Here is a 64,892-nt window from a genome sequence, read left to right on the forward strand (position 1 = left end):
ATTATTAAGCCCAGGTTCAGGAACAGTTTCTTCCCTACAGCCATGAAGCCATTAAACACTACAACCTCAAATAAGTTCTGATCTACATTGAATATTATTGTTATTATTGCACTATTACCGTTTGCTCATTTTTTATGTGTACGTATTGTTTACAGTGCACTATGTTTACATATTCTGTTGTACTGCTGCAAGTAAGAATTTCATTGTTCTATCTGGGACATATTTCTGTTTCTGTTTTCTACTGCACAACCGCGAACAGCTGGGCTTTCTCGTGCAGGTGACAATAAAACACTCCTGACTTGCATGTAGCCAGAGAGGATCAGAAATCCTGGGTAAAGGACACGTGATGTTTCATGTCAGGACCCTTCTTCAGACCGTGTTCTGCCAGCACTTGTGGTGGTGAAGGTGTGGAATTCTCTACCTCAGAAGGCAGTGGAGGCCAGTTCGTTGGATGCTTTCAAGAGAGAGCTGGATAGAGCTCTTAAGGATAGCGGAGTGAGGGGGTATGGGGAGAAGGCAGGAACGGGGTACTGATTGAGAGTGATCAGCCATGATCGCATTGAATGGCGGTGCTGGCTCGAAGGGCTGAATGGCCTACTCCTGCACCTATTGTCTATTGTCTATTGTCTATTCCAGCATGTGGAGTATTTTCTATCTCCATTGGACACCTTGACCTTGTCTGACTTCAAATGTAAATGCTATCTCTGGTGATCTTCAGCGTTTCATTCCACTTGTGACTGTTTTGGCTGGAGTCCCCTTGGGTTGAATCCACTCATAGCTGCTGTCTTTGCCATTCCCTGATATTTGGCTTCCCTTCTGAATACACGTTACAGTCAATGCCTGTAATTTGACACCTCCAGTGACCATTGTTGCAGCCAGTGCCTTAGGCTGAATCTTCATTTCTCATGGCTGTTGTGTCAGCGAATCCCTAGGGTCTAAATCCTTACCCTTGCAACCCCTCACCCCTTCCCTCGCCAGCTCCACCTACTGTTGTCCTTGTCGGTAAGTCTTTAATTTCACAGTGTTCCCAAAGACTGTTGATTATCATTTCTCTGTCTGCTGTAAGCACAGAGATCAGGAAAAATGTCCTTCACAGCAGACTCTGTCTTGGATTTAGATTTAACAAATTGTTTTGATAAACACTCCAAGGGCAATCTGCAGTTCACTTCTAGACAATGGCATCATTGTGCAGTTCTCAAAAAAAAATCACACAGCATTTAAATCATTGCAACTTAGGAAGAGATTAGGTCAGTTCCTAGGGTTTGAAAAAGCTTGGGTTTGATACGCAGAGGCTGGCTATTACAAATTCAACATCATTAGGAATTGGGAATAATAAAAACATTAATGACAGAAAGAAAGACCTCTGTAAACTAAAAGCTGTTATGCAGCAACAAACTTTTGTTATTGGATGTAGATACCAGCGTACTTCTTGAATCCTGGTGCTCCTGCCAGTCCCTAAAATTTGACTCCCCTGATAATCGTTGCTGCCAATCTATTAAGATTTCAATTGCACTAAAAAGCCCCACCCCCACAACTTTGCCCTGCCCTGCATGAGCTCTGTTCTCAATGACCCCCGACCTCTGCAGCTGCTGTTCCTTCTAATCTTGAGGATTTGACTTCCCAGGACAGGCTGACCTGCTGATCCCAGGATATTAATAAGCAGCAGCTTTGGTTTAAAATGTCATTCCCCTAACAGGAGTTTTCTTCACTTCCTTCTCTCTGTTCCATTTCTGGAAATTGTGCCCCACTGAATTATGTTGGCAGCAGGGAGTCAAGTGTCAGGAGTGTTTCATTGTCATGTGTACCGACAACGGAACAATAGAATTCATACTCGCAGCAGCTTAACAAGCCCATAGACACAATATAAGCAGATAATTTTTCATATTAAAAAAAAAATCTTTTGGTGGCTAACAGAGGTTAGTGGTGTGTAGTGTTCAAGAGCCTGATGGTTGCTGGGAAGAAGCTTTTCGTGAACCTGGCAGGTATGGTGTTCAGGCTCTTGTACCTTCTTCCTGATTGGAGAAGTGGTGTGAGGCCATGGTCAGAGTGGTGTATCATTGATGTTATTGGTGCCTTTTTAAGGCAGTGTGTCCAATAGATCCCTTCTATGGTGGTGAGGAAAGTATTTTTGATGGACCAGGCAGTGTCGACAGTCTCTGCACTACTATGTTCCTGGGCGTTCGAGTTGCTGAACCAGGCTGTGAAGCAACTAGTCAGTAAGGTCTCTACTGTACGCGCGTAGAAGTTCAATAGAGTATTTGTCAAAGTACCAAGTCTCCTCAATCTGATGAGCTTTCTTTGTGATTGCATCAATGTCAGACCTAAAGTCAGTTCTCCCGAAACTTGAACAACACATAAGATGTGCTACCAGGGGGAAAAACACACTAGACAAGGTTTATTCAAATATTAAGAAGGGTTTCAGGTCAGCACCACTACCACACCTGGGGCAGTCAGATCACCTGTCCATATTCTTAACTCCAGCATACACCCCACTCAGGAGGAAAGCTCCAGTCACCATAAAGACTGTTAAGACATGGCCTGAAGGAGCTTCCTCGCAGCTGCAGGATTGCTTCGAAAGGACCAACTGGGATATTTTTGAGGATCAGGACTTGGAGGAGTATACATCAACTGTACTCTGCTACATCCAAAACTGTGTTGACAATGTCACCGTCGACAAACGTATCCGGTTGTATCCCAATCAGAAGCCCTGGATGACAAAGGATGTCAGGTCTCTCCTCAAGGACCTTAACACCGCCTTCAGGTCTAGTGATAGAGCTCTATACAGTGCTGCTAGAACCAACCTGAAGAGAGGCATCAAGGATGCCAAAGCGTCCTACAAGAGGAAGATTGAGGACCACTTTACCAACAATGACCCACGGCGGGTATGGCAAGGCATCCAGCACATCACCAACTACAAGACCAGCAACCGCACGACTGCCGACGGCGACGCCTCGCTGGCAGAGGAACTTAACTGTTTCTTTGCTCGTTTCGAGGTGAAAGCTGCAGTGGCAGACATAACACCCTCTCCAGCACCTGACAGCAACACCTTCACTGTGCAGGAGTATGATGTTAAGCGCGTGCTCAGAGCAGTGAATCCCAGGAAAGCTGCAGGCCCTGATGGTGTGACGGGCAGAGTGCTGAGGGAATGTGCAGACCAATTATCTGAGGTCTTCACAAAAATCTTCAACCTGTCCCTTTTAAAATCCACCATCCCTCCCTGCCTGAAGTCCGCCACAATCATCCCACTGCTGAAAAAGTCTGTCATCAGCGGCCTCAACGACTACCGTCCGGTAGCACTCACACCGGTCATCACAAAGTGCTTCGAGAGACTGGTCCTGCAGCACATCAAAGCCAGCCTCCCACCCACCTTCGACCCATACCAGTTTGCCTACAGAGCAAATAGGTCTACAGGGGATGCCATCGACACTGCTCTTCACACTGCACTGACCCACCTTGAACACCAGGGGAGCTATGTGAGGATGCTCTTCCTCGACTTCAGCTCTGCCTTTAACACGGTCATCCCGAGCAGACTGGTCACCAAACTTTCTGACCTTGGATTTTCCCAAACCATCTGCCAATGGATCAAGGACTTCCTGACCAACCGCCCCCAGACCGTCAAAATAGGCCCTCACCTCTCCTCCACCATTACACTGAGCACCGGCTCACCACAGGGCTGTGTGTTGAGCCCCATCCTTTACTCCCTCTACACTCACGACTGCGCCCCCACCCATCCCACCAACACCATCATCAAGTTCGCGGATGACACGACTGTGGTTGGACTCATTTCAGGAGGAGATGAGACAGCCTACAGGGATGAAATCCAAAGGCTGGCAGCATGGTGTTCTGTGAACAATCTTGTCCTGAACTCCTCCAAAACAAAGGAACTTATAATAGACTACAGGAAAACCAGTGCAGAACACGACCCACTCTACATCAATGGGGTCTGTGTGGAAAGGGTACCCGCTTTCAGGTTCCTGGGTACGCACATCGCAGAGGATCTTACCTGGTCTACCAACACCATCACCACAGTGAAGAAGGCACAGCAGAGACTCCACTTCCTGAGGATCCTCAGGAAAACCAACCTGCAGGAGAAGCTCATGATGTCCTTCTATCGCTGCTCCATCGAGAGTGTGCTGGCATACTGTATAACCACATGGTATGCCAGCTGCTCAGAAAAGGACAGGAAGGCCCTTCAGAGGGTCATCACGACGGCCCAGAAGATCATCGGCTGCTCACTGCCCTCCCTGGAGCACCTGTTCAGCCTACGCTGCCTCAGTAGAGCAGGCAAAATAATAAAAGATCCATCCCACCCCGGCCACCGTCTGTTTGTTCATCTGCCCTCTGGTCGACGTTTCAGGTCGATCAAATCCCGAACAAACAGACTTAAGAACAGTTTTTACCCCAGGGCCATACGAGAACTGAACACTACCTTCTGCACTAGGCAACACTGTTAAAACTTTTGTACTTAATATAATTGTATTTATTTGTTTTTGCATTTATTGCATATATGTTTTTACGTACTGTCAGGATTGGCTATTTTTTAATTTCGTTGTACTCATTGCAATGACAATAAATGAATATTATTATTATTATGTGCTGTGCCCAGGAGAGATCTCCTGAAATAAACACCCCCAGGAACCTACAGCCTCTCCACCATTATCTCATCGATGAAGACAGGTTTGGGGATCGTTGGCATTCCCATTCATAGGTCAACAATCATCACCTTGGTCTTGCTGACATTGAGAGCAAGATTGTTGAGCTGGCACCATTCAATCAGATTTTTGATCTCCCTCCTATACACTGATTCATCATCACCCGTTATTTGACCAGCAACAGTGGTATAAAAGGCAAATTGAAAGATGGGTTTGGAATTGTGTCTGGCTACCCAGTCATCGGTATAAAATAGGAGACTGAGCACACAGTCTTGAGGTACTCCTCTGCTGATGGTCTTTGGGAAGGAAATGCTGCTCCCAATTGTTCTAATGGTGGTCTGTCAATGAGGAAGTTGAGGATGCAGTTACTAAGGGATGAGCAGAGACCCGGTTCTGTGAGTTTGATAATACATTAGGAGGGGATGATAGTGTTGAATGCTGAGCTATAGTCAATGACAACAGTCTGACATATGTGTTCTTATTGGCCAAGTGGTTCAGAGCAGAATGGAGAGCCTGTATGATTGTATCTCCTGTGACCCATTGTGGCCGTAGGCAAATTGTAATGAGTCCAGGTCGTTATTTTAGTTTGGGTTGACATACGTCATAACTAACATTCATCACCATGGGTTGGTAGTCATTGAGGTATATCACTTGTGTTGAGCAGCGATGTGATTGATGCCCTTTTAAAGCAGGTGAAAACTGCAGACCATAGAAATGAGAGGTTGAACATGTCCACACAAACTCCGGTCAGTTAGGCTGCAAAGCTTTAAGAACCTTGCCAAGTACACCATCAGGACCCGATATTTTCCAAGGGTTCCCCCTCACGAAGGATCATCTGATGTCAACCTCAGTGACTGTCTAGTTGTTGCTTCACATTACTAACTGAATCTATATTCCTCAACAGCCACGTAAAGATTTGAACCCTGATCTCTGAGCTGTTAGTCCAAAGTTCTGGATTATGAGTCAAGCAATTCAGCATCAGTCCCCTGTCCGTCCCAAGGTTTGCAAAATCTTTGATCCTGGCTGTTTTATGAATATAATTATTACATTCTTTAATTATTTCTATGTCTATTTTATGCTTGTGGGCTCTTACCATATATGCATTGAAGTATTCACAGAACATTTTCCTAAACAGAACAATTTTAGCTGGGCAAAGGTCAAGCAATGGTGTCAATTACCTCTGATACGATGCAGTGGTGTAAAGACTCATCTAAAGTAACGAAAACTGTATAAAACATGAGTTACACCACAACTAGACCACTGTGTACAGAGGCAGCTAACATTTACAAGCCTGGGTAATAAGGGGACTTTCCCTAGGCTGAGGCTACTTCCTTTGGAAGAAAATAAATATGGGGAGATGTGAGGTGTACAAAATTATGAGAAACTAAAACAGAAAGGACCTGCTTCCTCAGATCCTCAGCAGAGAACTACATAGGTAACTGGTGTTGATCAAATTTCATTGATAGCGAGAGTGGAGTTATGAAAAAACTATTTTAGAATCAAAGACTTTAGAAATGGCACCAAATCTGGCAACTCGAAAAATAATTTCACTGTGTTTTGCACATGTGACAATAAAGACAACTGAACTATTGAGTCATACAGCATGGAAACAGGCCTTTCGGCCCAACTTGCCCAAGCCGACCAAAATGCCCCATCTACACTAGTCCCACCTGCCCGTGTTTGGCCCATATCTCTCAAAACCTTTCCATTCCATGCACCTGTCCAAATGTCTTTAAAAGATTGTTATAGTTCCCGCCTCAACTACTTCCTCAGGCAGCTCGTTCCATATACCCATGACCATCTGAGTGAAAAATTTGCCCTTCGGTTTCCTATTTATTTTTCCCTCTCACTTAAAACCTCTGTCCTCTGGTTTTTGATTCCCTTGCCCTGTGTAAAAGACTCTGTGCATTAACCCTATCAAAAGATTCTTGAGCACTTTCCTCATATTAGTGCTGTGGGTCTGAAACTCGCTGCCTGAAAGAGAGGTGGAGGCAATAACTCACATCACAATTAACAAGTAGTGGGATGAGGAAATCCAAACTGTGAATCCTCATCCCCCAGTTCTCAATTAATACGTAAGCAAGGTCCAAACTTGGGAAGTGGGATTAAACCAAAGTCCTTTTTTAGACCATAGAGATCTGGCCCTCCTTATTTGCTGTTGATATCTATGAATCTAAGATTAAGAGCATAATCTGCTCGTGGACAATGCGGTATTGTTTCAGCAAAAATTGTATTTAAGAAGTCCAAACTGCGAATACCATCCTCCAGTCCAGCCTAATAAATTCTATTGACATAACACCATTCAATCATGCAAATAATAGCTGCAAAATCAATCTATAATTTAATGCATAATCTATATTTGCTGAAGAAGGATCTCGACCCGAAACATCATCCATTCCTTCTCTCCAGTGATGCTGCCTGTCCTGTTGAGTTACTCCAGCTTTTTGTGCCAATCTTCGGTTTAAACCATCATCTGCAGTTCCTTACTGCACATCTATATCATAATCATAATCATAATCATACTTTATTAGCCAAATATGTTTTGCAACATATGAGGAATTTCATTTGCCATACAGTCATACCAATAAAAAGCAACAGAACACACAAAATACATTGTAACATGAACATCCACCACAGTGACTCCTCTGCCTTCCTCACTTTGATGGAAGGCGAAAAAAAGTTCAATCCCTCTCTTCTTTGTCCTCCAGCGGTCGGGGGCCTCTAACCTTCCGTTGACAGGACGATCTTACTCCGTTAGCCGACGGCAGGCCTTCCTCATCGGGGCGATCAAGCTCCTGCATCAGGGGGGAATCTCAGCTCCCCCGCGTCGAGCAATCGGACCTGGGTCGGGGTCTATATTTGCTGTACAGATATTAAGTGTCTCAATACTTTGACTAAATTTTTGTGAAGAGAGGTTAAAAGTGTAGATCCCTATAGAAAATTGAACAAATTTACTAACAATAGTAACAATTTGGGCGGCACGGTAGCGCAGCGGTAGAGTTGCTGCTTTACAGCGAATGCAGCGCCGGAGACTCAGGTTCGATCCTGACTACGGGTGCTGTACTGTAAGGAGTTTGTACGTTCTCCCCGTGACCTGCGTGGGTTTTCTCCGAGATCTTCGGTTTCCTCCCACACTCCAAAGACGTACAGGTATGTAGGTAAATTGGCTGGGTAAAATGTAAAAATTGTCCCTAGTGTGTAGGATAGTGTTAATAGTGTTAGTGTGCGGGGATCGCTGGGCGACGCGCCCGTTTCCGCGCTGTATATATATGATATGATATGATAATAACATGATTGTCACACAAAGAACCACGACTTAATCTGAGGGTTAAAACCTTTTCACTTGCGGAAAGACAACATGAGAAAAAAAGTCTTATTTACAAATTACTTTGATATTTAATTTTTAGGCTTTTCATGAATTAAATGCTGCATTCGAAATTCCCCAAGATTAGAATTTATGAGTTATTGCAATCTTATTTTAAATTAGGTTGCATGATAACTCTGTATTTCTTTAATGCTTTTCACAAGAATATTACTAAAACAAATCCAAGATTATCTTCAAATGTAAATAGTTTTATAGGGTAATAACCCAAAGTTTTCACTTGCATTTCAGCTTGATTCATTTATTATGTGCTAAGTTACATTTTATTATCAAATTTTAGGGTAAATGAATAACTTGGTATTTAGGTACTTACTCACTGAGTGTTGTAACTTGTAGGAGCTGCAAAAGTTATATTCATATCATATCATATCATATCATATATCTACAGCCGGAAACAGGCCTTTTCGGCCCTCCAAGTCCGTGCCGCCCAGTGATCCCCGTACATTAACACTATCCTACACCCACTAGGGACAATTTTTACATTTACCCAGCCAATTAACCTACATACCTGTACATCTTTGGAGTGTGGGAGGAAACCGAAGATCTCGGAGAAAACCCACGCAGGTCACGGGGAGAACGTACAAACTCCTTACAGTGCAGCACCCGTAGTCAGGATCGAACCTGAGTCTCCGGCGCTGCATTCGCTGTAAAGCAGCAACTCTACCGCTGCGCTACCGTGCCGCCTTGAGCTCACTAAGATAATAGAAGCAGGAGCACACCACCTGGCCTCTTTAGCCTGCCTTGCCATTCAAATAATCTTGCTTGATGTGCCAGTAACCCCAACTTTCCATATGACATAGTCCTCAATTGTGGGTCTATTGAAGATTCATCTACCTCCTTTTCCAACACCTCCAGTGATTTAGCCTTCACAATGGTCCAAGGTAGAAAATTCCAGAGATTCACCACTCTCTGTGAGATGAAATTACTATGCCTCTCAGTTTTAAATGGCATTTCCCTGTCTTGTTACCATGCCTTCTCATTTGAAAATCTCCCAAGACCAGTGACTTTTCAACTTCCATTGTCATGGCTATTTACGATCCTATATGTTTCAATATAATCACCTCCTATTCACCTAAACTCCAAAGAAGACAAGTCTAAAATGCTTAGTCAATTGCAATGGGATTGCCCTCTCAACTAGGGGTGCCAACTATCTCACTCCCAAATAAGGAACAAGGTGACGTCACCCAGCCAGCGGCCCCGCGCCCCATGTGACTTCACCCACCTGCAATCCCCCTCACCTTAAATTGTTCCTACTGATGTGCATGACTGCACACTTTACCTCATTAAAGTCGTATTGGCAAGTTTTCTTCCACTTACACAATCTCTGTACCTATTGTTGCGAAATCCAAATATTGTCATTGCAGCCTGGCCTCCCACTTATTTTAATGTCATCAGTGAACTCTAAACAGCTCTTCAGAAGAAGAAAAAACCAAGAGTCAAAATGAACCATTCAAGCAGCAAAATTTAGAGCAATTTAGCAGGAGGCTTGGAATACACCTCAATATCGCATGTTAGCATCAGTGTATCATAGAAAATGTTGGAAACACTCAGCAGGTCAGGCAGCATCTGTGAAAAGAGAAGCGGTTAACACTTCGGGGCCAGGACTCGTCATCAGAAGTGGTTCTTTCTTTAAAATGTTTATGATTGCAGTGTCTCAGAGGTTTCCAGGAATGCTCTTCTCTTCCCACATGATAGAGATGACGATTGTGAGTTTTTGCCAGATGCCTCTGCCAAGCTTCAGCACTTCTGCTGCCATACCAAGTAATAGATATTGAAGAAAAAATAGACTTCTGGAGGAACTCAGTGGGTCAGACAGCGTCGACAAAGAGGAATGGACAGACAGCATTTTGGTTTTCCATTTCTGTCCAAAGATGCTGCTAAGTTCCTCCAGCAATTTGGTTTTGCTCAAGATACCAGCATCTGAAGTTGCTTGTGTCTCCAATTAACATACACTAATGATTAATTCCCTAGATCATAGCAATCACACAATCTTCTTCCATTCATTTGATTTCACCAAGAAGTTAAGCAGGCCTTCAGCAAAACTGATGCAATCGTGTACACAACTGGAGATGAGTTGCCCATTCTCTGTGACCTTAGACTGTAGTGTAGAGATTCAGCTCAATAACAGGGCCTTCGGCCCACTGAGTCCGTGCTGATCAGCGATAACCTTAGACACAAGCACTATCCTACATACTAGGGACAATTGACAATTTTACTGAAGCCAAGTATCCCACAGTATGTCTTTGGAGTGTGGGCGGAAGCCAGAGCACCTGAAGAAAACCCATGTGGTCACAGGGATAACATACAAACTCCATACAGACAGCACCCATAGTTAGGATCGAATCCATTTAGAACGGAGATGAGGAAGAACTTTTTCAGTCAGAGAGTGGTGAAGGTGTGGAATTCTCTGCCTCAGAAGGCAGTGGAGGCCAGTTCGTTGGATGCTTTCAAGAGAGAGCTGGATAGAGCTCTTAAGGATAGCGGAGTGAGGGGGTATGGGGAGAAGGCAGGAACGGGGTACTGATTGAGAGTGATCAGCCATGATCGCATTGAATGGCGGTGCTGGCTCGAAGGGCTGAATGGCCTACTCCTGCACCTATTGTCTATTGTAATCTGGGTTTCTAGCGCTATAAGGCAGCAACTCTACCACTGCACCACCAGCTATCTTGTCTTCTGCAGTAGAAAAATTGGATCATGTAATGCACATTTCTTCAGCCCGTGCAATCGGTTTCAATATTCCCCATATATTACCCATATCACTTTTGGGTAAAATTGTTCCAATGGTGAATGTGGACTAGCTACTTATGATTTCTATCCATGTTGGCGCACCTGACCTTTCTCCAGCATCAGTTTCACAACCAATGTCCTCACGAGTTGTGCAACACCAGCACTGACAAATGGAGCAGAAGGCACCCCACCATGACTGTCGGGAACAGTTTCACCAGATTTAGCAGCATGTCACTCTATTTTGTTGTTTTTCTTGTCACTTAATGGACCCCATCAAAAGTGGCTGGGCAGCTTCAGACCTGACTGCAGGTGGCACAAACCTCTTCCAGAATCAAATGTTTGCTCAAACTAACTTCCTCTAGCAGTTGGCTGCTGAAATCCTCATTCATTAATAACACAATACTCAGACCGATGATACTTGGAGGCAACATTATGGGGATTCCTGACCACATAAAATGGTATCAGTGCTAGTGATTACATAATTAATTGTGCAAAGCTAAGTCAGATATGTGTTTCAAGCTTCAGACCCGGACCTGACTGATAATAATTTCTATGTCACAAGAATCTGGTTCCTGCTGTCTTTAATCTTCTCCCTTTTAGTTTAGTTTATTGTCAGGTGTACCGAGGTACAGTGAAAAGCTTTTAGTTGTGTGCTAACCAGTCAGCAGAAAGACTATGCTTGATTACAACCGAACCATCCAGTGTACAGATAATAAAGGGAGTAACATTTTTGGTGCAAGATAAACTCTAGTAAAGTCTGATTAAAGATAGTCCAAGGGTCTTCAATGAGGTAGATAGTAATTTAGGACTGTTTTCTCGTTGTTGATAGGATGGTTCAGTTGCCTGATGGCAGCTGGGAAGAAACTGTCCCTTAATATGGAGGTGTGCACTTTCACACTTCGGTACCTCTTACCTGATGTGAGAGGGGAGAAGAGGGAGAGACTGGGGTGAGACTGGTCATTGATTGTGCTGGTGGCCTTGCCGAGGCAGCGTGATGTGTAGATGGAGTCAGTGGAAGGGAGGTTGGTTTGTGTGATGGTCTGAGCTGTGTCCACAATTCTCTGCAATTTCTTGCAGTCTTGGATGAGCAATTCCCAAACCTGTAATGCACCCTGATAAAATCCACAGATTCTGCTCAGTGCACATTCTGAGCAGTTCTTTGCTTGAAGTGAAGAAATGTGTGAATTGGAGGAGGGATGTCTCTGCTTTCACAGAAGAAAGATACATGGATAGGAAAGGTTAAAGGGATATGTGCCAAACATGGGCAGGTGCAACTAGTGTAGATGGGATATCATGGTGAACATGGTCCAGTTGGGCGGAACGGCCTGTTTCAGAAGCTGCATGATTCTAAGAGAATCAGATTTATACAGGGCTGTTTGGAATTGGCACCTCTGTTCATACAAGTGAACAGTCTGTTGGTGCGCTCTCTGTGTAACATCCATGCGTCTATTGAGAGCAGCAATCTGCTCATGAATGGCATCTTACTGCTCAATGAGAACATCAAGCTACTTCCTGATGGCATTTGCCCTCCATTAGAGCCTCAGGTTGCTCCCTGTGGTAGAACCCTGATCGCTCAACTGGTTCACGCTGCAGAGAGGCAGCAAGACATTGTACGGCTTCTGCCTGAGTTCTTCCACCCAGTAGTCACTTGAACCATTACCAGTTATGTGACCGGATTGTTGCCGAGCACTTGTCATAACCTCCAGAGTGGGGATTGTGTTCTCCAGGCACTGTACAATCACTTGTGAGAGCATGGAATTGACTCTCGTCTGCTCCTTATCATTTTGTGCATTTGATCAGGCAGGCCTAACAATACATTCACTGTCTCTTTGTACATTCACAGCATTGTTACAAAATATCTCAGTGATGCTGTTCATCTGTGTCCTTTGATGGAATTTGGAAAAAAAGAGATCTTAAGGTCCAGCTAGAATCTGCATCAGAGTGCCTCTGCCTTGTGTCAGACTGGTTGGTGTAACACGTGAGAAATAGGAGCATTTTGTCCCCAAACTATTCAATAAAATCAAGGCTGATCTTTTACCTCAACGCAATTTTCCAATAGCATCCTTCTATTCTATCCTTTTATTTGATCACTCTGACATCCAGAAATCTTTCAATTGCAGCATTGGATGCAGTCACTGACTGAATCTCTGCAGACACTAGGAAGAGATTTTCAAAAATTAGCCGCCTTTTGAGTGAAAAGGGCTCTAAATTAGCTCCTTATTTTGTCTATCATTTTAGCAAGGCTGGTGATTGCTCTTGGAATTTTCTAGATTTCATTGAAATCACTTCTCATTCTTCTAAACTGAAAAACAGAGGCCCTGCCTATCAGTCTCTCTCTATTGGATAGACCTACCTCCCAAAGAACCAGTATGGTGAATCTTGATAGATATCCTCTGCTAAAGTTATATATAATATTTCAGGTGTGTCTCACAAAGGCCCTATAAAAATATAGTAGAGCATTTTTACTCTTGTGTTCAAACAATCCTGCAATAAAGGTCAACATACCATTTACCTTTCTAACTCCCTGCGACACCGGCATGTTAGCTTTCAGTGGCTTGTGTACAAGAACACAAAGGTACCTTTGTACAAAAACAATACAACGTCACATCTTTCACTTTGTACTCCAAATGTCATGGTTATATTCGCCTCAATCAGCTGGCCTAAATCTTCTAGAAGCCTCTTTGTGTCCAGCTCAATACTCACATTCCCACTTAGTTTTGTTTCACCAACATACTCGAGAGTGTGACACATGTTCCCTTCAGCTAAATCTTGGCAAAGGTTGTGAATGCCTGGCTTTGATCCTGAGGTAACCCTTCGGTGACATCCTGCTAACCTAAGAAGAGCTTGTTTAGTTTGTTTTGCTCAGAGAAATTTGATGAAGGATCTCGACCCGAAATGTCAGTCATTCCTTCTCTCCAGAGATGCTAGCTGTCCTGCTGAGTTACTCCAGCTTTTTGTTTTTATCTTTTGTTTATTCATAGAAACATAGAAAATGTTTCTATGGGCTATTCGGCCCTTCGACCCAGCATCGCCATTCAATATGATCATGGCTGATCGTCCAAAATCGGTACCCCGTTCCAGCTTTTCCCCCAAATCTAACTCTTCCTACTCTGCTTTCTATTTGTTAATAAACTCTCAATGCACACAAATATATTACACACAATTTCATGTGCTCTGATCTTGGTCATTAACTTCCTTTGTGGAGCCTTACAAAAACCTTCTGCAAATTTGCACCTTTGTGGTGAATGCTGTAGCACAGATAGTAATAAAGGTGTCCGCTGAAATGAAAATCTAAGCTGTAATGATTGCACTGAAGCTGTTAATCAGCATACTTGGCAGGTAGCTTCTAAATGCTGATAAAGTAGTGTGGGCCTCGGTGATTCTTCTGACTATTAGGAGGAGGATGGTCACATCCAGCCTGGGGTGGGACTGTGCAAGTGCCCCCTCTCCTATTCCTCACTGTCTCAGCCTTTGGCGGCTGATATCTGTACACAGAGGTAGAGAGGATAAATGTCAAAGATGCTGGGGAAGGAATGGACTGTGTTTACATGGACTGTGGATGGGGTGACAGCTTGTGCATGTATGAGTTTATGTCAGACTGTGTGTGTATTTGGTAAGTATTTCTGCGTAAAAGAGCAGTATTTCCACACGAGTGTGGTCCACCTTCACATATCACATGTGATCGTAAATGTTCCATGCCACTGTTCCACAGTGCAAGGATTGGTGCCCTTGGAGGAGACAACAGCAGCCAGCTCTGACTGAGCTAATGTTGGCCCTGGCAGATCTGGTGCATCTACCCATTGGTGCACTTGTCCTCCATTCCTGCATCAATGCTTTAATGCTGCCTTGTATAGATCATTTGGTTCTCTCCTTCTTCCCCTTTCTGCCTCATCCTCACCTTGCAGCAGCCATGTCATGTGTTTTTTGCTCATTGCTGCCCAGGGGGAACACATGCTTTTAAGAGCTGATGCAAAGCAAATTGTTGTGAGTTGTGTTCAGAGGAGCCCACTCCTCCAGCCAACCGCACAGGTCAGGTTTTTGCACTTCTTTCTGGAGGAAGCCAAGCTGAAACTTTTTTAAAAATCAATTTCAGTTTTTTTCAGGAGTCCTAATATTGTCATACAGTGGAAACAGGCCTTTCAGCCCAACTTGCCCAAGCTGAACTTGCCCTATCCACACTGGTCCCACTTGCCTACCTTACCAACTCCCTGCACAATTGTAACAAAAGTTCCCTATTTCTAAATGGCAACCCCTTTGCAATATATGCATATATGCCATTTGTCCTCTTCAATACTTAAGGGTGGCACGGTGGTCCGGCGGAGAGTTGCTGCCTTACAGAGCTTGCAGCACTGGAGACCCAGGTTCAGGATGACTACCGGTGCTGTCCGTACGGAGTTTGTATGTTCTCCCCATGACCTGCATGGGTTTTCTCCGAGATCTTCAGTTTCCTCCCACACTCAAAGACGTACAGGTATGTAGGTAATATGGCTTGGTATAAATGTAAATTGTTTCTAGGGTGTGTAGGATTGTGTTAATGTGCAAGGATCGCTGGTCGGTGCGGACTTGGTGGGCCAAAATGCCTGTTTTCGTGCCGTATCTCTAAACTAAACTAAACTGAACTTGCTGCACCTGCCTGCTGACTTTTTGTGATTCAAAGACAAAGATGAAGACATCTGTAAACAATCATAAAACATTTACTTTTGACCAAAATCTAAAAGGTTTGAGTCCCCCTATTAGTTTTGATTCCATTATCAAGTATATTTTACTCTCAATTTGTTGAACCAATAATCAAGACAACTGAAGATAGACTGGTCTGAAGAAGGGTCTCGACCCGAAACATCAACCATTCGTTCTCTCCAGAGATGCTGTCTGTCCCGCTGAGTTACTCCAGCTTTTTGTGTCTATCTGCAGTTTAAACCAGCATCTGCAGTTACTTCTTACACATCAAGTCAACTGATCTGTGATAGTAACTACAGAAATGGTATAATCTCTCACGTATCTAGTGTTATTGGAAGATATAACTTAGTCTCTGACCTACTTTAAGCTAATAAAAACATTGTAATTGTTGAAATAAGTTATCTCTTTTTCTTAGCCTTCTAATTTCCAGACTTACTGATTCAGCAAGCTTTTAAACACATGAAAAGAAGTGAATCCTGACCATCTGCATCTCTGCAGAGATTATGTTAGCATGGGTTTGTGCTAATATTGGTCTATAAACTGTGTTGCAAGTAAGTGAGAAATGAGGAAAATCTGGAAATATTGAGAAAGAAAATGTAATACATGAGAATAAAATAAACTAAATTGAGGGAACATAAACACAAATAAGAAAAAAGCTGATTCAAATTAGCAACAATTAAAATATGTGAAAACAAGGCAACATTGAAATAAATGTTACAAGCCAGCCACAGAGAGAAAATAGTTTGCAGTATTTTCCAAAAATAACGCTAGATAGTAACCATCAGATGGTAAATGGAAACTATTGATGATCAATTGCATACGGAACAGTCAGCTTGCTCAAAATTAGAAAATAAAAATCTACTTTATCTAATTTTAAATTTTCAGTTTTGACAAATAACTTATAGATACAGAGATAAAATAGTTTTTGTTTTATAATAGATTAAGAAACGTACTTTTTCTGTTATGAGATTGCTGCTGGGGCAGGTATATACCAAAGATAGACACAAAGTGCTGGAGCAACTCAGCGGGTCAGGCAGCATCTCTGGATCTCGGATCGGGACCCTTCTTTGTGGCCGTGGCCATGGTAGAATGGCTGGCTGACCTCTACCAGGCTGTGGCCAGGCACCATTTCTCGGAGGAAGAAGGATCCCTGCCCGAAACACCACCCATCCTTTTCCTCCAGAGATACTGCCTGACCAGCTGAGTTACTCCAGCACTTTGTGTCTATCCCAGCCTCCCATGCTCCCCTCCATTCAATGGGGCTCGGATTCCCGTCTCGTGGTCAAGGCCCCCATTTCCCCACACTAGTGCCTAGGTTTCCATGCTCGCTTGTAACTTGAAATGCTGGAAAAAAAACTCAGCGGGTCAGGCAGCACATGTGGAAAGAGAGATAGTTGCTTCAGACTTTGAAACCTTTCTGACCTGCTGAGATTTTGCAGCATTTCCTGCTTATATTTCAAATTTCCAGAGGTTTTAGGTTTTTTATTTTCTCCCTTGAAACTTACCCATTGCTCTCTCTTGGCTTAGGCCACCTTCAGCTTCCAATTGCATGTCATTTAGACCACCCTTCCCATTCCCACACCGACCTGTATGTCCTTGGCCTTTTCCACTGCAACAGTGAGGCAAAATGCAACCTCGAAGAACAGCATCTTTTAATTTCACTTGGATACCCTACATCCCAATAGTATGAACATTGAGTTTCTAGTTTCCAATAACCCAATTCCCCCCCATGTTTCTTGCCCATTCCCAGTCCATCTTGTGTCTCTCTTCCTTTGTTCACCACTCCCATCCCTCCTCTCCTCATTAACCAGATTCATCACTCTCCCATCCTAGTTCCATCTGCCCATCACCCTCAGACCCATCTACCTAGGTTTCTTCTTCTTTAATGCACCTTTCCTATCCCTGGATACATATTCTACCTTTTCTCAGTCTCAACACTCCCCCTCCTGGCTCCATTTGCCCATCATTCACCCCCCCCCCCCCCCCCCCTCCCAGGAAGTAACTGCAGATGCTGGTTTAAACCGAATGCTAGACACAAAATGCTAGATTAACTCAGTGGAACAGGCAGCAGCTTCTTTGCAGAGAAGGAATGGGTGACGTTGTCCAATTATCAGCTGCCAGCCTCTGCCCCCTCGCCCACACTTCCGTGTATTTGCTATCTTCCTTCTACACTCTCAGTCTGGTTGTGTGATCTCAACCTCTCTGCCTCAGTAGAAACTCTTTGACCTACTAAGCTCTTCTGGCAATATGCTTTTTGCTCCAGATTGCAGCATCTGCAATTTTTGTGTCTCTTCTCTTTAGACTTGTTGGGTTTGCTGGAATATTAAAAGAAGTGAAATAAAAGTGTGTTAGAATGTTAATTAAAAAACATCCAGAAGTCCAGAAGATTCACCAGTCCAGCACTACAAACACACCAATTTAATTAAGCTTTACTACAACTAGGAAAGCTAATAGAATTCTATCATTTATTGCTCGGAAATTGAGGATGAAAGGAGGGAAATGGTGCTCCTGTTATGAGAGCATTGACGAGAACACACCTGAAATACTGTGAAATTATTGGTATCTTTGTTTGGCAGGGTGTGTTGGAAGCTTTTTGGAGAAGATTTACTACACTGATACCTGGAAAAGGTGAGATGTCAAATGAAAAAAAGTTGGAGAGGCTACATTTATATCATCTGAAATTTAGAAGAGTGAAATGGAAAAATTGAAATATATATATATATAAGATCCTGAGAGAGATATAAGATATCCCAAGATGGATGTATTGAGGATGTTTCTCAATAAGAGACTTTCTTTCAGGGGATTTCAAATTCTTGTAATTCTTCAGAGCCAATAAATATTTTTAAGATAAATTATTGATACATTAGAAGGTGAAATGTCACAGTGGATAGACAGGAATGAAAAACAAAGAACAGTACAGCACAGGAATAGAGGCTTTGGTCCACTATGCCTACTTAAACGAATCCTCTCTGCCTGCACGTGTTGCATATCCCTCCACTCCCTGCATATCCATGTGTCTTTTACAAAGCCAATTAAAAGTATTATCTAGTCTGCCTCCAAGAATGCTGAGCTGAGTTTACAATGAGAACTATAATCTTATTAAAATTAAAAAAACTTGCGACATGAACCAGACACATCATGGCAAAAGACACAAGCAGGCCCATTGGTGAAGACCCTACAAACACATGCTATTCGGAGAAGTCCCATTCTTTTGAGATTCTTCTGATGACTTACCCCTCCAATGAGGGAAATTTGCAAGGCTTCATGTTTTTTTCCCCAAAAACCACCCAATTTAACATGGAATACACCCCACCAGCAGGACCTGTGCTTTTTGCAGCACAAGATTTTAAGTGTATAAAAAATTGATTCAGTTCACCAAGTCACCCATTTCAGACTAGTAGAAGGACCCAAACTGCATGAGACTGTAGCTCAGGCTCTCATGTCCTGGCAACATCCTCGCAAATCTTCTCTGCAGTCTTTCCATCTTAACAACGTCCTTTCAATAGCAGGGTGACCAAAATTGAACAGAATACTCCAAATGCAATGTATTGTACGACTCACATAACATCCCAACTTCTGTACTCAATACCCTGACTGATAAGGCCAATATATCAAAAGCCTTCTTGACCAACCTCTTGATCTACCTGAGATGGTACTTTTCAAGGAACTATGTATCTGCACTCCTAGATTCCTCTGCTCTTCAACACCCTCTCCCTCTACAGCCAATACTTAATATACTGAACTTACCTTGCAAGCAGGCCTTTAACGTGAATGGAGCATAAGATGCCATCCACACAACAAATGTAGCACTCTGCACTTTAACGATTAATCTTTTCCTATACAACTTAAATTAAAACCAGACCTGTCACCACAGCCTGCAGCAATAGGAATTCAATTGATCCAGTGGTTTCACACACAATCTGCTACATCTCCATTATTTTTGCAGTATGAATATCTGAAGGAAACTCCAGTACTTTCAATTTTGATCAGATGCAATCATTTCAACATTGCTCTGCTTTTCTATCATTTTAGTACCTTCAAGCTTTTGTATTGTGTTCTCCATTGCATGCATTTTTTTTAACCTTCTCCGAACATCTTTTGTTTTCACTCTCTAAAATAAAGTGCTCATTTCTCTCCTTTCTTTTTCTTCATCCCCTTCTTACTTCCTTTCTCAGACATACCTTCTCCCTCTTTTTCCTCTCTTCAACCCCCTTGCCCCCCTCTTTCCATCTCATTCCCCTTCCTCTTTTGTTAATTTGCCCATTTGATTTTGATCCAATTTTAATTAACATCTTGAAAACAATACTGGAATCTCTTGAATAAAACATACTGTTTACAAAGATACTGGCAATGATAATCAGAGGTGAAGCCAGAGTGAATGTCCTTGATATCGATACCGCATTTGATCAAGTACAGCATCAAGGAGCCCCGGTTCAAATGGTGAATGGGAATCAGGGTGAAACCCCTCTGCTGATTAGAATCATACTGAGCACAAAGGACAATGGACGTGATAGGTTGTTTTTTAGCTTCTAGAGATAAAGCGCGTAAACAGGCCCTTCAGGCCACCGAATTCACACCGACCAGCGAACCCCACACATTAACACCACCCTACACGAAAATAGGGACAATTTACAATTACATCAATTAACCTACAAACCTGTATGTCTTTGGAGTGTGGGAGGAAACCAGGGATCCCGGAGAAAAACCCACGCAGGTCACGGGGAGAACGTACAAATTCCATACAGACAGCACCTGTAGTCAGGATCGAACCCGCGGCAGCAACTCTACCACTGCATTAATTGAGCATCAATCATCTCAGCCACAGGACATCCCTGCAGGAGTTCCTCAGGTTAGTGTCTTAGGCCCAACAATCTTCAGCTGCTTAAAGGGCCTGTCCCACTTAGGCGACTTTTTAGGCAACTACAGGCAACTAGGCTGTCGCCACACGGACGCCTGTATGGTCGTGAGTAGTCACCAAAGAGTCGTAGCGTTTTTCTGGTCGCCATTGGATTTTGAGATGTTTCAGAAATTTCGGAGATTGTCGGTTTGACGCCAATTATTGTAGCTTGACGTCTCGACGTAGGTGCTGTCGTAGGTTGTCGCCAGGTGAATTCCATTGGCGACTATCTACGTCAACCGGCGACATGTAAAGTCGTCAAAAGCGGAGGCCAAAATGAAGTGATTTGGCTTCAGTTGTCGCCGACAGAGTCGTAGCTTGTTGTAGCTTGTCGCGATTGACGTAGGTTGACTTCCATTGTCGTAGGTTGTCACCTGTGAGGTCGTAGGTTGTCGTAGGTGCGGTCGTAGGTGGACGTCCTAAGTCGCGACGATTGGGTCGCCGGTTGTCGGTAGCTTGCCGTAGCTTGACGTCGACCATGGTAGGTTGTTGTAGCTTGCCGTAGACATTGTCGTAGGGGGGGGTCCAGTCATCGGTTTTTCGGCGGCCTGCTACAACTAGGACAGTCGCCGGCAGTTGCCTAAATAATCACTTAAGTGGGACAGGCCCTTAACTTTTTTTTTTTAATCAAAAGAATAAAATTAAGAATGGGGGTGCGAGGAAGGAAAGAAAGCATCGTCTAGACCTAGCAAGGGAAATTTATCTCAGAAATTAATTCTGCCAGTATTTTTGAAAAATTAAAGATGCTTGAAATCTGAAATAAAAACAGAAGATGCTAGAAGTATTCAACAGGCCACACACCATGGTCTGGCCTGCTTAGCACACCCTACAGCTCTGTATTTTGCAAATGTATTTTCTGTAGTGATCTCGCTCCAACTCCCCTCACAACTATTAAGTTTCTTCATGTCATTTCTGGCTTCGTGTCCTCATTATCCATCCACAACAGCTTAGTCCCCATAGCAATCTAATCTTGTCCCATCAGATGTATTCAATTTGTCCTGTTCATCCAAGCCCTACCCTCTCTGCAACTTAAAACCAGCATTTTGATTCTATCCTAGTTTTGATAAAGGGTCTTCAACCTGAAACATTAGCTCTTGTTTCTCCACAGGTGCTGCACAAAACGCTGATCGTTTCCAGCATCTTCTTGTTTTTAATTTGGCTCAATTTTTTTAAGAACAGATAGATAATCCCCTTGCCCATGTGATTGAATGGACCTGAGTTAAAATTGTCCTGGCCTACTCCCTGCAGCAGGAAGCATCTTTCCAATTTAGTTTAATTTGCACTCATTCAAATTTCACAATTAGGGGCAATTAGTCTGGTTGCTAATATGGTGACACACAAAATTATAGAAGCATTTTTGCCAGAACGTACATTAACATTAATAACCTGATCTCAATGTGGTTGGGGAGAATGTATTTTTGTTTGGTAAGGGACTTTGATGAATGTTAATAACAAGCAAGTATGCAAGAGACAAAATGATGGTAATTTTCTTACATGCTTTTGATGCATCAGCATTTTGCACCTTGCTTCAGGCGTGCTTGACTCTATTGTCTTAGGCTCTAATGTCTCTATTGCTATCAGAGATAGGTTGTTTTGCAGAGTAGAGCCTGCCAACACAGACCCAATAAGTTGTTGAATGTAGAGCACAGTGACATAGCAAGTTAATTGCTAGCCTATTCCTTTATCACAACGAACTGTTTATGGTTTACCCAACTGCTGGCCATGAATGACTTTCCTCTGATAATAAGGAAGGTCAACAGGCAGAATAATTTTATTGGGCTACATGTGCTGATTCATGTCTGCAAAAATCCAAGCCAAAACATAAACTTCAAATGATAATTGGAAGCAGTTGCACAAGATAAGGGGTTTGAAATCAAATGCTGTATTTTTATAAATTGCAGTATTTTACGCTATTAATAGACTCTGTGCCTCAAATCCATTTGTCCACCTTTGTTCCATATCTTAGAAGTCTATACACAAATTTCAATTTTGATATTTCAATATAACTTAGCTTTAACAGAATTTTAAGGGGGTCATTCTAGTTTTCCACAACTCTTTTTTTGTGAAGAGAAACCCCTTTTGATATTGTCCGTGGCCAGTCAACCTGTAATTGTATGGTTGTGACCTTTTGTTCTGGTCTCTTACCAGAAGCATTAGTTTCTCTCCATTCAGTCTACTAAATTCTTTAATGATCTTGAAACGGTCATCAGATTGGTTTGTGTAGGAAGGAACTGCAGATGCTGGCTTCCACCGAAGATAGACACAAAATGGTGGAGTAACTTAGCAGGACAGGCAGCATCTCTGGAGAGAAGGAATGGGTGATGTTTCGGGTCGAGACCCTTCTTCAGACTGAGAGTCAGGGGAGAGGGAGACTAGAGATATGGAAGGGTGAGGTGTGAAAATGACAGATCAAAGCAGATGTGATCAAGGAAATGTTATAAGGTTCCTTGTTAGCTGGGGGGGGGGGGGGGGGGAGGGAAGGTGTCAACGAGGCAGACAATCAGAAAAATTAATCAAGAGGACAGTGAAACTCGCCGTAGTACTAGGGTGGGGTAGGGAGGGAGAGAGAGGGAACACAAGAGTTCAAGGGTTACTTGAAGTTAGAGGTCAATGTTCATACCGCTGGGTTGTAAGCTACCCAAGCTAAATATGAGTAGGAAAGAAAACAGCAGATGCTGGTTTAAATCGAAGGTAGACACAAAATGCTGGAGTAACTCAGCGGGTCAGGCAGCATCTCTGGAGAGAAGGAATGGGTGACATTTCAGGTTGAGACCCTTCTTCAGCCAAGAAGGTGCTGTTCCTCCTAATTGGTTTATATTTTATAGACATTTCTATTGCTTTGGGAAATCAAAATGTCACTTGATCTCTTATACATCGATGATGGAATTAGTGCGCAATAAATTCACTGGAAACATGCAGATCAGCAGATTAGCTGGATCATATAGCAGTCAGGTCACCTTTCTGATTGATGCTATTCCTGACATTTGGAAAATCTTCTCTCTTAATCTAATCGAATTTTTAACATGTGGAGCAAGAACAATATTAAAACCCACCCCATCCTCAAACCCAACTTCCAGCAACTATTCAATTTAGAGGAATCATCAATGGCGTACTCACAGCTTGCTGGGTGATTTCTCCTGATCCTGTATGTGTTTGATGTTTTCCTCAATGTTTTGTCTACAGGGGATTGAATGGCAGGTGCTACGGATTATTGATGACTTCAGGGTGTCTGCTAAAACTAGTGCCTCTCAGGTATTAATGGGCATTCCCCGCAGAATATAGCACGATCGGCAGATTGAGAAAATGATACTCAAAACAGGGCAAAATGTTAGAAGATGGAAAGAGGAAAAGGATCCAAGTTGAAGCCACATCAGCCCTGGGCATTCAGAGAGCAGTTTTCCTTTTTAAATGCTATCAAGGAACATTATGTGAGATATGTGTGTTGGAGTAAGTGACATTTGCAACATCTCACAAAATGTACTCCACAGTTGTGTAATGTTTCAGACTGAAATCAGCAAAAGATTTCTTCGTCAAAAATTGTAGTGGAAATTTGAAACTTAAATGCAAAACGTTTATGAGGCTGGGACACTTTGAAAGTGAAAAGGATTTTTTTAATAGGCATATGGATCAAAGTTGGTTTGAGGCACATATCAGCCAATATCTAATTGATTGGAAAAATAGGGTCAAGAGTCTAGATGGTCTATTCAAAAATAATTACCAAAATGTCACTTGTGCCAGGATTCGATGGATGGAGGTGCATAACAGCAGACTTGTCTTGTCAGATGGTATTGTTGACTGCACAGCAGCATGTCAAATCCTTGTGTACCATATATCAAGGGGATTTTATTCCTTCAAAGTCCACCTTGTGTGCAACCAAATGTAAAGAATCATGCAGGTTATGAATCCAGCTAGTACTGTCACAAGTTTGACACCTTCATTTTGCTGCAGCTTAATCTGCATTTTCATCATCATGGGAAAAATACTGGGTGGTAACAATATAATGTTCAAATGTGCCTGATGTGCATACAATGGAAACAATACTGCCACATGAAATCTTGACATAGTGGGTGCCAAGCTTTGGGTTAGTCTGTTGCATGCTGCATTAATCTGGCCACCATGAACAGTCCACAGTTCAAACTTTATCAGCCTCCATGATGTTTTACATGTAGAGCAAGAACAATTCATGTGTTTTTATTTGGCTGTTTATTTGGGTTTTTTAAAAGCATTTTTAAACATGGAATCCAAGATCTCTGCTCTTCGCAACTTCCCATGTATTACATATAGCTTTTTTTGGTCCAATGTATAGGTTGTTGTCTATAGTTACTATACATGTTGAGTATCTACTCTTGCTACGTTGCTTTGTAACATCTTGCTTTTATCTACAATTAATGTGACAATTAACATCCTGATCAAAGTTCTGAAATATTTGTGTATTGTGGTGCATTTTAGAAATGAGTTTTGCTGTTTATTTTGTTTAGGATGAGAAATGAGATTAATGAAATGAGAATGGCCATTTCAACCAAGAAAAAAATCTTGCCATTGCAGAGATATTTTTTTTAAACTGATGTTCCATGGTATAATTTTCAACTCGATAATTTGAATGATCCCTGCTGCAAAAATGTGAGTCGGTTTTTCAAAGCATTGTTCTTGTGCTTGATTGCACCAAAATACATTAAATTATGCATTTCTCAAAAAAACCCCGTGAATATGAGTTATTTCGCCATTTGGGTCACGGGATAAAATCGCGTTCGACAGGCACATGGCCTTAACAACCATTTTAAAAATAAATCCAAAGTAGACGCTCTTGCGCACGCTTTATCCTATATTTTGAAAGCAATCATAAAAAAAACATAATTCCGCAAACGACGGCAAGGTTTACGAATTGCTGATAATATTGTGCAGAATGCAACATCTAACATTTGTTTTACTTCGGAAGAGGAACAATGTCACGTCAGCCCAGATTTGGTGATTGGTTTACTGGAAGCGCCAGGTCAAAGCGGTCTTTCAGCTTTTCACATTAAATTAACATCAAAGGTATGAAGTCTAAATCCCTAGCCCAGGTGCATTTATTCAATTTTTGTTATATTTTGCATTTAAAATATCTTAAATAGAAAATCTCTTTTTTCCCCCTCCCTCATCTGTCTGATCAATGACACCCCCTCGGACAGACGGGGGGGGGGGGGATATTTCTGATTGGTCTGTTCGGGCCTCAATGACCCGCCCTCTCCACAAGGCGGACGTTTGATTAGTTAATACTCGACCCGCCTTTCTACGAACTCGCCGGATCATTGGCCATTACAGACGTCAATCATCCATCGCCGCTTTCAGTGGCTGTGTAATGGATCAATGGGCTACTCCGCCAGACCCGCCCTCCTCCCAGCTAGGCGGCTGATTGGCCCAGTCAGCCGTCAATCATCCGCCCTACCCCTTTGAGTTAGTGTCTAATTGGTCAATGGGCTGCCTCGTTGAACCCACCCTCCTCCCGCCTCGGCGACTGATTGGCTAATGGGTTGCTCAGTTTGACCTGCCCAACTCACCTCGGCTGCCTATTGGTCCGCTCGGGCGTCAACCATCCGCCCTCTCCTCAGCCCGGGAGTCTGATTGGCCCAATGGGCTGTTAGGCGGGACCCGTCTTCCTCCCGCCTCGCCGGCTGATTGGTCGGGAGTCACGTTGGTCCCCGACGGAGGGTTCGACTGGCCTTGAGCAACTGCCAATCAGCTCCCCACCCCTCCAGCGGCCGACGTCAGCGCTTGATAAACCGCCACCTCCCGGTCTTCGTCTCATTCACTTTGGAAGCGTCCGCAAGCTTGCATCTAAGCGGATATCCACTGCACACTCTACACAGTTTTACCCAGATAATATATATATATATATATTATCTGTGTATATATATATGTACACACACACACACCCACGAGCAGATTTTAATTTTTAAGTAGAGATATAAACCGCTTGTATAAATTTACAAAGAGGTATATATCTCAGCTAATCTTCGGGACAAAAAACCTGTACAAAAAATGAAACCGAACGTGACAATGGTGGACGTCGAAGGAACAGGATGTCCTGCCACAACGAAAGCATCCGATCTTTGCAGCAGAACTCTGGCCATTAATGGCCATGTCGAAGCGTTGGAGCGCGAAGGAGGGAAATGCGAGAAAGGTGTTCGGTCTCCGGAAGAGAGGGAGGCCATGCTGACTGGCGACGTGAAGCCGATCCAGAGCCGGGTTTACTGGAACAGGTTCGTGATCCTGATCGTGTTCAGCCTCTACTCCATGGTGAACGCCTTCCAGTGGATCCAGTACAGCATCATCTCCAACATCTTCAGCACTTTCTACCAAGTGTCCTTCGAGCAGATCGACTGGCTGTCGGTGGTCTACATGCTCGTCTACGTGCCCCTCATCTTCCCCGCCGCCTGGCTACTCGACAAGAAGGGCTTGAGGATCGTGGCGCTGCTGGGCTCCGGCCTCAACTGCATCGGAGCTTGGCTCAAAATCGCAAGCGTAAGGCGAGATCTGTTTGGGGTGACCATGTTCGCCCAGACGGTCTGTTCCATCGCTCAGATTTTTATCCTTGGGCTGCCCTCTCGAGTGGCTTCCGTATGGTTCGGGCCCAGAGAGGTTTCCACGGCGTGCGCCTCCGCCGTCCTCGGCAACCAGGTAAGGAAGAGATGCTGAGCGCTGCCATCTGTCCGTGTGGCGGGGAGGAGGGGCGCTGCTTCCCGCCGCCAGTGTCGCGTCGGCCCGCTGCGAAAAAAGTGTTGGCGACTGTAACTACGGAGCGGGTTATCGGGCGGCGCTGTCGCCGAGGCTGCGGCGGTGCGAGGGGTGGAGAACAACGTCCCTCGCCACCCACCCAACCAACCATTGCCACATGCCGCCATCGGCTTCTTCCCCTTTTCCTTCCCCCTCTTTCCCTTTCCCCTCTCATCCTCCTTTCCCCCCCATCGCCTATCCCCACCCTCCCCCCCCCCCCGCGCTGGCGTCCATCGCCAGCTGCCTTCGCACACCGACGAGCTTCTTCTTTTTCCACCATCACGCCCCTCCCCCGGAATTGTCCGGGCCTGCGAATGTTCTAGAAGACGCCACCCCCCAACGATGTGGTTGCGATGCACCTTTTTTATTTATTAAAAAAAAAAAATACAATTGGCATGTAAATAAATGTCCCCCATCTTCTGTAATTTGAAAGAGATTCTTTCGAGGAGGAGCCGCCTTGAATTACTGTCCTCTTCTTGGACCACCCGCACTGGAAAGTCTACGTGTGGCGCGGTTAATGCAGGTCTCCTCCACGCAAACGTTACTCGACGCATTTCCCGCCCCAGCGGTTCCCCGAGGTTGGCTCTATCTTTTGTTCGGTCCCAGTGTCTCCATTTGTATTCTTTATCCAACCTCGACGTCCAAGCAACATTTACTGTTGAGTTGTGTACAAAACTTAATCATGATGATCTGCATGCATTACGGAGTGGATTGCAGTCCATGTTTTGCGGGAGGTGCATGCTTCAAGCTCCGATCGCATAGGTGATTGCAAAGAAGACGGATGTTCATAACAAATTGCTGAGGAAATCGGTATCCTGATTATCCTTTACTCTGCCTATTATAATTAATATCTTGTGACTACGTGGGCAATGCGATCATTTTAAGCTATCAATAATGATGCGCGAAATGAGACTCTTAAATGGAGTACTCTTCACCTACTCTAAAGGAAAATTCCATTCAAGATTAAGCCAGAAGTTGTGTCCAAGCCCTGCGGCGCCAGGTCACTGAAGTGGGCAGCTTAGAACTGACAAATCACAACCAAATTGTCTGCTTTCCACTGTTAACCAGTGAAATTCCGGGGAAATCTAGTTTCCGTTGTTGGTTTGGTTTGTGAGAACTCATTGAGCTCTGGACATGATAATCTTTGGGGTTTTTCCGTTCGTTAAAAAAAAAACAATCCTGCCTTTTGATCATGTCAGATTTCTTCCTATTTCCTGTTTTGGATCATGACATTTGTGTAGGCAAAACAGTTTTGAGGGGTTAATGAGAGAAAGTTTGCCAAGTCCCTTCCCCCTTCTGGTTGGGCCATAGCAGTTTCTGTACCCCGGGCGCCCGTTTTCTTACTTTCTCACTATTTAATAATAAAATAATTCTGAATATATTATACTGCTCTTTTCCTGATTTATATTTTCACCCTCCTGCTCGGTTTTACCTTTTTCGCTTAAGATGTCTTTGAGGTATTTGGTGTCCACTTTAAGCAGACATTTTTGTTACTGTTTGTATACTTTAACATGTCTTCTATTTTCTCTTAAAATCTGACAAATAAAATGTATTAATAAAAGGAAAATTCCAGAAAATTTCTGTGCTGTGCTTCTGAACTTTAAAAATGGTGTAAAAATATTTAAGGAATGACCGACAAGGAATTCCACCATTCAGTTTCATACAGAAGGTGATCAGATCTTTCGTACTGAAGGATAAAGTGGATTCAGACATTTTGAGTTTTTAAAATTACTTTAAACATACCAGGCACATCTTTTTTTTTAAGTGCCATTATATTTTTAATGTTAAATTATCAATAACAGATGAGGCAAGCTACTAGGATGCAGCAGAGAAATCTTTTGCGGAAGATCATAGAATGATTAGTCCGGCTAGAATGAAATCAAGTGAGGTACTAAACATGCATCTTACAGCTTCAATCAATTAGCATCAATGTGCTGAATGTGAATTCATAAATGTGACACTATCCATTATAATGCTGGGCATAGATGGAACATTGGAAACTTCTGACTTGCAAGCTTCAGGCATAGAATACAGAAATGTACTCGCACTCACATCAGCATAGCAAAATTTTCCATGGCTAACAAAATACGCAGTTCCACGAAGCAAAATGGAATCTTCAAATGAATCTTGCCATAATGACCCTACAAGGAGGATGAGAATCCTGTTAAACCAGAGCTAAACTGCAAATTGTTCAGTAAACAAAATCATTTTACGGAACGATGCTGTTATTGACATTTTCTGCATGATGGGCAGCAAGTCAAATCTTTGGAAGAGGATATACTGTAATACAGCCAGAAGACAATAATCTGTCTGTATAAATCTTAATTCAACAAGGTGACAGATGAACCATATGATCATGTAACCTGCCCAAATCACTGGTGAGCCAACTGGCCATGTTGAGCATCCTTGTGCAAGGAGTGATAGACACTGGAGTAAGTACAGACTTACTCAAGAGTGCCTATAACAAATGGTGAAATCATTCGTTCGGTGGCAGGCAAATCTGGTTGAATAATGCATCTCATGGCTAATGACTGAAGTTTGGAGCCAAACTTTTTTTTGAAACCTGACATGGAAGAATGACATAGAATTGGCTCCTGAATCCAGATATATATTCTAGAATGTGGACGTTTTGATAATGTAATAATGGAATTTCTTCAGCAGAATTTCAAAACTACCCTGCAATCTTAATTGGCATACTTGGATATCAGTGCTCCATGCAGCCCAAGTGAGGTAAGAAGCCTACTGGGAATGGTAAAAGATTGTGCCTGATTTCGCCAAAATCACCCAATCCATTGTGGGAACTAACAAGAAAAGATGTTAGTTGCATTTGGGAGCTGAAGCAACACACTGATTAGCAAATAACAAGTGAAGAAGGCACATGCTCAGCCAAGTTGACTGAAAGGTCTGGTTAAAAACAAGTCTAGTTAGTTGGATACTCCTCTCAGGATACAGTTCATATTAGATTATTTGATAGTTCCTGGATCTGTTTAAAAATATTTACTAAAATATAGAACATGAAGTACTAGACTACACAGACCTCTGGAATTTTTCATTTATACATCTGGAGTTTGGTACACATTAGTTGATTACTGATCAGTAAAGTCCTGAGGGACATTTGACATCCTAAGATGAAAACCACTGAGTTGAAGTAGATACATGAGTCATACTGAGCTCCTCCACTGCCAGGGTGAGGCTAAGCACACACCTTGTATTCCACCTGGGTAGTTCACAAACCAACGCACAAAATTGAATTCTCCAATAGGTACCCCGTACCCCCTCTATCCTCTCATCTACCCTGGTTCCCTCATCCCCTTCTCTCCACCTTATCCCCAACTGCTTATTCTGCTTTTTACCCTTTCCCATCACTCCTCCCATTGGATCCACATCCCCCAAAGCTTTTTGTTCTCTTCTGTTTCCCTCATTTGCCGCCACACCTCATTGAATTTAACTTGTCACCTTATCCGATTCCAGAATCTGTAGGCCTTTGTTCTCCACATAATCAGCTCTCAGCCTATCTACCCTTCCCTCCCTCCCTCACCTGTTGCCTTACAATCAGTCTGTCCTCTCCTTTATCCGCCAATTGCTTGGTAGCTCTTGCCCCTTCCCACACCCTTTCTTTATACTGTCCAGTTCACCTCCACTCTTTCAGTCCAGATGCAGGTCTCTACCCAAAACTGATCTTCAAATCCCACCACAGATGCCGAGTACCTCCAGCTGCTCAGATTTTTGATGCTGAGTTGTAGTGTGATGCTGTATAGTTTCATGGCAACCACAAAGTGATTCTACTTGCTGTATCACTGGCAATCTTCACAGTTTCCCTGAGGTCATTAGATATCCCTGCATATTATTTGACAGGAGCAACTCTGTCGTAAATCATCTTTGCGGGCAGAGGCAAAGAATTCCATTGTCAAGTTTTGTTCTTGTTTTATTTCTGCCATCCCTTCACCATCCTGCCTTTATATCTGGGTTGGAGGGGGGAGGAAGAGGAATCTTAACTGGTTGGAGTAACACATGTTATGGTCTAGGCTTTTCTTCATGAGGAAAGGTGGGTAGAGAGTTTTGCTCGGCTGCTTAATTCTGGAGGAAATGTCATGTCGGATGAGGACTTGTCATGACAGTTAAGGTTCCCACGTATGTAGGCAATCATGTTTTTTTGGAGGGAGCTGACAAAAAATAACTGAAGGCTACCAATACTCATTTGCACCTGCAACTTCCTCTTTGGTTCAAGTTGACTGATTTGACCCAGATTAGAAATTGTACTTTCATCTTTTGACCACTTGGGTACTTCTGCATTTACAATTTTAGAAGTGTTACGTTCAAACTGTTTTCACTTTTTGAGTATGAGGTTATTTAATTATCTTCACCTGGATGCAACCAATACATCGTGAAATATTTTTCAATATTAGCCAAGGTGCTACACCATAGCGCCACAATTTTTGCACCACCTTACCATTATCCTGGACATAATATGTAACAACTATCATTCAAATTGAAGCTACATTTTTAAAGCTACAGAGATTTTAAAGTTTAAGAATTCACTTAACCCATTTCCTAAAACTCCTCAGCGTCTGACGTCACAATGCTCCACCTTCCACTTCTTTTGCTCCTCACTCGCCAAAACAAGATGGCCACCGGCAACCCCGCTGCCCGCCCAGCTCAGTCGTTCCCTCTCCCTTCGCCTCTCGCCCAGCCTCAGTCCTTCCCTCTCCCCTCGCCTCTTGCCCGGCCTCAGTTGTTCTCTCGCCCGGCCCCGCCCCGGCAAAGACTCGCACCTCGGCAGCCAGCGTTGAAAGCACGGGAGCTGGTAAGTGCTTTTCGCAGCCAACGGCTCCACGGAGGGGAGTGGGCGTGGCGGCCGAGTGGGTTTAGGGAACTGTGGGTGTAGTGGGGGTGGGGAGAGGAGGGGGTGGGGGCGGGGAGGATGGGGGCGGGGAGGATGGGGTGGGGAGGAGGGGAAAGTGGGGGTGGGGGGGAGGCAAAAGGGAGGGAGGGAGGTGGGGGTCAGGGGAGTGGGGAAATAGGGCTCACTCAGTCACGACACCCTCTCCCCTTCCCTGTCCCCCCCTCTACGAGGAATAGGCCCAACGGGTCCACTTGGTCTAGTTGGTTATAATTGTGTCAACAGATATTGGAAGTGTCACAGTATTTTAACTCTTTAGCAAATTTGTGTTGTGGGATTTTAAGATGCAGAATTAATTTAGGTTGGAGAATACCACTTTCCCCTGAACTTTGTTCACTGGTTGTTGGCTTTTCAGTTACTTACTGAGTTACATCAGAAATCAGTCAACGACATGTTTAGTTTTACTTTGTCAATTACCTCTTGGTATCTCGACATAATAGCCAATGTTCTCATTGAAGGAAGATTTTGGCAAGCTATTAGCCAAGATGAGAATTTTACCTCTGCTAAATAATGCCAAACAATTGTTTTTGGCCCCTGCCTCAGATTCACTTTTAAAAATCACTGATTTCTCCCCTTTCAACTGTTTGCTGCTTACAGTTAGAAAGATACTTACTGGCTAGCCCTATTGTCTTGTTTAACGTTGAGATTAATCTCCAACCAGTTAAAGGAGATTATTTCAATTCTGTGACACCTCTTACTCCAACTTTGCATCTGCTTGGCTTATGTTTCTCTTTCCTCACAGATGTGGCTATTTGAATAGTTTTCTTCATTGTAATCTTCGTGAATTTAAGGTTATCCTAAATTTAGTCCCATTCATTCCTCTTCCTTGCATTAGCTCGCTGACGTTCAGTGATTCCAGGTGAAAGCCAGTTTTGATTTTTAAATAGTGATTTTCAAATTAAAATCCCCATATCTCTTAATTTCTGCCAGCTCTGCCGTCTGACATTATTGCATGTTGATCATCCCAAAATATATTTACTCTTTATAAGTGCCTACATTTGCCATGGCCCTGGGTTTTGTGATCTGCTGAACCCTTTGCCGCTGGGATTCTACTTAGTCTCTATAGCATTCAGTCATCACTCATTCCCATGAAACACTGAAATGCTATGGGGCTCATAAGCGTTAAAGGAGCAGCACATTACAAATTAGACAATATAGTTGAGAGAAGTTGATGGGATGGAAAATTAGGATAATGGGAGTTTAGACATTGTTCTCAAGGAAAGAGGCGTATGCAGAAGTGTAAGAAGTAAAGCAAATGAGTTTGAAACCTCCATCAGACATATTAATGAAAAATGCTTGGGAGACAGGAAGACGTCTGAATCACTGGTATAAAAGGGGGCATGATCATTCTTTAAGTGGTAAACTATCCTTCATTTTTATAGTCAACTTGACAAATCTGACTTTCTAAACTTCCTCCCACTCTTCTCCTTTGTCTAACTGGATTGTTGTATTCCAGCTGCATTGTGTTCTTAGTGTACCTGACATGACATCTTGTCATTTTAGAGAATAATTTCTTAGTTTAGTCCCACTCATTTTGACTACATGCCAGTCTTGATGATTTGAAAAAAAATAATTGCAGGTCTGCAGGGGAGAACATGACCTAAATGGGACTAGCTATATTTCATTTGCAGAGTCCTTGCACAAGCTCAAAATCTAATGGCTGCCTCCTCTGATATCATTCTCTAGTTCTGATTGTGCTTTGGCATAATGGATTCCATGTGCTGGTAATGTTTTGTCGATCTCTCATTGAATGAATACCTTCCTACTCCACTTTTGCAAGGTGCTGCTTAGTCTGTACTAAAGGGGCCTACAATTCCGACAATATGGAGATGACTGGTAAAATGGACTTTTTTCTGTGCCATGGGTTCTGCTCACTTGATATCAATCGCATCCCAGTAACTTGACACAAAGGCTGGGCAACCTTCAGTTTTTGATATTATGGAATTTCAATCCACAGAACTAGCCCATTATTAAAACTGCCTTTCCCACCACCTGATATTGCGCAGATTAACCTCTGATCATCTTCTGTACCTGTCGTGCATGCCAATGAATTATGTGAGGAAGATTAAAGATTCATGGTTCATGGAGATAAGTGGTGGATTTAGTTTTCTCGTTTGCTTTTTCTTATTTTAGAGGTAACTGAAAACTTTTATAATATATTTGAGGGTTGGGTATTTAAGGTTAATTTAAATAACATTTAAAATGTATGTGGATTGCTATGTAAAGGTGACCACACTGCTTTCAGAAAACAGCCTGTTTCTACACTGTCAACATATCTTAACAGAAATGCTCAGCTCTTTTGTTACTTTCTGACTTAACTATTCCATTGTTGTCCTTGCTAGTCTTTTCTATCCTCTATAAACTTGACGACAACCAAAACTGCTGCCATCCTAAATTACACCAAACCTCCGTTCATCAACTTTCTGTGCGATAATGATAAATTGGCTTCAATCCTAAAGATACTTTGATTTTCATTCCAATATACAAATCCCACTGTCGCTCCTCAGCCTGCTATGTCTCTGATGTTCAAGATCTCCATGCCTTTCGGGCATTTTAATGTATTCCAAATACACTTTGTTGCCTCCATTGTGTGTGGAGGATTTGTTGGATATGTGTAAAGGACTAGAAGTTGGAACTGTGATGTTTTAGATCTTGTTACGCTCAGATTAAAGGTGTATCTGAGTGGAGATGGGATATGAAGTCCAGGCTGATGATTCTTCCCCCCCACCCCCCCTCCGTTATCCATGCATTGCAATTTCATCTGTCCCTTGGCAAAAGATTCTAACTATCAGTTTATCCAAGTCATTGCAGATTCAGATAATTGCATGGATTCTAACTCTGAATTAACAATCTTAGTATTTGCATGTGTCAGTTATAACTCTTCGTACATGTGGATTTTTTAATTTGAATAGCCGTGAATGTCATTTTCATAATATTTTAATTTTTTTTCTTTGTTTCACAGCTTGGTGTGGCTTTTGGCTTTCTTTTACCTCCAATTTTGGTGCCTAATACTCCAGATGATCTTGATCTGATGGCAAACAATATAAGTATATTGTTCTATGGAACAGCAACAATAGCCACATTGTTATTCATCCTGGTTGTAGCAGGTACGCTGCCGGGATTTTATTCAAACACCAAGTGAATGCATCTGGTTACTTTGACTCATGCGGACATTCCCTTGGCTATAAATTATTTTGGGACTACTTGCAGCATTATACAGTCTAGAAAAAGATTTTATTTATTCTGAACCTGAAAAACCTACCCAATTAGTTGTGTCCCCACCCCATATAATAATTCCACCACTGAATATTCTTTATTCAAGGACCTGCGAGTCTTTACATTTCACGTACAATATTTTTCATTTGTATTTTAATTTTCTAATATTTGGTTAACATGACAGCTGGTGCACACTCTGGTCCTTTATATTCTGATAATTTGTTGTGATGTAGGTCTAGCAGAGGGTGGGATTTATTCTTTGTACAGAGTAGAACGCCTATGAATAAAAAGCCCTCCGTTTTATAAACATTAGTGTTATCTGAACTTAGGAAATGCACCCCTCCCAACCCTTCCGAATTTGGCGGAAAGTTTCCGGTTATCTCATTTCCGCCATTCCGATTTCGCCTCACATTTTTCTGCAAAACAGTCAATAATTGCAATTTGTCAATTCGGCCGCTTGGGGTTGCTTGGGGTTCCGCGAGAAATCCCCCGCACCCTGGAAGTCTCCCCGAAAATGTGGCACCTAGGCTGGGCAAGGCAGCCAACCTCGACCTCATCAGGACTTCCATGGCCGATCGGTGGGTTGAATTTGCAACCTGCGGCCAGGGCTCTGGAACTCCAGCCCAGTTGGAGCCAGCACCTCTATCCCCATAGCCAACTTCCTTGGCCGGCTGGATAAACCAGCAAAGCTCTGGAACCAAGAATGCCAGAAAATCAGTGGTGGAACTGTAACTCATTATAGTTCCACCACTAATATTAAATTTAAGTGCAAGATTATATAACGATATTAATTAATTAAGACGGGGTTAAAATATAAAACACAGCAGAAAAGCCAATTGCCACCCTTTTGTGCTGATTATCAATTAATGTGCAAATTTACTTCAGGTACTTCTGTATGCTTAGTCGCATATATCAACTCTTTCTTCATAACTTAGTCATACATTTTATGACCATTGTTCCTTTATTCAATACCAAGAGAATTGGGATGTGTAAGGAAAAAGCAAAATAGAAAAAACAAAACAAAAACAGTTTTTTATGTTGCAAAAAGTATCTCTGCTCAATAACCTTTCTATATATAGCATAATATGCTCATGATAGGCCTGACATTGTACATGTAGTCCAAGAAGTAGAGACTGTTGGAAATAATAGTTTTTCACACATGAATGTAGCGCAATGCGTATGCGCATTTGGCGTGCATACCTTTTTGCTGAAAAGTTGCATTATGTGCCATATTATGAATTTTGATGTAAAATTCTGAATTTTGGACATCAAAATTATGAATTTGTAAAATCAAGTGTTGGGAGGTCTGGAAATGGTTTCAAGACAGCTCCAACATTAAATAGTTTCACAGCTGATCTGATCTTTGACTCAACTCCACTTTCCTGCCTGCCCCCCAGAATCCTCAACTCGCCTATCATATAGAAATTAAAGAATGTGCAAAATAAACACCAAATTAAGAGAATTATTTGATGAACAAGCTTCTAACCAAGGAAAACCAATAACGCAGTATACATTATATTGGAATAGACGTGTCTTCCTGTTTTTATGAGACTAAATTGTAAATAAGAGTCAAGTAAATAAACAAAGCAAAAAAAGGTATTGGAGGAACATGCAGGTCAGGCAGCAAGTGTGTAGGGAAGGGTCCTGATCAAAAACAGTCTCCACAGAAGCTGCCTGATTTGAGTTTCACTAGCAAATTGTTTTTGCTCAAAATCTCAGCCTCTGAGTATCTTGTGCCTGAATAAACCTCGCTCACTGCTCATCCTTTAACAACTAGCACCTTTTTATATTATCTGGATTGCATCCTATTGAGACTAAAAACCCCTTTGATATACCTGCTGCTGGAAGAATAAGTTCAAATGATTACCAATGTTGAATCTGCAGGAAATTAGAAATCTGGTAACCTGAACTAACTGAGTTTCACCCCCGACTGCTGCCACTTCCTGTCAGTGGCATCCTACGATTTCCTTTAAGTAAATGGCATCAAATTGGAGTTAAAATGTCAAAACTCTACTTGTATCCATTCCGATTCCTTTTCCCCAGTCTTTTCTCTTTTTGGCATCCTGCTCGAAGCTCTTCAGCATTATATTAAGTTTCTCAGACACTATGAAAACCCAAGAGCCCATGGAGGACTTTTTCCATTTTTTCAATTTCAAGATTTGACTTAATATCTATTGTTAAACCTTGCAATCTCTGTCTTCCTTAGAGCTTCTCCACTTTTAGTCTTTTGACGTTATGGCTCTGAAATATTGAAACGTTGAATATTACATTAAAAGCATTATACGAATGCAAATAGCCCTAATTTTCAAGTGTGCTCCAGACAAGTGCAGTTCAGTGAGTGGAGTTTTTTGTTTGCTAAATGTGTATCAAAAATAACTCCTTTGTTTAGGTTTGTTACACTATTTACTATTTTGTGTCTGGATTTTTTCTGAATAGATTTTGCATGTGCATTAGCTGTTAACTTTGTTTCTTCTTGACGTACCAATGATAGATGCTCTTTATAGTTTTATAAGCTTTCTAGGTAGTTTCTTTGTGGCGAGAGCAAATACTAATTAAAGTCGGTAGTATGTCTAGAAATGAAAAGGTAAAATTACAATCGTTCATGAAATTGTCTTGATTATGAGAATTTTATATGTATTTTAAATCCTTTTGATATCATTGCATCAAACTTTGCCTGGGCTATATGGTCCATTTTAAAATTTGTGTAAGCTGACTTGCATTTTTAAATTTCTTCTTTTTTCCCCCACATAGTATTTAAAGACAAGCCTCCACTTCCTCCAAGCCAGTCCCAAGCACTGCTTTTGGAAAACCCCGATGAGTATTCCTACAAACAATCGATTGTAAATTTATTTAAGAGTGTTCCATTTGTGCTACTGTTGCTAAGTTATGGTAAGAATTTCTGTTTTACTTCTGAATTTCAATATCAAACATTCCATGTTTTAACTCTGATTCATTTTGGTTAGTTCTCAACGTGATCTACTGTTTTTCATAACAGTTAGAGTAAAGGTTCTAGTATTCTTGTTTGTTGGTTCAAGTCTTCCATTTGTAGACGATCACAGATATCAAGATGTAGAAATCACAGCAAGCACCAGAATTGCAAGAAGTACCAAAATAATATGGTGTAAGCAAAACCGCACTGAAAAGTACTTACAATTATCCAGTTTTCCTTCTGTGGAAGCAAGGTTTGAATTTGGAATACATTCACCACCCAGTTATGATGCAAGCTTCAGTCTGGCAGCTATTTGCAAGATTAACCAAAGACTTTGAGTTGTTGCAACGTGTATTCATTTTTCAGTTTGTGCTTGTCGACTTCACCTGATTATTCCATCTTCCCCTCCATTACGATCCATTTCTCTGCACGGTTACTTCTATTTCTATCTGGATTCATCACCACAAACAATCCAAGGACTGAGGCTCTGTTCTTCAGCTAATCTAACTAACCTTTTCTATTTTGGAATCAACTGCTTGTTGATATGCTGTCGTTAATGGATTACGTGTTAGCAATTTTAGGGTACTATATGAAAGACAGGCTTGGACCAACATAGCATCTTTCACAGCCTTGGTGAAATTGTGACTTCTGTTGGATGTTGATGAACTAAAACTTTATGTATGGATTGGTACTTTGAATATAATTAACAAAATGTATAGTTTTTGGAAATCTGATCTTATTTGACAATAGTAATGCTTGCATTTTTAATATTTTCTAGGTATTTTGACAGGGTCATATTATTCAGTAGGAACACTATTAAATCAAATGATCATTGCTCACTATAAGGTAAGTAAACCTTTTTTAAAATAACATTTTTATTGAATTTAGTATCTTAATTCACAAATGGAATGTGCAATGTTATTGAAATGATGCCCATACTATTGAGTTATTATTTGTTATTGAACAATGAATGCATAAAGTGCCAGATGAATAATTAAATAACTTAGTTGCCTTTTCTTCTTGCACTATTTCTGTCTCCCAATCTTTAGTTTGAGTTAAAAAGTTAAATTACAGACCCACTCGTGATGAAGTTGTTACCTTGCTGTTATTTTCTCATCCCTAATTTTACATATGTAGTAACCTGTGAGCTTTGTATACAGATGTAATTTCATCAAAAGCGTTACCCACTGTTACATATGTATTGATAAATTGTGGAAGCTAAAGTTAATAACTTAATTACACATTCTTCTGATCTTGAATTACTAAATCGAAGCCATTGGTGCAGCTTGTAGTCCTTCATGTGTAATTATTATATGTAATATAGAGCAACGGTCCTGTGAGAAATGTAATCTGAATGAATTTTATTTATTTTTTAACAAGGGCCAAGAATTGAATGCTGGGAGAATTGGACTAACTTTGGTGGTGTCAGGGATGGTAGGTTCCATCGTCTCCGGTTTCTGGGTGGACCGCACAAAGGCATACAAGTGAGTACATTAATTCAGCTTACCCCACTGTAGCATAAGCAAAGAACCCAATTTGTATAGTTTAGGCCGGATGATAATGTTGATTTTTTTTTGGCATTTTCAGACCTTTGCCTTGCTCGAGTCTAATTTCAGACTCTGCAACAAAACCAGTATCTGCAGTTTGTCTAGCTAAGTGGGATCTTCAGTCTTTGTTAGTTTTCTCTCCCATTTACGCTCTTTGGAATTCTAAGTGTGGCAAAGTTTATTAGTACGGATGAATTCTTTGCTTAAATTGAGTTATCTGAATTTCTTTAACTTGTTTATTAATAATTCTATTCCATAGTTCCCCTCATTCTGATTAATATATAAGAAAAAAGAATGGGATTGGTTATCAAACTGAAACTTAGTGTATGAAAGAAATTAGCCTGGATTTTCCTGGAGTTTTCAGAGTTAAGCCCATGCTACCGATACATAAATCCTATTACATTTTCCCTCGCCTGTCCAAATTCTTAACATGATTTTATTGGCAAGTGTAAATATTTGTGTCCGAATTGTAACTTAAACGCTGTAATTCATTAGATATTTATCAGGTAATTCTATTCAACTCTATTATCCTCCACTTAGACCTTTAAGGGCCCATATATGTCTGGACCTTTCAGAAGCAGTACAATAAAACTTCAATAATCTGCTATCTGGCTGTTTGGAAATACCACTGTTTCAGCATCCAGCTCCCATCAATGTAGTCAATGGCAAACTGTTTTAAATTCTGTTTGTTAGTCAGTACCTGTGCTAGACATACTAATCAGTCTCTTGAGTCTGTCCTACCATTAATTCACAGCTGTTACACCTCCAAACTGTTTATCCATCTGTAGTCCATATATCTTTAAAAACATTCTGTAGTCCATATACCTTTAAAAACATTCTGTTAACAAAATCAATTCATCCATCTTGGAAAATCTGAATAGACAAATCTATTGCAGCTGCAGTTTTTTGTCTGCTACTTTTTGTATGAAACATGAACTTTACTCTTAAAACATTAATGAATAGGATTATGGTCTTGTTTTGTGGATTTCCCTTTCATTAATTCCTTTAACATTTTGAAACCTGTTTGACATCAGACTCTTGAAACAGTATATCCTGTGCTCACCTGGGAAAAAATTATCAGGCAGAGAGAAGAAGATTCACTGCTCAAATTGGTGAAGGAGCATTTGGAAAGGTGTTACAAACCTATCCCTTTTTTTAATGTAGTTGAATTTTGTTTTTGTTAGAAACATCGAAAAATAGGTGCAGGAGTAGGCCATTCGGCCCTTCAATCCAGCAGTGCCATTCAACATGATCATGGCTATTCATCTAAAATCAGTACCCCGTTCCTGCTTTTTCCCCATATCCCTTGATTCCTTTAGCCCAAACTCTCTTGAATCACAGAATACCTCTACCATGAGGTTTTCTGGAACAGTGTTGGTTCTTATTTTAGCAATTGGTGCATAATTTCCCCCTCTAAGGTGAAGAAGGAAAATGGTTTCATTAGAATTCTACTGTTTCATAGGGAGAATTCTGGAATTTCCTCTTAATAGACCTACTTTATTTGTTTACGAAAGGCTGATTAATGTTGTATGGGATTTTCACCTTTATTTTTTTCCCTATTTACAGGCAGACTACCCTTGCAGTGTACATTATTTCATTTATTGGAATGCTCGTTTTCACATTCACGTTAAATCTCGGCCATATCGAAGTAGTCTTTGTGACAGCGGGCGTCTTGGGGTAAGAGACCATTATGTCTTTCAACAACATGTGTTGGGGAATGCTCTTCAGAGTGTTTGGGATTAATTTCCAAAGAGCTGCAACTGGTTGCAAATGCTAGAACATTGAGAATATATAAGTTTGTTTATTAAATTGGTATTTTAGTACTCTGTTTCAACCCAACATAAATTTCAAGTTTTAATATGGCTACGAGGGTGCACAATTGTGACAATTTGGAAATTTGCCATTGAATCTTGTGTATCTTCTTTAATCCTTGGCAACTTTCATCCCTCTCTAAATTGGGTGTGGACTTTCAACTAGGGTGTAGTTGTAAATTAACTTTTATAAAATGTAAATTTGCTGAAGAATTTCTCGGTTTTCTCTGAGGGCCTTGTTTTGAGACACAGACTGTTGTGATCTGGCACCAATGTGTGCATGTTCTGCAAAGGTTTCAGGATTGCAAACTGAATTGGGAACCCTGCCCTTTTCATCTTGTCAGTGGATTAAGGATCATTCTGTGCCCGTGCATCTGCATTGGCTAAAAGTTGCTAATTGAATACAGAATGAGAGCTGTGTTGTCTTTAATCTATGCTAGGTAAACTTGCTGAGCCATCGGGGGAGTCTGGTGCCTCTGACTTGTCTGTAATGCAACTTGTATTAAGAAGCAAATGCTGGTAGTTGTGATTTTTGCAGTTTTGGCCTTTTATTGGCAGTTCCAAGTTGTTATTTTTTTACTTGAGCCAAAATGTAAAGGAAACTGAATGATTTCCACTGTAGGCAGTATAATTTGCGATTATAAATTAGAATCTTTTGTAGCCACTTTAACCCGAGCTTCTATTAATAATGAAACATTACTGTTTAGTATTGCATCCTTTTGACTTAGTTTCTATCTAACTGGCCGCAGCTTTTTGAGCTGTCACATTAATGGTTGCTGCTTCTGCTTTAACTCAAGGATTCCCAAACCTTGCGTTCAGATGAAATCTTAGTTTATGTAAAACATGGAGTCCCCTTGTTTTTAATTCAAATAATGCCAGTGATAAATATTCCAAGAATATCATTAACTGTTCAGCAATAATCTAGTTTACATTATTCCAATTAATCAACCAGTCAACAAATTCAAACATTAAATTTTTTTATGGGAATGAGCTTCCCCCTTGAGCCCTTCGCAGTGATGTAATGGAATCATTATCAAGTTTATTTTGTGACAATGTATCCACTTTTTATTGTTCTTTAATACTTGTTAGGGACATAATGTTTTTTAAAATGTTTGTAGGTGGCCCAGTGGTGTACTAACATGTTGCGCCACAGAGTAATGGACATGGGTTCACCGCGCGATTCCTTGTATGGTGAGTTCTTGATCTCAACCAGTTAGTCTAGGGGAGAGATTTCCCCAGAGAAAGGGAGGGAAGTCAACTGCACACCTCCAACAGCTGGTTCAAGAGCACTATTAACAAAGACTTGGGAAAAGGTGGTTACCCCACCTTCAGCTAGAAGCTGAGAAAATAATTCTCAGAGCTGAGTGGAATAATTGAATTCCCATCCCAGCTTTGACCTGTTAAGGTTTGACCTTCTCATTCAGAGGCGAGCAAACCAAATGTAATGAGTTGTGTCCATAGCGCAAATTATGAACTGCCTTTGTTGCTGCAGTTACACTTGCAGCTGTCTTAAGAATTTATTGACTAATGCATTGGGACCCAACATAAGAAAGAAATGTTCTATGACATTGTTCTTTTAACCTGTTGGAAAAATTGTTCCTTTCCATTTCTGAAATGTAAAATGCAAATTATAATGGTATGTACAGTAGATGTCTTTGCAACAAGTCGTATTTTACTTAACTAGTAACACTCAGTACTTTTGAAATCTAATATGCTGCTTTAATTGTTATATCTCCATTCTGGGATTCCCGATTTATTTTATCTTTTCTTGTCACAATTTATTTACTTTATTCAATGAACTTAATTAAATAGATTTGTTTTACACTTGCTTTTCTGAACTCCAAACATTTCTGATTTAACATGTGTGACACATGTACAACTTTGTTTGCACTGTTGAATTTGGAACTTGACTATCAGTTTTCTTTTTTCTTTTCTTCATGTGATGCTGCATTTGTAGTGGTGAAGATGTGCTGAATAAGCATAGTTTGACCTTATTTGTGGCTATAAATTGCACAAGTGAACAACGTTTTTCTGGAAACTCACTTCAGTGCTGCCCAGAAATTAGACGGGTTCGGATTTAAAAAAAAGTAAATTTCTATTTTGATTTGTTCAATTACCAACACATACATACTCTGCTGTTTTTTAAATCATAGCCTCTAGAGACACACGCATGCTCTATGTATAATAACTGGTATAAAAGCAGCATTTTTAAAAAAAAAGTGTGTTTTCCTGTACACCTTGAAATTATTTTCAATTAAGTTGTCAATCTATTGTACTACCTGGACTTCGAAAGCAATCCTGCACGTAGGGCAGTGGTATTTAGTAAAAGTTGGAATTGTAAACATATGATTAACTGGCTTTTGTTGTAATACCAAACTTTTTTTTTAGTTATTGCAAATCAAAAATAAAAACAAAAATTTGGAAATACTTCGGTTAGGGACATCTGTTGGAAGAGGAACACAATGTTTCAGGTCGAAGATTTGACCTGAAATGGTAATTCCCCCCTCCCCGCAGATGCGGCCTGACCTGAGTATTTCCAGAATTTTCTGTTTTTATATTGTGGAAATTGGTAATGTAGGCATGATTGTTTAGAGATTTAATTACAACAGTGAGCTAGATCCATCTGATGAATTAAGTTTCATCTTATCAAGATATTAAATCTCAGTGCCTCATGCTGGCGTTCTTCAGCTTTTGAAGGACTTTCTGCAGTGCAACAGTAGTGGTCTACAGATTATGATTGAATGGGTGTGGCTTTGATTATCAGGCATTTTATCAATATCCTTGTATTAATCCCGGCTAAGGTTTAAGATTTGAATGTATTCTGACGTGTAGAATAGCCACTCTGGTGTTAAACATAAATGTGGTACCCAGCTTCTCTTCTTTTTGTGACAGTATGACCGATAGAACACCCTTACTGCTTTCCCCTCAAATGCTATTCTAATGTCTTCTCTTCCCATGTCTACAAGAAGAAATGTATCTTTAGCTGACGAGGATTACGGATTAAACGCAGGCCACCTTTAAATGGCTTTTTCCTTGTATTTGAGCCTTGAAGGACATCATTTTAAGTGTTTTGCTTTTGATGGCAGCACTAAACATATAATTAACATTATAAGCTAGAGTAAAACTGAACAGTTCTGCTTCTGGAAGAATAATTAGTGGGCTTTTTGCTAATTCTATAACCAGGATTTTGTCAGCTTGTTACACTGCTAGGGGGAGAGACATTTTTAAGCAGTAATAGTCCATTTTTGAATTAGGAAATTTAATTAGGGAAATAAGATGACCTATTCATTCTTTCTACCAGACACTGTGGAGGTATAGTAAAATGCCTCCACAGTGCCACATTAGTATAAAACACAAGGCTTAATTAACTGCAGTAAATTCCTGTGCTCATGTGATTCCAGAGCACGAACGTCTGTTTGAACAGAGGAAATTCACTGTTTCTGGTCTATTTTTTTGCAGTTTGCAATAATCTAACCACAAGAAATGACTATTCTGAGAATTGTCAGTTGTCATATTTCAAGTAATTACGTTCATGAGTATTAGGCTGAGCTTATATTAAATCATTAAATCGTTTTATACCCAATGCTGTATTTGCATGCAGCACTTGGGTGAACTTGAAAATCCTAGGAAAACAATTCAGAACTTCAACACTTGAACCATCTTTATAATTGTATTTTTTCAATTTTTCCCCAAGCGAATAGCCTTGACACCAGCTACATATTGAGATCCAATTTAATAATTAATGACTGTTAGGTTATTGTAAGTATATATCCCTTTAAGAGTTGCAGTATTTTTGTATGTAAATAAAATGTTCCAGATTTATTCAACTTGTGGCAGCTGAAGCTTAACTGGGCGTACAGAAGTTCAGTCATCAAAGGATACAAATATAGTTTTGACATGCTGCCTTTTCTGTACAAATTGACTAAATAGATCTTTACATTTTCAGTTTTTTCATGACCGGTTATCTTCCATTGGGCTTTGAATTTGGTGTAGAAATAACCTATCCAGAATCCGAGGGGACATCATCTGGACTTCTCAATGCTTCTGCACAAGTAAGAGTTTGGATGATCCATTATGAATTGCATTGTTGGGATAATAAAAGCTAATTTGATATCATTACAAAAATAATCTCTGGGAAATAGTCAGTTATACAGACAGAAACGGACTCTCTGGCCCATGCTGACCAACATGCCTTCCTGTGTCCCATTTGCCTGCTTTTTTCCACATATCCCTCCAAGTCTTATCCATGATTCTGTCCAACTTCTTTTAAACTTTGTAATTGTACCCATCTCTACCACTTCTTCTGGCACTTCCTTCCATCTACCTACCACCCTTTGTGCGGAAAAGATTGCCTCTTCGGTCCCTTTGCAATCTGAACCCTCTCACCTTAAATCCACGCCCGTTAGTTACAGACTCCTGTACCCCGAGGAAGAAACTGACAACCCATGTCAATTATCCCTATCTATGTCTCGTGATTTTATAAACTTCTTAAGGGCTGCCCTCAGCTGCCAAAATGGTCCCAGCCTATCCAGTTTCATAATTAAAGACCTTCTGTTCCAGCATCATTCTTGTTAATCCTTTCTGCACCCAGTTTAGCTTAATCACAATGACCCTATAGCATGATGTGGTCTCACCAACACCCTACAAAGTTGTAACATGATGTCCTAACTCTTGTACTGAATTTCCTGTCCAATAAAGCCAAGCGTGCCATATGCCTGCACCAATTTTAGGGACACCTTGTACCCCTAGTCCTGTAGTTTACTGTGCAAATTCTGGGCTGATTTAACTTTGCATTGTCTAAGATAAAGGGCATCTGCCATTTTCTCGCATTGATGTTGGCATAGATCGTTTTAAACCTTGGATAACTTTTTTCATTGTCTGCCACACTGGCAATTTTGCTGTCATCTGCAAATTTACCAACTGTCAACATAAATTCCAATTGGAATAGTATATCTGCTAAACAGCAGGAGAACCAGCATCAATCCCTATGACACACTAGTGGTCACATTCCCCAGTCTGCAAAACAAACCTCCATTCCCACCCACTGATTTCATCATCAAACCAATTTTGTATCTAACGGGTTGCTCACCTTGATCCCCAGTGATCTCACTTTCTGGAGCAGTCTACCATGTGGGACGCTGTCAAAAGCTTTAAAGTCCATGTACATATTGCGTACCACCCTATTGTCCTCTTTGGTCACTTTTTTAAAAACATTCGTGAGACGCAATTTCCCGCACAATGCTATGCTGAGTATTCCTCAATAGCCCTTGCCTTTCCAAGTGCAAATGGATCATATCACTCATGATTCCTACCACTAATTTACCTACCTCTTTTCCCACATCGTACTGATCTTGGGCCAGCTTATTTCAATTTTTAAAAATTGTTTAATTCCTATGTTTTTAACATCTGAGTTGCCAATTCAGATATATGGTAAAACCGAAAGTGTGTCTTTGCCTCCTGTCAATGGTTTGCTCAGCAGTTTGGTGGACACGGCTTATTTGGGTTATACGAGGTGTAGCAAATTAATTTTGATGGTATATGTTCTTTGTAAATATATGACATATGGACAATTGTCTCAGCAGCATGTTCAATAAGATAACCAAATAAATTCTGTAAAATCTGGGCCACCATCTTAAACATACAAGTTTGAATATATAGTTTTGTTGAACTGGCCATATACTGAATATTCTAAAGACACTGCCATTTTGAGGCACCAACAACCCATTATTAAATAGTGCTTTTGTACAATAAGTAAGGTGAATGTGCTTTACTTCTTACAATGGATGCATAGTTGCTACTGATTTTGTTCAGAAAACGAGCACAATATTATGTTAATTTTCTAAAATTGTAGATTCCTTCATTGGAAGGCACAGGATCACTGATGTCAGTTATGTTAACAGTCAGTTGGAAAGGCTCATGGCTCTGGCCCCATTCATATTACATTATCTAGTAAATAACAGTTCTGTTTAAGTAAATGTTCATTTTTGTAAATTCTGGTGAAGCATAAACCATGTATATGTAATTTTTAAATTGTTCATTGATTTTTTGAGTATAATTGTTTTATGATTTGTCACAGTACATTTAAGACCAACTGTTAAGTGACTTTAATCTTTGAGGTACAGTGTGAAAATAGGCCCTTCAGCCTACTGAGTCTGCACTGACCAGTGATCACCCAGTACACCAGCACTACCCTACACACTAGAGACAATTTACAATTTTTTTACCAATGCCAATTAACCTGCAAACATGTACATCTTTGGAGTGTTGGAGGAAACCAGAGCACCCGGAGAAAACCCATGTGGTGACAGGGAGAACATACAAACTCCGTAAAGAAAGGGCCCATGGTCGGGTGAACCCAGCACTCTGGGGCTGTAAGGCGGCAACTCTACTGCTGTACCACTGTGCCGCTCCACAGGTTGAAGTTGTAAATTTAGAATTGTGCATTGGCTCTGGCTCTTGCTTTTAGTCTTTGTCTTCAAGGGTGATATATTGGCAGTTTCCAGGAACTGCATATGTGCAGATTGTGCAGAAAAGGGAATTTGAGTCTAACTATGATACAGTTGAAAGACCAGCCAACTCTAATGTTTACTTTAGTTGGATATTGTTAGATAATTTTGGAATTTGTGCCAATAACTCCAAGAGAAGGTAATGGTGTATTGTTAATCTTGGACAGTTATTTCAATATTGTTTTTCTTTGATTCCAGCTATTTGGAATAGTGTTCACTCTGGCCCAAGGAAAGTTGAAAGCTGATTATGATGCGTTTACAGGAAATATCTTTCTTTGTTCGTGGATCTTTGTGGGAATCATCCTTACAGGTAATTGGCTGTTTTTACCATTTAATCTTAATGTGTAATGTGTTGCTGTTTGAGAAAAGCAGCACCTCCATCTACTAAATATATAAAAGATAATGTGGAACAATGAAAAGGCCATTTGGCCAATTAAGGCCATTCTCTCCGCAGATCTTTTACATTATTCCCGATTCAGGACTCCATTCATCCTAGTCAGTTTTGCGCAGGAGCCAACCAACGACTGAAAAAAACCCCAAGAAGATAAAGCTCTGAATTTTTTTCCCCCCAAGTTCACTCCTGTTCCCTTGCTCTTATCTTATCCACGCCTGAAGAACAATGAATGAAAATCTTTGGATTAATCTGACCATTCAGTATATGCTGCCTATGGTTCCCACAAAGTAGCAACCATTATGTTCTACGGTGAATAAAACCAACTGTTTCTTTTTAAAGCTTGGAACCTCTGCAATGGTCCTTCAAATATTTATCCAGCTCATTTTGATTTATGGAGTTAATTGCCATTGCATTAACTACTTTTGCCTGGAATCGACATTTTGAGAGGGGAGAGAGACATTTTCTTTAATTCTTTATTGGCTTACGAGGTTGCTAATTTCCTTCTGTTTTTAAAATCAGTCCAAACCCCTGTCTCCCATTTATCTTTGCTGCTCTACATGTTCTCGTGCCTCAAGGGTTTTGAAGGTTAAGATTTTACGATATCAAGATCGGACCACTAATATATTAAGTGAAAATAATTTATTTTGTTTTAATTATTTAAGATACTTTCCGATATTCTAACTCTAGTAACATTGGATCTTTGCAGAAAAGTGGCATTCTTCAAGCAAGTTATTTTCCATAATTCATTGTTTGCATCCATTCTATATAGTCAGCTACTTCCCACTCATTTGTTAATCTACCCTTCAATTTTGCTGGAGGTTATCCAAGATTTATGCTATTGGTTTTGATCTTGTGAAATGACTATTTGGTGTTCAAAAAATTAAACTATTTGAAGGTTCTTCCTTCTTTCATCTTGTTTTCCTGATTAGTCACCTAGCCCATATTCTTCAGCCTGAGTGCATTCATTTAGTCTTCTGTGGAACTTTGTCAATTTTTTTCCTGATGAACCAAGTTCAAGAGTTTTTATTTGTCATGAACTGGAACAATGAAATTATTTCTTGTTGCTGCTTTACAAACACATTTGATGCAACAGCATCAATATATTATCAATTATTCTAAGTAGACCGGACATTTTTTAATGGCTTGGACATTGTTCTTTCTTTGTTGCTTTATTGCAACCTTAAATGATTTTATCATGTTTATGTGGCATAAGTTGTTGCTCTGAAACAATGTTGATTACTTATACCTTAAAGTGTACCCTGTACTCCCTGGCCACCATGTTAACTCCATGAGAAGTAATTAAGTTAGTATTTTCTTCCTGTTGCCACTTTGATTATTTTTTTAAGGTGCGCATTTAATTCCTTCTGTTTATAAGCCTCTTCACTTCGAAAATAATTGGCTAAGTATGGAATATGCCCATAGTTTTGATAATGAAGATTGATATTGGCACAATTTCTTTCCCCATTCTTGTCCTTTAAGAAACAACCAAATGGATTATTTTACAGAGACGTTTATGTCTTACTGCTCTCCTTTTAATTGTAGTTGAACTCCTTTGGTTTCTTGCTACTTTAAGGTAGCCTTCTTTTACATTTGGATCATTTCAGATTTCATTGACTATTCCAAACTATCAGGAGTTTAATCTTTTGTGCTGGTGATATTTTTCACAAGCATTCATTTAAAATAAATTGTACTCTGCCCTGGCTGTTTAAATTTGCTATGCATGCATCCGTTGCTGGACCAAAGGTTCAAGTAGAATTTAAAATCTATTTGTTCTTTTGTTTGTTTAACAAGTGTCCCACCTGTTTCTGAATTAAGGAATCTGTTCTGCTCCTGAATGCTAATCTATTATGGATCTATTGTAGTTCTGTACTACAATGATTCACTTCCTGTATAAATTGTTCACCCATCCTTTCAATTAGCCCTACTTTAACAGTGTTCTGGTTCTACGTCAGTGGCACTTTGTTTTGAAATACTGCCATTTATTCCACCATAACGCTTTTGCAGCTTTAATAGGCATTTTCCCCCTCAAGAATTTGGTTATTCTGTAAGATGCTGACAACAGGCATTTTCTTTGGCTTTGGCTTTGAGTTCCTCAAAATGGACCTTCTGTTTCCGTGTCTAATTCAGCCACTGCCATTTAACCTTGTCGCCAAAGTCTTTCTTCATAAAGCAGTTCCAAGCATAGTACTTCTCTTGTATTTTCTTTGTCCAATATAATACTGTCTAAATTGAGAATCTACTAGGCTCTGTCCACTTTTGATTCTCTGGCATTCTTGAGATTCTATGCACATCCTTTTATCCGATTATTTAAATTCCAAAATTGGCTTTTAGCAACTTAATTTGAAAATCTTGCTGCACTCATTGGGCGTTTACCCCGCTGGAAAGAAGGCTATCAACTTTGCCAACTCAAGGCTTAAATTCTATTTACTTTCACCGTTTGTTGATATAAATTTTCAACTGACTGTAACTGTAAACATTGTGCACACTCTCCACCCAAAGTATTGTATATATTCTTAACCAATTTACCCAGTTTTTTTCCTAATAAATCACAGAGCTCCTTTTACCAGCTGCTCCTCTCTCCAGCACAGGAAGTATATAGCCAGTTCAACAAACTACAGGTACTAAGTTTTGATTGTATGTTGAGTACTGTAAATACATATAGTAAATTACTGTAGGTTTCACGACTTTTATGCAATTCAATTAGCAAAAACTGTATTAGGTGAATTAGTTAATTGGCAGCTCATTTGGAAGTTATTGATAGTACATATAGATAGAATTCAGAAACCTGGGGGAGGGGGGGTCAACCAGTAGGAAAAAATGTGAATATAGAGGGGTGATAGTTTTTTTTTCTTGACAATGAAAGTCAGAAAAAGTTTATTAAACTTCACTCAAGTCCTGATGGGCAATTACTGAAGAATTTTGACTAAAATTTGAAAAGATCTTCTATTGTGTAGCAGTGCAGATCACAAGATCCCCAACATGCTCTTCTGGTCATCCAGATGCAGCTCTGGGTGGATAAAACCACATCTCTATCCTTTAGGCTTAGACAAGATACAAAGCGAGGAATTCTTGAGGTTCCATTATAGTGAACTGTTCTCCAGTGGTAGGCTGCTGCTAATGGTTAGTCCTAGGAGAGGTTGTGCACAAATTCTTGACAACTTACACTGACCTACACAGCCTTCTGAATGTATTGCAGCTTTTTAACAGATTTCGAGTATCTTCTCTGTACAATGTGTGAATGTTAAAACGCTAATCACTCTTCTGTCACTTGAAAAGGCATATGACAAAACTTGGTGGCTATGCAAGTGACGGTAAGAAGAAGCAGTGGTAAGGGAGGACGTTCACAAAATAATTCACTGAAAGGAAGACACTATGTAAACTGTAAAGGTAGCTGAAACATCTTTCAAGGATCTGACTCCTTCACAAACATTATGATCATAAACTATTAAGCTTTCATTCTTGCAGTTTTACATCCTGTGAAGTCTTGAGCATCTGCAGCTTTGTGGCGCACACAGCTCTTGTTTGGTTTGCTGGCATGTTTTTATTAACAAGTCAATTGTGAAGCTAGTCTCTTTAGGTTTTTAGGAAAGAAATATAACCAGTCTACATGAACGAACCAGGATTGAGACTGTCCATGGACAATCGTGTACAGGGTAAGGCGGCGTCATGCTGCTGCAAGTAAAAGAACCCAGAAACAAATTTTTGATAGGGATTTGATTGTACTATGGATTGGAATACTGTCACCTCACCTCTGGGAGCTCTGTTGAAATGAGGCTATATGTAGGGTATGAAAGGCTCCTTTGGAGTAGTTTTAAATGCATGATTTGCATCTAATAATCTACTTGGTTCACACAATGGGAATCTACATTATTCACACCAGGGGCAGCTGGTGGTTTAACACCAGTCAGAAACCTGACTTTGAGAGGCTGGAAACTGAAAGTAGCTGAGGAAAATGTCACGCTAATGTTTGAAGGTTACGGTTCAGACACTTTTGTTGGGGCAGATTAAAGGGAGTTCTACTTTGCATCTGACTGATCTATGACCGTAACAGGTGGGCATAATGCTGGCTTGGGCTGGCAAAAAATGCCATTCTAGTTCTGACTTAACAAAATAATAATGCCTCTGACAAGCTATAAATATTATTCTACATGCATCAAAACAAGTTAGTGTCAGTTTGTTTTTTGTTTCTTCAGCAGAAAGTTCATACTCTAGTCTGTCCACCCTCTGATGTGGAAATGTGACATTTTTTCCTCCAGCCACTAGACGTGGTATGCAGTTGATTGTTGTTAAAGGTAATTAATTTATAGGGTGTGGCTTAATAAAATGCCAGTTTAAAAAAAGTAAATACTTCCCATGTTATATGTGCACACTCAAACTAGTTGCATTTTTCATTAGTTACTCAGGCCAATGTGGAAAAATCATGTTACTCAAGAGCCTCGGGTACTTCTAAGTTATAAACGCAATGAATAACGTTTACTGCATGCATAAGTAATATGTTAATAAGTTTAGTTGTTTCAAAATATAAACTGGAAAAGAATGGAGCATCTGCACAACTATTGTACTTAAATCTACAAGCACTACCCATGGGAATGCAGCTTTAACATGTGAATTAGCATCTGTTTTACATTGGACATAGCTTTTATGCACCGCACCAAAAAAAGGAGAAAGAATAGTTGGGAGTGATTATGAGGCGGTAATCCAATTTGGGACTTTTGGAGGACATAAATTACAAAATGAAGTCCATCAATTTGTGGGGGGGGGGGGGTTGAACATCTGATTGTGTTTCTGTGCCAACATGGTTTGCCATGTTTTCTACCACTCGGGCAGCTGTCAAAGTCACTGGAGTTGACTTGTCCCTGACAGTAATTAAACAGTGCAGGTGACCTAAAATATGGGCGTGGTGATAGTGAGCATATTTGTGCTGCAGTCATGCTTAAATGGTAATCCTATGTGGAATCTACAGGAAGTATTCCAAGCCTGGCTTTGTGCACAGCTGCTAGCTACAAGTCCATATCATGGACTGTTGGGGGAAATGGGACTGGCTTGATGGAAATTGTTGACTGAAATTGTTAAATATTTTAAGACTTATTTAAACATGTACATTGAGGACCTATATTTAATACAAACTAAGCCAGCAATAAGAATTAACCTGCACATTTCCAAGGTGAATATTTTTATAGCAGCTATTGGACTATTTTATTTTGGTAAATTATTGGTCCTGCATCAATGTTCCTCCATTTTTAATGCCTTGGAATCACTCCCTTCTATTGATAACTTCTAATATGTGCTGGATGATTTTATTAGTCTTGCTATTTTCAGCCAGTGTTCTGTCTGGAAGCAGTGTGAGGTAAGGACTCTGCAAAAACAGAATTGTAATGTCAATACTTTGTTTTGTGTATGGTGCAGCTATGTATTTGAATTAAGATATTACTTTTTGGTGACTTTCTTAAAAGGTTTACAGAAGTCAATTACAAATTATTTGTTCCTTACTGTTTGCTTGATAAATTGATACAATTGTATAACATCTACAGAAAGATATGGTGTGTGTAACTGGTAAATGTTCTGTTATTATTTAGGACGACCGTTTGCTTAAATAATGTGAATGAAGTCTCTTTCAGTAATTCTGATTTTATTACAATTGCATTTGTAATATCCTTATACAATGATGGAAACTCTTAGTCTCCATTTTAAGATATGCAATTTTGAAAGCTTCATATTTTTGGCTTTTAAAAGGTGCTGTACAGACTTTGTTCTATCAGAATTTCATTGAGATTTAGTTGACTGTAGGTAAACGTAACATCTTTAAAAATGTATGTATTCACTTTCTTAGGTTCCTTTTTTCATAAAATGTACACGTAAAAGAAATAGATTGCTTCATAATTTCTATTTTCTTTACAGTTTTCATAAAAACAGACTTAAAAAGACAACAAGCAAACTTAGCTGCATCTGCCCAGGTAGATTAATTAAACCATTTATTTGGATGTGTAGAAAGTTTACAATCAGTTCTTTTAAATTTCACCTGTTCTGTGTGTGAATTTCTTGTATATATATGAATTGCCACAAGAAGGTGGTGGGTAGAGGAGTGCATTTTGGGTTAGTTAAACCTGACAATGCCACCCCTTTTCAAATTTGTCTTCATTTGCTGAGATTTGAACCATGCCCTTCTGCTATCTGCTGAATTTCAGTATTTGTGGAATGTTTTAATGGGGTAATGGTATTGTCATCTGAGTTTTCCCATTTAATTGAACAATTAAGATCTATTTAGAGGGTATTTCTCTCTGTTGCAGATTCAATATCTTTTATCCAATGTTATTGGACCAATCTTAGTTTTTGTGGCAAATTTCTTTATTTGCAGTACAGTAAAGCTGATGATCTGTTATCTGGCCATTTAGAATCAGAATGGTTCGTCATCTGATTCACCAGGTGATATTTATACCTTCCACTCATCCGGCCCCAATCTCTTTGCTCCTTGACCACTTGCCATGGGTTCATTGAAATGTTACTGTAATATTTTTTTTTAAATGCAATAAAGTCCTCTAGTCCAGAAAATCTGCCAGAGTGGCACCACAAAAATTCCAAACGTACCAGATTAAATGTTTTACTGTATTATGGATGAAGCTGTTAAAGTTTAAGTATTGGGTGTATTTTGCTCAGCAAAGTGTACTGCTGCCTCTTTCCATCAAAACAAGGAAAGGTTGTTTGCACAATACAGCAGAATATTTATTGACATAACTATTTTACAGGGAGGTCTGTACACTTGATGCCATTTGCAAAGACTGTTTAAACAGAGTCCACACACTGCACCACATAGCGCCAGATAAAGCTGTCCAAAAAAAAAAGCAATGTATTCTTGCAGGTATAGAAGTTGGGAGGTCATGTAGCAGTTGTATAAGACGTTGATGAGACCTCATTTAGAATATTGTGTCAAGCTTGAAAGTGTTCAGAAAAGATTTACGAGGAAGTTGCCAGGACAAGAGGGTGTGGGCTATAGGGAGAGGTTGAGTAGGCTGGGTCTCTATTCCATGGAGTACAAGAGGATGAGGGGGATCTTAGAGGTGTACAAAATCATGAGAGGAATAGATCGGGTAGATGCACAGAGTCTCTTGCCCAGAGTCACGGAATCGAGGAGCAGAGGACATAGGTTCAAGGTGAAGGGGAAAAGATTTAACAGAGGAGGTAGTTGAGGCTGGGACTATCCCATCATTTAAGAAACAGTTAGACAGGTACATGGATAGGACAGGTTTGGAGGGATATGGACCAAGCGCAGGCAAGTGGGACTAGTGTAGCTGGGACATTGTTGGCCGGTGTGGGCAAGTTGGGCAGAAGGGCCTGTTTCCACACTATCACTCTCTGACTCCCAAGTAAATGTGCAGAATATTAATTCTGCTTACTTGTGCTGCAAATAACACGGAATTGTCAGCTCATTGTGGCATGAAAAAATAATATTACGACATGACATAATGGATTTCCAAAAGTCATTTGAGAGCTGTAGTTGAAGCTCGTGGAATGCAAGGCAAATTTTTGACCTACTTAAAATATATGGTTCGGTGACACAAAAAGAACAATTGGTATGGGTCATTATTTCTAAATGTTAGTTTTTTAAATCCAAGTTTGCTGTTCGAAAACCAATGAGATTGTTAGCAATAAATTACAGAACTGATGCAGATTTTAGTCAAAACGATTTGATATAAACAGTGATTTGAAATCTGTATTTTCTAAAAGATAAAAACTTAGAAGTGGTAGAAGTCCTGTAGGTGTAATGAGCAAATGGTGGGAGGTCATGTTGCAGCTGTATAAACCATTTTCTCAATTTTGGGAGGGATGGAGCATGTACTTACGAGATTGATAAGCAAATTCCCAGATTTAGATTACTTTCTAGAAGTAAAATTTCCTTTGGGTGACGATTGAAGTTATAGATTTGGAGATGGATTTGTGGTACTGTTGTCTAGAAACCATGTTTTAAAAATTAGAGTCAGGAATAGTGAGGAAACTCCTCATCACATAAATATTTTGGATCTATTCTGAAAATGATAATTGATATGGGTCAGTTTTTGAATCTGACAATCTTGAAGTTAATTGAGTTTAGCCACAGCTCTTGAGGGATACGACATTGCATGAATATTATCAAATTAGCCGTGAACTATTTTTTTAACCTAGGAACTAAATGGTCTTTCTTTTCTGAGTGTTCCTGTGAATAATGGTGTTGTAACTATTATGAGGAAATAAGAATAATTGGGTTTTTTTCTCCCCTCAGTTTGCTGCTCGTGATTCACTAGAAAGAGTTTCCACTTCACAAAGTGAACTTCATGCACCAGAAGAAACTACAATCTAATTAATATGGGAGAACAGATGGCAGTGGTACAGCGCACAACTAGTAAATGGCACTGAAATAAATATGAAGAGCTGCTAATGGTGCAATGGTTAGAAAAATGTGATAATTTATTAACAGTGACCAATATTTATTAGTAGTTCGAATCATGGAATCATTTCACTGGTTTCAAGAGCATTAGGTTGTTCCAGTCAGATAGATATTTTTGCAAAGAAAAATTGGAAGTTTGACTGGTTTGAACAAATCATTTCTACAGAAGACTTAAACTGGACCAGAATTCAATTTTTATATGTAAAAATGTATCGGAGCCAACTAACTTGAACATCAATGTCAGTCTTACATATGGAGTTTGTTTTAAGTATTATTTTGAAATGCTACTATACCAATGTCTCTGGTAATTTTCCAAATGTAAGCACACTGAACCTTTGACATTCTCATTGTTTAAAAAAAATGGCTTTGAGATTTTGTTATTGCTCTTGGGCATGTTGGATGAGTTCTGAGAACGGGTCAGTGTTCTGAAAGGTGAGGGAGAATTCAGCCCCTCAAAAATGTAAACTCTAGCCTTCTTAATGTTCAAAGAGAAATTTAGTTTTTTAAGTTAAATTGTGCATAAATAGCTCTTGCACAATTTGTAACATCCATAAAAGCAATTTCCATGGAAATGCACTAAATACTTGTTTAGTCAAAACTGTAATGTGCTTAGCTGTAGCTCGCACAGATTTGATATGTTTGTAATATATAGTTATATATATCAGCAGCGAGTTGCAATTTTCCATTTTTGATGCATAGCTATGCTATGGATGTCCAATAGTACATATGTAAAAATATTAGTGTACAGAAGTTATTCATAAACCAGTTTGCACTTAAATCTATTCAATTCACAGGAATGAATACAGTAGGTTTAAGTTTCACAGATAATATTCTATCTTGAACTTCATAAGAAGCTCGAGAGTGAAATTGTAAAATTTGTTGTCCAGTACAGTCTATGTACTGTAAACCCCCAGATGTTGGGGGGAACAAATATCTGTTCATCACAATAGTTGTGCCTTTAATATTGATATGAAAAGATGCAACAGATTTTAACTATTTAGGTGCATTAAATTCTGAGAACTGTATTAAGATCTAAACGATCAACCTCGTGTAAGATCGTTAGTCTGCTGGATGGTACTGTATATATTGGCAATGTAGAACCAAAGTCATTAATTATGCCCCTATCCTCTCATTGTTAATCTTAGAGCATCTGTACAGTTGAAGTCAATTCTGGTATTCACTTGCAAATACTCATAGTTCTGTCACTTTACCAGATGATAACCATCAAATTATGAACCTGTCACTGTGGAGTACACATAGTTGTGGTTACTTTGGTTCATGTTTCACATATCTGTATATAATTGTATCATTTTCTTCATCATGTGATTTTAATACACAATGAAATTTTTATTTTGCATAAAGTGGTTTGTGTATTTTTTTTCTCGCTCTCTCCCTCCAGATAGCTTGGCTGCAATCAGGAAATAATTCTGTAGGGAATTGTCAGTTTTTTTGGCATTTGGTATATTTTGATGTTTGAAAGAATGGGTGAATGGAACTGAACTTGCCACTTAAAAAAAAACTTGTCTTGATATGATGGAATTTGAATGAAATATGACCAACAATTTAAGACAGTGTCACTCCAAAGACGTACAGGTATGTAGGTTAATTGGCTGGGTAAATGTAAAAATTGTCCCTGGTGGGTGTAGGATAGTGTTAATGTACGGGGATCACTGGGCGGCACGGACTTGGAGGGCCGAAAAGGCCTGTTTCCGGCTGTATATATATATGATATGATAGATATGAAACGTCGTAAGTGATGCCTTTGGTTTAAAGAATGGTCTTATTTAAAATTTTAGTGTGAAATGCGTTGAGCCTTTTACATAAACTCGGTGCATATTGACGTACTGTCCTTTTGAGGAATTGGATTCCAATCTTTCCTGACCTGATGGAATGAACATCTCATTCTCTCTGGAAGTTGTAAAGATCCCCTGTGAAATAAACATCTCAGCACAGGATTTAATCAGGCCCACAAGGCAAATTTCTAAATATTGTCATTAAGTAACTTTAATCTAGTTTCAAATTCAAGAAGTGATGAAATTGTGGCTGGAAATTGAATTAACATTACAGGTGAAAAAGTTAGGAAAGTTTGATCTTAAAACTTATTTCTCACCACACCACCAGAAGAGACTGCTGCAGACTTTAGGTGCAAAGTTTAGGACTGCCCCAATGTGGTCATCAGCCAGTGCTCCAGAAAGCTCTGTTTTGTCACTGGATTAATCGGAATTATTGTACTCCATGACTCATTGGGTACTGTGAATATTTTTAAATCGGCAGGTCAGGAAACGACTGAAGTGTGGGGAGTGTGTCCCTGATTTCGGTGGTTAGTGGTAAGACCACATTGCAGTACTGATAACATTTGCTTTGTGTTATTAAGCATCAGAAATATTGATTGCATGGCAGATAATTGAAATATATTAATACTGCACCTGTCCTTTGAAGATTTCCAGGGTTTTCTTGGGAGTGCATAGGAAGTTTTAAAACTACTTTGTCGCATTTATATAGAGATCTTAATGCCATTTCTGTAGATCCTAATTAGTGCTACTAAAAAGATAAAACTTTGCAATAGCGTGAAAAATATCAAAGATTTTTTTTCTTCTTGTTTTAGCCTAGTTTTCTAATAGTATATATTGGGAAGCTTTTCTTAATTTGGTTATTGTGCAGGATAGCCAACAGGTTTGGATTTTTTTTTCCTTTTCATCTGACCATTTTTTCTGTTATTGATTATTTTTGGAAGACCAACTGTCTTCCAGGTTTGACATTGGTCATGTGAACCCAGATGCTTGATTTGGATTATTTTACTTGATGCTTGCTTCCTGTGTTCTCAGCAGGTGAATGTTTTCTGAACGCAGGATAGTCATCATGCTGCCTTTTTACCAAGGGCATATTGCTCTGCTAACACTTAGTAGGTTGAATGTCAGTCTAGTGTAGACTAGAAGTCAAATCCAGTCTATTTTTACCCTGGCTACTCATCTATTTTGCCACCAAGATTAACCTTTTTAAAAAAATCATAGGAAGCATTGCAGTTGAATCACATAACAACAATTCCAATATATGGAATAAACAGGATACTGGTGCTCGATTTTTCTTCTCCTAATCCACGTAGCTGTGATTTTTTACCTTGAATCTACATCATGTTTAAAACATTTGTCCAGCCTTTATTAGAGGAGTGCAGTGGATGGAAATGGGTCTGATTGGGTTCCACTAGGATAGTGTACAAAATGGTATATTTACACCATTCTAATCACGACTTTTAAAACATATCACCGTTCATTTCATGGGATGAACAATTAATCTGTAAATATTCCTAATAATTGTAATAAGTAGGATAGATATCTAATAATCTCAATCACAAGCATCTATGGTGCTTATTCAATGTGGCAGAAGGGAAGAGACCATTCTATGAATGAGCAACCCTAACAGCAATTTCTGGAGCCCAAAATCTGCCCTGTGTGGCTTGAACCATTGCATCATTGATATAGACCTAAGTATTGCTTGCTACTCCTTGGATCTTTTCTTGAAGTATCACCACTATGTGCAAAGTGATGGTATTTCCAGAGAAACATAAATTGAGTTGCTAGCATAATTTTAATGACACTCTGTCATACCAGGGTATTGGGTAATGTGTATGCTTATAACTTTAGCATCCAAATTTGAATATTTAGTGATTAACCCATGGAAACTTTCAATTGTTACAGCATGATTTTAGCATTATGGTGGCATGTCTTTCAGATTGCAACTTGAATAATATAGTGTTTTCCCATTTAATATTTAGCACAAAGTTTGGAGAAATGTATCTAATTTTATGCACAAATTAAATTCCGATGAGGTGCCCCATCTCAGCTGACAAGATGTTCAATAGTCGCTTAATTTTTGGCTTCCCATCTGCAGGGATAACTGACCCAACCCAACAGTTAAAACTGCATTCAACCATTAGCCTTGTAGATTACAATTTTCCCCAGGTTTTTATCTCCACAACCCTACCAGGCAGCATTATAAAACTTTCACTGTTTTAATTAACATTTTTCCTCTAAATTCTTCCTTGTATCAAATTATTGACACCTTCCCATTTTCAACCTACTTCCAATTTGATACTGAGATCCCAAAGCATTGTATCCTGATCAATCTGCTGGGACATTTGGGACTCTGTACACCACATTGTGGGACACATCAATGCCTCCATCACCAGCCTTCCTTGTTATCTTCTCAAAGATCTATTTAGACATTTGTCTTTTTAATTCCATCAACTTGTTTCTCAATGCTGATTTATGCCACTTGTTATTGCCTACAATGCTCGGGTCTCTTGTTTCAATTGTGCAGTTTTGTGTGGTGTACTCTCTTCAGTATATATCATTGAAATTATTATAAAATGCGAGTGAGCAAAAAAATGCAGCGGGAAAAAAAATTATATGATGGTTACCTTTTTAAGGGAGAAATAGAACTAGTGGCTTCAGTTTCCTTGTGCCTATACACATGCATCCATGTTTCCTGATCTCAGCTGTGCTATTGGAGAACCATATGGAACTTGGTACTACTCACTTTTCTCCTTGTCCACCATCCAAGGAAGCGTGAACGTGGCATCACTTCCCTTAACGTTTCCTTCAGTACTCTAGCTGGACCAAAAATCCTACATTCAAAGAAATTGTGTTTTTCCACTACTTTGTTTTGTAGAAAGGTAAAACGTACTGAAAGAATGACTTGCATCTTCATTACCCTCAATTCAGTTAGCTCTTCAAAAAATAGTTTGTAAACCTTGATTAAAGGGTGTCACTTCACAGAACGATAGAAGAATGCTTGAATAGTTTACAATTGAGCTATTTGCTTTATTTTTTTCTCCTTGTCATTTTGGCAGACGTGTGTGTGTGTACTCAACTTGAGTTATGGAGACCTTTTGTTGGGTCTCCGCATTTTAAGATTTTGACATTCAAAAATTGTAAATATTGTAATGCATTTATTGCAGTATGTATGTGTTTATTGCATATTATAGTTGTTATACACTATCATCAAATGAGTTTGTGATTTTCTTATCTATATGTTAGAAATGATCAGCTTAAAATGGCCAGATAATATAACACATAATTTTGCGACAACACATTCCAAAAATGACAACATTTTGTTGTTCAGCATATAATGAGCATTTTATTGACATTTAATCCAAAGTAACAGAGTCCCCTAAGCAGAATAAGTTAATAAGCAAACACCATTTGGCTATGAATATATTCCCTTTTAATTGAGCATTTTCCACCATCAAGGTGCCTTGTTTGATCATAGCACTATTCAAAGTTAATAGTGCAGGATTGTTGAATCATCGTTATTCATTAAAAGTATTTATTGAGTCATAATTCTGATTAATTCAGTGATTGAAGTGTTAAAAGTTAATACACCTGGACTTTTCATATTTAATTTAAACATAAGCCAACTTTATCTGTCCTTGTCAGTATTCCCAATGGCATTCTTCTATAGTGTTGCCCCCTGTTAGAGGAAATATTGGGTATTTCCCCATGCAAACGCTGTACTTTTATGGCTTAAGATTTGCTTATCTGAATATTGAGATTGTTTTACATAAATGTTCAACTCGTAAGTTGATGTTGCTGACATGTTATAAAAAAAATAGCTTAACAAAAATGTAAGAACTACTTTAAGTTGAAAAACCATTTATAATCTATGATAAAATTCTATTTTTTTTAGATTTGTAGAACTAAGTGTTAGTATAGATTACAAAGCTCGACAGGCATGTAATTTGTTGTACGTTGAATCTGTCTTTCAGTTAGCCCAGTTGTATTGAAGTATGTATGTTGTCTGGGGCAGCATATTTAAAATTAATCAAATAGCTCTCCATTTCCATGTCTAAAGTAGTTAGTGCCACCTGTATGTGCATCTGATATCCATATATGTTTGCTCGTGCTGATCAATGTTTCTGTGCTCATCTGGATTTTTTAATAGGTTGTACACGTAGTAAAGGTATCAAAAAAAGTTAAAGATCAAAATAATTGGTGCAGTTTTGTGGTTAAAAACCATTGTGGCTTTGGCAGAAAAATCTTACTAAACATTGCAGAAGATTTAACATTTTCCAGTGGTTACCCATTGTGCATTTGTACTTTGATATCCACTGGGAAAGCTATTCATTTATTGAATGTATCATTGAAGTGAATAGCATTTTATTTTCCTGATGATGTGTATACTTCATTGCAACTTGGAGACTGGAGTTGCTGAGCTCACAGCCAACAGATTCTAGCCTACACGCTAGGGACAGTTTAGAGAAGCTAATTACCTGCAAACTTGTATATCGTTACACTGTGGGAGGAAACCGGAGCACCTGGAGAAAACCTAAGAGGTCATAGGGAGAACGTACAAACTCCATACTGACAGCACCCGAGGTCAGGATTGAACATGGGTTCAACCTATCTTATTGAAATATATAAGATTATTAAGGGATTGGACACGCGAGAGGCAGGAAACATGTTCCCGATGTTGGGGGAGTCCCGAACTAGGGGCCACAGTTTAAGAATAAGGGGTAGGCCATTTAGAATGGAGATGAGGAAAAACTTTTTCACTCAGAGTTGTGAAGCTGTGGAACTCTGCCTCAGAAGGCAGTGGAGGCCAATTCCCTGGATGCTTTCAAGAGAGATTTAGATAGAGCTCTTAATGATAGTGGAGTCGAGGGATATGGGGAGAAGGCAGGAACTGGGTACTGATTGTGGATGATCAGCCTTGATCACGGTGAATGGCTGTGGTGGTTCGAAGGGCCGAATGGCCTACTCCTGCACCTATTGTCTCTGTCATTGTAAGGCAGCAGCTGTACCAGTGTGCCACAATGCCACCTGATTGACACCCTCAGTTGAAACCTTGAATTGATACCTGACATCATGAGAGCAATTTATGTTGGACACATTAAATTCGGCAGTCCGTCCATTTGCTCAGTTTTTTAAACCTATATTTTTACCCCACATTTTTGGTTTGTAGAGCTATTCTTACAGCAAGCTATTTAAATGAAGGAAAATTGATACACAACGAATAGTCATTGTTAGAATTGGGCGATAATGACATCCCAAAAAAACATTTGGTGTCTTCCCTGAATTTAAAGGGGTTCATAGTAAATTTTGTGTAAATGATGAAGCTAACCATAAAATGGAATGTCCTTTTAAAATACAGGTGCCTATTTTTAAAAAATACTTGTTTTTAATTGTTCTACTTTGGAATACTTCATTTGCTCTTGGTTGATCATGAGAAGTGGCGAAATGAGACTACTTTTCTCTTTGAATTTGTCACCTGTTTCTGTCAAAGTTGCGAGAACTTGATTGGAGTTACAACATGTTTAATGGCTTCCATTTTATTGCAATCATTTATGTAAATGGCTTAAAGAGGGTTGTAATCATCGTAAATCTCAATTGCATTCAAGCACAATAGATTTCAACAGACAAATAATCTGAAAGGCTTCTCGGGTTTGTTGTGCTCCATCTTTGGAAGAAACAAATCATTTTGGGAGAATTATTTAATTGTCAGCAAAATTATAAATGTGTTAGAATATAATGGGCACGGAACAAAGCAGAGTCTAATGCTTTAAAATGTTTTCCAGGATTCTGCAAGTTTTTTGATGGAATGGTGTGGGGGTTGGATGTAGCAATCCATCCATTTTTCTTTATCCATTATTTGTATCTCTTAAGCTACCATTTGTTTCTGATAATAGGATGGAGAGAGAGTTTATTTAATATTTGTATTACATTTAGATCATTTATCTGATCTAGCACTGTGAATGAATGTGTATAACAACTGAATATCTAATTAATAATTGCTTCTTGGAAAGCTGTGTAATTATGTCCTGTTGTACACTTACCTCTTGTTTTCCCAAAACATTTAAAAATAAAATGTCAAGATTAAAAATAGAAAGGGTTTGGTGTATTTTGTTGGCGAATACAATTTTATTTTGATGGGGTGGTTTTAAATGGTTTGGAAGTGGACTTTTAGTTTAGAGATACAACACAGAAACAGCCCCTTCTGCCCACCAAATCCACACTGACCAGCGATCCTCGCATACCAACAGTATCCCACACGCACTAGGGACAATCTACAATTATATCAAGCCAA

At 40.0% G+C, this 64,892-nt stretch overlaps 1 protein-coding gene across 5 annotated transcripts; it reads left to right on the forward strand.

Annotated features, from left to right (window-relative positions):
* The first annotated feature begins 26,114 nt into the window (after window positions 1–26,114).
* On the forward strand, window positions 26,115–58,171 carry flvcr1 (FLVCR choline and heme transporter 1). Of its 5 annotated transcripts, none has more exons than XR_013547622.1 (11): window positions 26,115–26,992; window positions 34,951–35,095; window positions 37,956–38,093; window positions 38,912–38,979; window positions 39,514–39,617; window positions 41,247–41,357; window positions 45,438–45,543; window positions 48,196–48,307; window positions 52,585–52,683; window positions 54,290–54,345; window positions 56,646–56,727. XR_013547622.1 is itself a non-coding variant. In XM_078404879.1 (10 exons), exons 1-10 carry the CDS (start codon window positions 26,354–26,356, stop codon window positions 56,721–56,723), a joined length of 1,557 nt encoding a protein of 518 aa, XP_078261005.1. In that variant the 5' UTR covers window positions 26,116–26,353; the 3' UTR covers window positions 56,724–58,171. The 5 variants fall into 5 exon arrangements, 1 of the variants encoding a protein (XP_078261005.1); XR_013547624.1 differs by having other exon boundaries at window positions 52,588–52,683; XR_013547621.1 differs by having other exon boundaries at window positions 52,585–54,345; window positions 56,646–58,171.
* The last annotated feature ends 6,721 nt before the right edge of the window (window positions 58,172–64,892 follow it).

Source organism: Rhinoraja longicauda, chromosome 9 (genome assembly GCF_053455715.1).
Source record: "Rhinoraja longicauda isolate Sanriku21f chromosome 9, sRhiLon1.1, whole genome shotgun sequence".
In the NCBI taxonomy this organism is placed as follows: Eukaryota; Metazoa; Chordata; class Chondrichthyes; order Rajiformes; family Arhynchobatidae; genus Rhinoraja; species Rhinoraja longicauda.

Bases quoted from the DNA above. Each gene is read 5' to 3' on its own strand.
- flvcr1 (XM_078404879.1), top strand. From the start codon at position 26,354: ATGAAACCGAACGTGACAATGGTGGACGTCGAAGGAACAGGATGTCCT. The intron at 38,094-38,911 runs GTAAGAATTTCT...AATATTTTCTAG, and splicing joins GCTACTGTTGCTAAGTTATG to GTATTTTGACAGGGTCATAT. The intron at 54,346-56,645 runs GTAGATTAATTA...TTCTCCCCTCAG, and splicing joins ACTTAGCTGCATCTGCCCAG to TTTGCTGCTCGTGATTCACT.